The sequence below is a fragment of the Ahaetulla prasina genome, chromosome 1 (assembly GCF_028640845.1).
Source record: "Ahaetulla prasina isolate Xishuangbanna chromosome 1, ASM2864084v1, whole genome shotgun sequence".
NCBI classification, from domain to species: Eukaryota; Metazoa; Chordata; class Lepidosauria; order Squamata; family Colubridae; genus Ahaetulla; species Ahaetulla prasina.
Window position 1 is genome coordinate 364,280,593 of NC_080539.1, and position 72,089 is coordinate 364,352,681.

The window sequence follows — 72,089 nt, forward strand, 5'->3', positions numbered from 1 at the left end:
TTTTTAATACCGGTTCTATGGGTGTGGCTTGGTGGGTGTGGCATGGCTTGATGGGTGTGGCTTGGTTGGCGTGGCAGGGGAAAGATACTGTAAAATCTCCAATCCCACCCCACTCCAGGGGAAGGATACTGTAAAATCTCCATTCCCTCCCCACTCCAGGGGAAGGATACTGCAAAATCCACATTTTCTTCCCCATCAGCTGTTATTTGGGAGGCAGAAAATAGATAGGGATGGGGCCGGTCAGAATTTTTACTACTGGTTCTCTGAACTATTCAAAATTTCCGCTACCAGTTCTCCAGAATTCATCAGAACCTGCTGAAACCCACCTCTGACCTACACCTTTCTAGTCTGAGAATGCAAACAAGAAAGGAATGTGCAGCATTCAGAGAATCACACCTTCGTTTTGTGTTGTGGTTACTTTATGTTTGAGCTCAGGTGGATGAATTAAGGCTGAATGTGTGTTGGAAAATACATTTGCACACATAGGCTTATTCTGACCGCTAGGCCTCAATTATGAGAGTTTAAACCCCTTCCTGTTTCTCATTTTCACCTGCCCTGTTGCTAATTAAACAAGTCTTTGTGTTTAAGAAAAAAGGAAATTTCCTATTTCTTCCTCTTCTTCTTTTTTTTTGTGCATCCCTCTCTTAATTATTTATTTATAAAATGTGTGTGACTGGCCATTTTAAGGATATAACTGGGCAGCTAACCACAAATTTGCAAATTATAATAAAGTATCAGCAACCTATCAACAACCATGTTAAAATAATCCAATAAAAAAACAACAACAAAGGCCCCACATAGGGATTGGGCAAATAACAAACAAGAGGAAGCTTAGATACATGTATTCTGTGATTGATCTACTTTTGTATTCAAAATAATACTACAATGCCTAATGCCTGCAGATAGTCCTCAATTTAGGACATGTCGTTTAGTGACCTTTCAAAATTGTGACAGATTTCCTCCAACCTACTTAAGACCTAGATTACTTCCCCCCACCACAGTCCATAATCACATTTGGGTGCTTCGCAACTGACCTGCATGTACAGCTGTTTGCAGCATCCCATGGTCATGTGACCATGATTTACGACATTTTTTTTTTTTGCTGGAAATTGGTGTTTACTTCCGGTTTGTGGCAAAAAAACACCTGTTGGGTACAATGGCTTTGCTTTATATCTGCAGCATCCACTTAATGACCGCTGCAAAAAAGGTCATAAAATCAGGCGCACATCATATGGTGACCAGCATGATTTATGATTGTAATTCGGGTTCAGTTATGGACAGAATTCAAGGACTACCTGTACAGGGAAAATCAGAAACACCAGAGAACTCCTGCAGCAGCACAAGCGATGCCCCAACCATTTGACACATCCCAAATGGGTGAAGCATCATCTCATAGCCCCAACTGCCATCTTGCCTTCTTTGACCACTGCTTGCAGATACTGGTGAAGAGGGACATCCACCGGCATGGGGTGCAGTGGTGGGTTGCCCCCGGTTTGGACCGGTTCTGTAGAACCGGCAGTAAAACTGGCGGGAGGTTCCGCCCACTGACCCGAACGTCATCAACAGTGATCTGCACATGCGCAGAAGAGCGTGCGCACGAGCGAGCGGAGCATCCGTGCGTGGGCACAATGCGAACCGGTAGTAAAGGTAAGTAGAACCCACCCCTGGTGGGATGTTGTTAAAATAAGATCAAGATGGCAGCCGCAACCATGCAATCAAAGCCTCAGCCATTTTTCCAAGCATTGTGATGCACATATAGAAAGGAGGGGCTTTGATTCTGAGGTTGTTGTAATGGAGGTACAATGTTTTCATGTCTGTATGCTGGACTTGGTCTTAGAGAGACATGTCAGAGCTTCACTATGAAAAGTATCCCACTGGGAGGCACTGAGGTAAACGTGGCAAGATGGCAGCCATCAACATCTGATTGTCTTGTACTAACTAAGTACATTACCTTACAGATGACCCCCACCCTGTTAAAGACCTTGGAATGATCAAATGATCTAAGTGCCAAAGCCCACTGCAACTACATCGCAAAAAAGGCTCTAAGAGTTGTAAGCCTAATCTTACGTAGCTTCTTTTCCAAAAATACTACACTAATAACCAGAGCATATAAAACATTTACTAGACCAATTCTTGAATACAGCTCGACTGTCTGGAACCCATACCACATTTCTGACATCAATACAACTGAACGTGTCTAGAAATATTTTACAAGAAGAGTTCTCCACTCCTCTGAATACAACAAAATACCTTATGCCACCAGACTTGAAATCCTGGGTTTAGAAAATTTAGAACTACGCCGCCTTCGACAGGACCTGAATTTAACTCATAGAATCATCTATTACAATGTCCTTCCTGTCGAAGACTACTTCAGCTTCAATTGCAATAATACACAAGCACACGGCAGATTTAAGCTTAATGTTAACCGCTCCAATCTTGATTGCAGAAAATATGACTTCAGTAACAGAGTTGTTAATGCCTGGAATAAACTACCTGACTCTATGGTCTCTTCCCAAAATCCCAAAAGCTTCAACCAAAAACTGTCTACTATTGACCCCTTTTCTAAGAGGTCTGTAAGGGGAGTGCATAGGACCACAAGTGTGCCTACTGTTCCTGTCCTATTGTTTCCTTTCGTTATATCCAATTAATATAGTTATTACATACTCATACTTATATATATGCTTATATATTGTATAGTTATTTCATGCTTATGCTTATATATACTGTGTGACAAAATAAAATAAATAAATAAAATAAATAAGTAGCACTAGCAAAAGCACATATACTTATATACTACCAGTGGTGGGTTTCAAATTTTTTTACTACCAGTTCTGTGGGTGTGGCTTGGTGGGCGTGGCATGGCATGGCTTGGAGGGCATGGCTTGGTGGGCGTGGCAGGAGAAGGATAGTGCAAAATCCCCATTTCCTCCCGATCAGCTGGTACTTGGGAGGCAGAGAATAGAATTTTTACTACCGGTTCTCCGAACTACTCAAAATTTCCACTACCAGTTCTCCAGAACTGGTCAGAACCTGCTGAAACCCACCTCTGTATACTACCCCATAATGCTTTACAGCAGGCTGTGGCAGTGATGGGCAATGCGTGCACAAAGCTCCACTCGCATGAGCTGCGGACAAATGGAACTTCACACACACCAAGCACAAAAGCACTGCTGTCTTAAATTAATATAGTGCATCTAAAACGTCCTGCACAACAAGCTTAAGACACACAAACCCACTTTCTGTTTCAAAGAAAAGGAGATTAAAAACGTTACTGCAGGTGGTCCTGGGGTTAAGACCACTTGTTCAGCAACCATTCCGAGTTGCAACAGGGCTGAACAAGGGGGACTTACGACTGGTCCTTAGATTTTGGCTGTTGCATCGTCTCTGTGGTTAAATGATCATGATCAAGGTCCCCAGAACCCAACTCGCATTTGCATCACAGCGAGCCGTGGTTACACAATCATCTCTGTCAGTTTCCCACAAGCAGAGTCAGTGGGGAAGCCAACAGGAAGTCAAAAGCTGTGGCCAAGCGAGGTCCACACCTAACAACTCACACGGCCTTTCCTGAACAATGGCAACTGGAACTGCCAGAACTCCTGTTGCTATGTGACACATTGACATGATGGTACGCTTTACTACATCGTTTGGCACCTGTCACTTAGCACGGCAATTCTTGTCCCAACTGCTGTTGTAACCTGTGGACCACCTGTAGTATTTTTGAAAGGGAGTTGAAAGCATTTATACAGTACTTAACAATGTTAGGTCGAAGAGAAGCAGCATACTCCCTCTAGTGGCCCAAAGAAGGGTTTTTAAAATCTAAATCCTGACTTCTGAAACCAAACAATACTTCCTTCCTTCCTTCCTTCCTTCCTTCCTTCCTTCCTTCCCAAACAGCCGCAATTACTTATTTGTTAACCTATATGCTGAAAATATATATCAAGGGAAACTGGATTGGAAAAAGAAGATGATAGTTTTAAAACTGGGAGAAGAAACATCAATAATTTAACAGAATAACAGACTTGGAAGGGACCTTGGAGGTCTTCTAGTCCAGAGGTCCCCAAACCTCAGTCCATGGACCGGCACCAGTCCACGGCATGCTAGAAACCGGTCCACACAAACAAGTGAAGGCCCATCCATGGGATGCAGGTAGCACATGAAACCATGCCCTCTCCAGTCCACGGAAAAACCTTTCTCCACTGAACTGGTCCCTGGTGCCCAGAAGGTTGGGGGCTACTTTTCTAGTCCAACCCCCCTGCAGGAAACCCTATACCATTTCGGACAAAGGGTTGTCCAATCTCTTCTTTAAAACTTCCAGTGTTGGAGCATCCACAACTTCTGGAGGCAAGTCATTACGGTAATTGTTCTGTCGGAAAATTTCTCCTTAATTCCAGGGTGCTTCTCTCCTTGATTAGTTTCCTGTCCTGCTCTCTGGTGCTTTGGAGAGAAGTTGACCCAGTGATGGAATTCAATTTTTTTTACTACCGGTTCTGTGGGTGTGGTTTGGTGGGCATGGCAGGGGAAGGATACTGCAAAATCTCCATTCCCACCCCACTGGGGCCAGCCAGAGGTGGTATTTGCCGGTTCTCCGAACTGCTCAAAATTTCTGCTACTGGTTCTCTAGAACCTGTCAGGACCTGCTGAATAGCACCCCTAGGTTGACCCCTTCTTCTTTGCGACAGCCTTTTAGATCAGCGGTCACCAATTGGTGGTCCGTGGACCACTGGTGGTCCGTGAGAAAATTTTGGTGGTCCGCAGAAATTTTTTTTATATTGCACTAAATCAGGGGTCCTCAAACTACAGCCCCTGGGATGGATACAGGCAATCAATGTTTGTGTTGCTGTAGAGAGTCTCCCCACTTCTGGGTCTTTTTGTGCGGGTCGGAGGGGGGCAGAAATTCTGACCTGGGGTCTGCTTCAGCCTCTTGGTGCAGGGCTTTGGACAAAGGCTGGAGGGAAGCGCCGCTGGTGGTGAAGAGCCGGAGGGCCTTGTTCCAGTGGGACTACATCATGGCCTGGAACTGTCTGACCAACTCATCCCCCTGAGCCTCCAGGCACCAGTACCTGGCCTTGCACTCCTGCAGGTCTTCCCTCTGCTTGGAAAGCCTATGCTCCTAGTCCTCAGTGAAGTGCTTCTGCTGAGCCTCCTACTTGGTCAGATCCAATTTGAACTGAGCCAGCTGTTTTGCCAACTCTTTCCTGTGGTGGCTGCTTAGCTCCAATAACGGCTTCCTGTTGGGGTCCTAAGGAGCTCGGGTACACAGGCGATGAGTGACTGGGGGGGAGGGGAGCGGGGAATAGAGCTGGTGAGGTGCTCCTCAAAGTGAGTGACATTGAGTTGGCCACGCCCATCCAGTCACATGACTACCTAGCCATACCCACCCAGCCGGTCATTAGGCAGATTCTATTAGTGGTCCGCAGGATTTAAAATTATGAATTTAGTGGTCCCTGAGGACTGAAAGGTTGGTGACCCCTGTCTTTGATAACACTGTTATCATGTTACCCCAGTCCTTCTTTTCATTAGATTAGACATATGCAATTCCTGCAACCGTTCTTCATGTTTTAATCATCTTTGTCTTCTAGTACTAGAGGTTTCTTAAGTAGGGGAAACCTTCCAGGGTATCTTGGATGTTGACATCTCTATGTACAGTGTTTCAGTATACTCTTGCCATCACTCCATGAATCACTGGTTTGTTCCACACAAGCAGTGCTGGGCTGCTGCCGGTTAGAACCGGTTCGAGTGAACCGGTAGTTCCGACCATCGGCTGGGCCTGTCCACCCACCTTGGCGCTATCACGTCCTATATAATTGACGGTTTTTTGATGCCGTGGGCATGCGTGAAAGCTCACATTTTAAGTTCTGAGCAAACCGGTTGTTACAGTATGTGACATTCACCTCTCCAAACAAGCTAAACTAAATCAGCAATTTTCAGTTGATTGTATTATACAAACCCAGCAAACGTGACAACATCATCACATCCTGTTTTTGACCCTCTGCGCATGCGCATGAGTGGAGGAGGCATGTGCTCACATATGCAAACCGGTAGTGAAGGTAAGTGAATTTCACCCCTGTACTTAACCATAATAGGCCTTATCTAGTTTTGGATTAGCGTCCTGTTATGAATTCAACCACCACAATTGGTAAATCATTGTTTGCCTTAATATGTGCTACAAAACTCATCTAGTGTGGTTTATGAAATATTGACTTAGCCTCGTTTTGCACTATATCCACTGGTCCAGTCCCTTGTATCTTAATAACGCATTAATGACTACCTAGTTTATAAGATGCTGTGTGCATCTAGACCAGTCTCTATTTCAACCCACCCTCTAACAATTTCAAAATCTGTATAACTTATACTGATAGTTCGGTGTTTTTTTTAAAAAAAAATGTTCTTTTTTTAAAAAAGCAAAAGAATTTGAATGAATTCCCTACTGTTAGGAACAGCTGCCAAATGTCCACATACTATACAAGTCATCTTTGGATAGTGAGATGAGAGGCATATAGATTTAATAAAAAATAAAATTAAAAATCTGTTGGGCCTTCCATAGTGATCTGGCAGTCAGGAAGACAAACACTGGTAGTTTTTCAGACCAGGCAGGATAGAAATGGCTCCACTAGTTGAATTTCAACCTGCTGAGCAGCTCTAACAAAGTACAGATGCCCTGTTGGCGAAGGAAATGACAAATGTGTTGTAAGGTGACGGTTGTATTCTTCAGAGCATCACGAATTCCGTTTGCATTCATCTAAATGTGCTCCTTTCAGACTTTCCTGCCTTGGTAAGGAGGAAATCAGGTTTTCACTTGAAAGTGAAGCCTCTCGATGACGTCACAGGTGCAGTCTGCTTTTTGAGGGCAAACAGCTCCGTTCTGCCCACATGGCCACCCAAACGTCTGTTGTTCTGCTGTGAGACAGAGAGCATCTCTAACTGCATGTTCTTTTATTTATTGGTTCCGTGAAAAGAACACAAAGTCTGAAGGAAGGCCTATTTTGTCTACTCGTTTTTTTGACACCAGGTAAGATTATCTGGAGATGAAACAAAAAGGTAGGGGCTGCTTAACTTCAATTCCATTTCTCATTCTGAATTCTGGGTCTCTGTTTGATAACATTTGACAAGGGAACATGTAGTGATCAAGGACCATTTTTCATTTACTCCAAACTGTGGCTTATTCATGGTTTAGTGATCATCTTCCTTTTTCGTTTTGCACTGTTAGGAGAAATGCCACAAGGCTTAAAAATGGGGGGGCAGGGCGTTATGCATATTCTTAAAATCGTCTCCTTTTATGTGTTAATTTTTCATAGGTATCAAATGCCAGAGTTTATTTAACTGTTTGTCAAGGGATGAGGAAGAATTTGATTTCTAACAGTGGGTTATTGACTATTTGGCTGCTGTCAGCAAAATAATTAACTTCTGCCTTCATATAGTTCTCAGACTTAACCCCGAACAGATAGACAACAAATTTAATTTTACTTCTGCTACAAATAGTTTGGACTTAATACAGTTAATTATTTCATGTATCTTATTATTCCAAAAGACTTTTATTTTAGGGCGTTCCCATCAAAGATGTAAATAAGTTCCTTTTTGTCCATTGCATTTCCAAACATTTGGAAAGCATGTGGTTTTGTAACTTTTCTGAGCCGGAGCTTAGTGCTATTTATAAGTGAGGAATCCTCCTTAACAAATGTAGGAATAGCTCAGAACAGTTTTTCCCCCTGCCCTACTATTTCCTGAATTGGTTGATCTATATTTTATGCCTCCTAAATGTCTTTCCTATTTGTTTTATATACTATATAGTGTAAATTTTAGAAACTGCTCTATTCAATGTCCTTCCATTGTGGACCTGTATACTGCAGGAGTCAAAAAGAGGGCTGTGAAAATATCTACAGACCCTTCACATCCTGGACATAAATTGTTTCAACTTCTACCCTCAAAACGACACTATAGGACTCTGCACACCAGAACAACAAGACACAAGGACAGTTTTTCCCCCGAACGCCATAACTCTGCCAAACAACTAATTCCCACAACACTGTCAAATTAACTACTAAGATTGTATTATTATTATTATTCTCCTCATCCTTACTAGCGTCTATCTCTTCCCACTTATAGCTATATCCATGTTGCTTGTATCTTTACAACTTATATTGTTTTTATTATTTCCTAGTATGATTTGATTGCTTATTAGTATCCTATGACTCTCACTAAGTGTTGTATCTTATGATTCTTGATGAATATATTTTATTTTTTCTTTATGTACACTGAAAGCATAGGCACCAAAGACAAATTCCTTGTGTGTGTTGAATCACACTTGGCCAATAAAAAATTCTATTCTATTCTATTCTATTCTATTCTATTCTATTCTATTCTATTCTATTCTATTCTATTCACCTAAATTTTTAAATATTTTTTTAAAATATGCTTTTTTCCTAAAGGTTGAATTTTCAGGTAACTGTTTTCACCTTTCTTAGGAAAAGCAACCCTTTTTCTCCACTGTATTTCTATGATCTATCTCATGAGTATGATAGGATTCAATTATCCTTTGCTGCACCCCAGTGATAAAGCTTTGTATTTTCTCATTTCTTTACTGTCTAAGGAGGTTCTCAAGTTGAATAAGTTCTGTTAGGTTTGGTTACCCGTTAGCTTGGAGGGAAGTTGGGGATACAATTTGGAAAATAAACCATAAAGTCAGGAAATGGATTCGCAACAGGGACAGCGTGTTTTATGTCTGTTTAGTGTTTTGCTGACTCAAGGAGGAGCAGAGAGAATGGTAACTTAATATTTGAGAAAGTCCCTACAATGAATCATTGGCCTGATCCAGCATAGCAATTATTCTTTTTTTGGAGAACTAAAAGGGCGCCACAAAATCAACTAGTTCAGAACTCAGGAAATTGCTAATAACAAGTTGGAATTCTTGATCAAATGTGTAGTTTTGTCTATGTACATAGTAACTCTCCATAGTTTCAAATCGAGTTCATATGCTCTGCTTTTGAACCATGGGAGCTCTCAAGTAAGATCCTTTGTGACTAATAATTTCCAAAAGTACCAGGAAGACTTTTTGTTTCTGAACACCAACATATGCCAGCTTGTAAATCAGGGGTGAAATCTAAAAATTTTCCCTACTGGTTCTGTGGGCGTGGCTTAATTGGTGGGCATGGCTTGGTGATCAGGTGACCGGGTGGGCATGGCCAATAACAATAAATAATAAAAATAATAAACAAAGTACACAAAACAGTAAGAGGTACCAAAAACCAACTTTCACACTTTACACACACACAACACAACTGACTCACACACAATGTAAAAGCAGCTGTACTTCACCAAAAATGGCCCCTGCAGCAAGCAGGAACCTCACATAGCCACAAAAAGCTCAAAAACTAACTTTCACACTTTACACATACACAACTGACTCTCTCTCACACACACACAAAATGCCACATACAGCTTTGTGAGATTTTATGTGTTTCTGTAGTTAGAGTGAAACACTACAGAAACATACCAAATCTCAGAAAGCTGCAAATATTTTATTTTATTATTTTATTTTATTTATATTTTTTAGATTTAAAACTTCCTTAACTTTAAATTGCTGTCTAAAAAAACTCCTTAAAAAAACCCCAATTAACTATTTTTTAAAGCTCCCCCTAGTTACTTACCCAGTTCAAGGGAAAAGGCAGGCAGATTGAGTTGCTCACTGATGAGATGGATTACAGGCAGGCAGATTCAGTTGCTAGCTGATGCAATTGATTGCAGCAGCCAAAGCAAGGCTTAGCGAGCCCGAAAGAAGCAGCAAGTAGGCAAATGGGGACCAGGCAATTGTGTGGGCATGGGCTGTTGTAAGAGGTTGTAAAAAAATGCTTTTAAAAGCCTGTGATGATCAGGCAACTCAGCTGGGATCGCCAGAAGAAAAGATCCTTTTAAAGGGTTCAGACGATCCCAGCTGAACTGCGTGATCATCAGAGGCTTTTTTAAAAAAAACTTTTAAAAATATTTTTTCGGGGGAAGAAAAAATGCTTTTAAAGGTAAAAAATAAAAAACCTCTGATGATCGCGTGGCTCAGCTGGGATCGTCTGAACCCTTTAAAAGGATTTTTTCTTCTGGCGATCCCAGCTGAGTTGCCTGATCAGCAGAGGCTTTTAAAAACATTTTTTCTACAACCTCTTCGGCTGTAGAGGTTGTAGAAAAAATGTTTTTAAAAGGTTCTGGCAGGGATTTTTGCTACCGGTTCTCCGAACCACCCGCCGCCATTACTATTGGATCAGGCGATCCAGTCTGAACCGGGAGCATTTCACCCCGATGTAAATGTACATAAGTTTAGCCCTTCAAGGTAATCCAGTCTAAAAGTATGATTGTGATTACTAACTTTATTTTTATTGTAGGGTTGCATTGACAGAATCTTGCAAGTCTGAAAGTACCCCCTCCTGTCCTTGCATTTACTTTCCTGAAAACTAGAGAGGGTCCCTTCTGAGATGCTTTCCCCACTCTTTATCCTTTGGATACAGGTTTCATTTCCCAGAATATTGTCTAGGCTGCAGTTCTTCCTCCTGTCTCACATACCATTACAATATCTATCTATCTATCTATCTATCTATCTATCTATCTATCTATCTATCTATCTATCTATCTATCTATCTATCTATCTATCAATCTACCTACCTACCTACCTACCTACCTACCTACCTACCTACCTACCTACCAACCAACCAACCAACCAACCAACCAACCATATTTTTTGGACTATAAGACACACCTAAATTTAAAAGAGGCAAACAACCACAAAAAGTTTTTGGCCTCCGCGCCCCCCATTTTTGGCCCTTTTTTCAGCCCCTTTCCTGTCGTGACCCAGGCCCAAGTAGGTAGTAGTAGACGCAATCAGTTCAAAAACAGACTTTATTAGAACAGCTGAGAATTAACTCATTCTCAGCGTCGTCCAAACTAAATCAAAACAAATTCTTCATAACACAATTCTTCAGTCTTCTTCAGTCTTCTCACCAACCTTGGTCTAATTAGGCAAACTGCCAAAGACTTTTCTTGGCAAAAGTTCAGAAGCAGAAAACGCCAACAAGAAATAAATGCAGCAAGACAAGGAGCAAGTCTATCAACGTTGTTTTCCAACAAAGAGCCCAAACGCCGTTGCTGGTCTTTTAAGCCTTATGGGAGGGGCCAATCATCTCTTGGCTCCTCCTGTTCCTCTGCCTCACCTCTGGAGTCTGCACATCACTCCCAGATGGCCCTGGCCCCATCTCTGCCTCCAATGCAGAGTCCTTATCCAGGCCTTCTGCAGCCTCCAGGATTGCCTCATGTTCTTCCTCAGCCTCATCACTGTATGACTCCATTGCCAGCTCCGCAGGCTGCTGGCGGACCACAACATTTCCAGTCTTTTTTCTGCCAGTTTTTGGGCCTTTTTTCTGCCCACCAAACCACACCCATAGAACCGGTAATAAATTTTTTTGAATCCCATCACTGGTCCAAACCATTTGGGGGGGGGGGGAATCCCCTCCCCAAAATGCTCACAAACAAATAGAATAGAATAGAATTTTTATTGGCCAAGTGTGATTGGACACACAAGGAATTTGTCTTGGTGCATATGCTCTCAGTGTACATAAAAGAAAAGATATGTTCATCAAGGTACAACATTTACAACACAAATGATGGTCAATATCATCCTTTGGATATATCATCCGTTGGATATCAAAATCCAACTCAGTTTCACCAACCCATGTTGAATTTTTATTAAAACTAATGATTCAGGTTAATTAATCAGTGGAACATCTCTGGAGGTTCCATCACTGGAGGCTTTCAAGCAGAGAATGGACAACCGGGCCGTGGATAGCTCAGGCTGTAAAGAAGCCTGTTAATAGAACACAGCAGCCTGCAATTACTGCAGGTTCAAGCCCGGCCCAAGGTTGACTCAGCCTTCCATCCTTTATAAGGTAGGTAAAATGAGGACCCAGATTGTTGGGGGGGCAATAAGTTGACTTTGTAAATATACAAATAGAATGAGACTATTGCCTTATACACTGTAAGCCGCCCTGAGTCTTTGGAGAAGGGCGGGATATAAATGTAAATAAATAAATAAATAATAAAAAATAAAAACCGTTCGTCCAGAATGGCATATGATCTCCTGTTCAAATAAAGGTTGGACTAGAAGACCTCCAAGGTCTCTTCTTACCCTATGGTTCTATGAATCTATACCTATCCCAATGAATTATTTTATTTTAGCTGCTAGTCATTACAAATTTTGCGATTTCACTTAACAACTGGAATACTAATTTAACAACTGCAGTGCTTCACTTAACAACTGTGGTTTAAAATGTTATCAAATGGGGTTCTGCAGGGATCGGTACTCTCTCCGCTTCTGTTCAACATTTATATGAAGCAGCTGGGCGAGATCACCTGCCACCATGGACTGAGGTATCACCAATATGCTGATGATACTCAGCTCTATGTCCTGCCCTGTGGATGCCATAACCTCCCTCTCGCAGTGCCTAGGGGCTGTTAGGGGCTGGATGGGGAGCAACGGGTTGAGACTAAACCCTGGCAAGACTGAGTGGCTCTGGATTTGGGGTTCATTGTCTCAGGGAGAATTGCCACCTTTGGTCTTGGATGGGGTGGCACTACCCCAAACAGACCCTGTGCGTAATCTAGAGGTTCTCCTCAAAGAGCAGGTGGCGGTTGTGGCCAGGAGGTCCTTTGCGCGACTGCAGGTTGTGCGCCAGTTACGCCCTTTCCTGGACCAACAATCCCTACTCACAGACACTCATGCCATAGTCACTTCCCATCTTGACTATTGCAACACGCTCTACATGGGGCTGCCCTTGAAGAGCATCCGGAAGCTCCAGTTGGTGCAAAATGCAGAGGTTTTGTGCAGACCCTGGTGTGTACATGTATCACCTCTCCTGCGGGAGCTGCATTGGCTGTTGATTGCTTCTGGGTGCAATTCAAGGGGCTGGTTGTCACCTATAAAGCCCTTCATGGCTTGGGACCAGGTTATCTGAGGAACTGTCTCTTGCCGGTCACATCTACCCGACCCATCAGAGCAGGGAGGCAGGGAATGTTGTGGGCCCTGAAGGAGATACACCAGAAGAATGGCCTTCTCCGTGGTGGCTCCCTCTCTCTGGAACATCATTCCCCCAGAGATTAGAATGGCCCCCATTCTAATGCTCTCCCAGAAGGCGCTGAAGACCTGGTTCTGCCAGTGGGCTTAGAGAATGCAGAGCGGGATGGAGCCCATTAAAGGGCTCATGTGATTTGCTGTCACTGGGGGGGGGGTGGAAGGTGGGGGGTGATCTTGTTATATTGTACTATATTAATTTATTTGATTCTTTTTGTTAGTTTTTATTTATTTATTTTGTTGAGTACATATTAGATAACATATATAAGTATAAGCATGAATTGAATACATAAAATGAATAAAGGGAACATTAGGACAGGGATGTTAGGCACTCTAGTGCTGTTATGCACACCCCTTACAGACCTCTTAGGAATGGGGTGAGGTCTACCATAGACAATCTAAGGTTAAAGTTTTGGGGGTTTGGGGAAGAAACCACAGAGTCAGGTAGTGCATTCCAGGCATTGACCACTCTGTTGTTGAAGTCGTATTTTCTGCAATCGAGTTTGGAGCAGTTTACCTTGAGTTTGTATCTATTATTTGCTCGTGTATTGTTGTGGTTGAAGCTGAAGTAGTCATTGACAGGTAGGACATTGTGGTAGATGATTTTATGAGCTATGCTCAGGTCATACCGAAGGTGACGTAGTTCTAAATTTTCTAAATCCAGAATTTCAGTTTGGTGGCATAAGGTATTATGTTTGGTGGCATAAGGTATTTTGTTGCAAGCGGAGGAGTGGAGAACTCTTCTCATGAAATATTTCTGGATGCACTCAATTGTATTAATGTCTGATATGCAGTGCGGGTTCCAGACAGATGAGCTGTATTCGAGAACTGGTATAGCAAGTGTTTTGTATGCTCTGGTTTTTATTGTTTTAAATGTGTCTTTATATTCTGTAAGCCACCTTGAGTCACCATGGGTGAATAGGCAGCAATTTAAAATAAATAAATAAATAAATAAATTTCACCTTAACAAGTTTATTCTAATCAGATTCCTTCCTGATGGTGTTTAAAACTCTGTCTCTAATTCCAATATGGGTTCTGTGGGACAACGTCCTATGAGATCAGTCTTAATCTTATACTAAGCAAAGTGAGGATAAATATTTAATGCTTTTACGTTTTAATTGCAGGCCGCTCAGAATCGCCCTGTGAGTGAGATAGGCAGTTTCTAAATTTGATATACAAACAAACAAATAAATAAAACTAGCTTTTTTGGGTACTATTACGTATGCTTGAATATGTGGAGAAAAGGTTCGTTCTATATTTCACCCCAATAATTCAGAATTGTTCATACCGATGTGCAATAATAACTCTCAAGGATTTTTAGGTAGCAGATTTTTTTAAGTGTCCGTTTAACAACCATGCTAAAAATGGTAGTAAAATTAGGTTTGATCGTGTGATGTCTTGCTTAATGACTGCATAATTTAGCAACTGAAATTCTGGTTCAGTTATGGTCATAACCTGAGGACTTCCTGTATGGGAAGGAAGGAAGGAAGGAAGGAAGGAAGGAAGGAAGGAAGGAAGGAAGGAAAGGAAGGAGGGAGGGAGGGGGGAGGGAGGGAGGGAGGGAGGGAGGGAGGGAGGAAGGAAGGAAGGAAGGAAGGAAGGAAGGAAGGAAGGAATAAGTCTTACAAAAATAGTTACCAGGGCATGTCTGAACCACCGGATGTGGGATTTGTGGATGAAGCCAGATAGATGTTTGCTGAAGAGTTTTAATTTGAGAAGATAAGCATTCCCTGTGCTTTCAACTACTCCTCCATATCTATTGCTGATGGACTACTGCTTTGCTACAACTGATAACATTGTTTCTTTAAGCCATGTAGATAGAATATATTGGACAGAGTTTTTGGGAAATAATGGAGTAGATAGAATGTAAGTAAAATATAAGCAAAGTAGTAAATTGAGAAAGATCTAGTCTAGTTTAATAAATGTCTAGTTTAATAAAAAGAAGGACTAGGGGAGACATGATAGCAGTGTTCCACTATCTCAGAGGTTGCCACAAAGAAGAGGGAGTCGGGCTGTTCTCCAAAGCACCTGAGGGTAGAACAAGAAGCAATGGGTGGAATAATCAAGGAGAGAAGCAACTTGAGGGGCCTCTGTGGCTCAGACTGGTAAGACAGTCTGTTATTAACAGCAGCTGCTTGCAATTACTGCAGGTTCAAGCCCCACCAGGCCCAAGGTTGACTCAGCCTTCCATCCTTTATAAGGTAGGTAAAATGAGGACCCAGATTGTTGGGGGCAATAAGTTGACTTTGTATATAATATACAAATGGATGAAGATTATTGCTTGACATAGTGTAAGCCGCCCTGAGTCTTCGGAGAAGGGCGGGATATAAATGCAAATAAAAAAACAACAACTTAGAACTAAGGAGAAATTTCCTGACAGTTAGAACAATTAATCAGTGGAACGACTTGCCTGCAGAAGTTGTAAATGCCCCAACACTGGAAATTTTTAAGAAAATGTTGGATAACCATCTGACTGAGATGGTGTAGGGTTTCCTGCCTGGGCAGGGGGTTGGACTAGAAGGCCTCCAAGGTCCCTTCCAACTCTGTTGTTATATTATATTATCTTACTTGTGGCTAGGGAAACAAAATTGCTTGCCCAGCACTATGTTGCAAAAAAGAATAATCTGAAAGATGCACAAAGGTCTTTTTCTTCTCTGTGTTAACTGCATAGAACCTGCCGTGTCTATTGACATTTAAAATAAAACAAGAGGGAATTTTTGCCTTCAGTGATTTATGAAATTCCAAAGAGCGTTACCGGTTGGCCACTGCTGGAAAAAGAAATTTAGGATTGCACAGATACTTGTGCCAAAGCAGCAGAAGTCTATTTATGTATGGGGCTTTATTCAAAGTGGATTGCATTTTGCTACTTTACAGGGATTTAAGTAGATGGAAAATATCTCTACCGTAGTTGTAGCATGGAACCCCCATGAACAGAGCAGTCTAAATGTAAGAGACTGGGTGTAAAAGAGTGAAGATACTGTTGTTGCTTTGGTTTCTGTGCTTTGCCTGCTGTTACAACTGGGGAGTTTTAATCTCATTTAATAAGATGGTATTTTTACATTTTACCATCCAGATCAATGAAGAGGCAAATAATGCAAACTGTAACTGAGATTTTCAAGTATCTGTACGTCTTTGCTTTTGCCCGAGGATTCCTTTACCGCAACAAATAACCTTTTTTCTCCAATGTATTTTCGGTAAATAGAATGTGTGAAATATTTTTCTTTAGGGGGCAAAATCCAGACGCCCACCAAGACACAATCTACCTACTCTGTTTACTTGCAGCCATCACTGGCTGGTTTCCTGCCACAATTTCCTGCTTAAGAATGTCACAAATGGCTGTTTTGAGTTTGAAAAGAAAAAGAAGAAAAAATAATACTCTGGGTTTTAGGACCGGATGGTGATGAGGTGAGAGCGTTGAGGTCCTAACAACAAGCAGGTTATGCTTAAACCAGGTTCTTTATAAAATCTTTCAGTGGTTTAGGAGCTTGAGTCTGTCTACCATTTTCTCACTGAATAGTAAACAATAAATAACTACTACTACTTCTTCTCCTCCTCCTCCTCCCCCTCCTCCTCCTCCTCCTCCTCCTCCTCCTCCTCCTCCTCCTCCTCCTCCTCCTCCTCCTCCTCCTCCTCTTCTTCTTCTTCTTCTTCTTCCCTCCTTTAGTTTGTCCATTGGAACTCATCAAATGGAAGTATGAGAATATAGAAATAACTCTAATCTTCTTTACTCCATCCCCCCAGAGTTCTTAACCCTCAAAATTCCCGTGTGGCATCTATCAGTCAGCCTGCAAAGGTTTGCCAGGGACAGCTGCTTTCTGAGAAATGATTTTTTTAAAAAAAGGTAAATAATCAAAGAATGATAGATAAGAGCATACTTATTTTGCTACTATCCTCCTTCTACAAGTAAATCTGTTTCTGAAGATTGTATCATTTCTTTCCAAAGGAAACCAAGGAGAGGAGCCTTGGCAAATATGTATTTTTTTTTCTTTGTTAATCATGTGATGTTCACCTTTTCTTTTTAGACTTCTTTAAACTACAGCACAGTGTGGTGGAACCAGCAACGCTCTCCAGATGCCCAATCCAGCTGCCCACTTGCCTTTCTACTTTGGCAGCATCTCCCGGTCAGAAGCAGAGGACCACCTCAAACTAGCAGGGATGTCGGATGGACTATTCTTGCTGAGGCAGTGCCTTCGCAATCTTGGCGGCTACGTCCTGTCTGTGGTTCACAAACTCCAGTTCTACCATTATCCCATCGAGCGTCAGATGAATGGGACCTTTGCCATCTCTGGAGGGAAAGCACACTGCGGCCCCGAAGAGCTCTGCGAATTTTATTCCAAGGATCCAGATGGACTTTGCTGTACTTTGCGGAAGCCTTGCAACCGTCCTAATAGCCTGGAACCCCAGCCAGGGATTTTTGACAACATCCGGGAGAATATGGTCCGCGAATACATCCGGCAAATGTGGAACTTGGAGGTATGAGCATAATTTTGATTTTATTTTTCATTAGAGAATTTTATTTCTTTTTATATGTTGCACAATTTCCCTTAGAGATGGCTTGCAAAATCCAACACCTATTGACAAAAGTAAGTTCCCAGTAATGTTATATTTTATATTATAGTATACAAACATATAGGGACATGGTGGCTTAGTGGGTAAGACGCTGAGCTTGTTGATCGAAAGGTCGGCAGTTCAGCGGTTCGAATCCCTAGTGCCATGTAATGGGGTGAGCTCCTGTTACTTGTCCCAGCTTCTGCCAACCTAGCAGTTCGAAAGCACGTAAAAAATGCAAGTAGAAAAATAGGGACCACCTTTGGTGGGAAGGTAACAGCATTCCGTGCGCCTTTGGTATTTAGTCATGCCGGCCACATGACCACGGAGATGTCTTCGGACAGCGCTGGCTCTTTGGCTTTGAAACGGAGATGAGCACCACCCCCTAGAGTCGGGAACAACTTGCACATATGTGCGAGGGGAACCTTTACCTTTACCTTTATACACACATATATACAGCCCCTCCCCCGACACATACACACACACACACACACACACACACACACACACACAGGGAGGGAAAGAGTGAGAGAGAGAAAGAGAGATACACAGACAGACAGACACACACATACATACGCACGCACACACACACACATACACATGCACATTTTGAAAATGACTTTGAAAAACTGCTTTGAAGGTCACACAAGCTCAATTCCTCTTTGCTACCTATTAAAGCCACTATGTCTTTTTTCAGGTTTCTGAATTCAAAAAAATGACATAGCTGTGTTAACAAATAGCAGCTGTGTTTGAGTAGAATAGAATAGAATAGAATAGAATAGAATAGAATTTTTTATTGGCCAAGTGTGATTCAACACACACAAGGAATTTGTCTTGGTGCATATGCTGTCAGTGTACATAAAAGAAAAGATCATCAAGAATTCTAAACTACAACACTTAATGATAGTCATAGGATACAAATAAGCTATCAGGATCTGGTAATCGGTTAAAATAATGAAATAACTGTTATGAGCCATTTCAGGTAGCCAAAAGATTTAGGATGCTTCCTTCCAGTAAATCCTTCCAGAGGGGCAGCATTTCCCAAGCCCAGTGCAATGGTTCAGGTAGTCCTTCACTTACGACTATTTATTCAGCAACTGTTCAAAATTATGACAGTGCTGAAAGAGGTGACTTATGACAGTCCTTACAACTGTTCACAGTGTCCCCATGGTAACATGAATGGAATCCATGTACCTGGGGGTGGGGTGAGGAATGGGGCACAACATAGAAGAATATTTCAGTACAAAACTAATTTACCGCCAACCCTAAACCTGGCAGTTTAATTTTTACAGTTAAATCCAGTGCAAAAGGGGAAAGGATATCCTGGAGTTATACATTCTACCTAAAAATGATATAAATTCAGTGTTTTGGAATGGTTTGATTCTTAAAATGAAGAATCAAACCATTCCAAAACACTGAAAATATCTATATCTATATCTATATCTACATCTACATCTACATCTACATCTACATCTACATCTACATCTATATCTATATCTATATCTATATCTATATCTATATCTATATCTATATCTATATCTATATCTATATCTATATCTATATCTATCTATCTATCTATCCATATGTGAATGTATATGTTGTGTCTGCGCTCCCTGAGCCAGGCCTCCTGCCAGAAAGTGACTTGGAAAGTGAGGGAGAAGGGCCGTCAGGACTTACCTCGGGAGCACCGGCTTCCCTGGCTCAGCTCCAGGAGCCAGAAACAGGCCAGGTGGAAGAGATAACGAGGCCTCCATCCCCTGACTCTTCCCCCCCCCAGGCCACGCCTTCAGACCCAGCTGATAGCAATCAGGCGTGGTTGGACCCTAGGTTTCATAGGCAGGAGAGGAAGGAACAACAGAAGCAGGGGTGGAGCAGGCCTAGGAAGTGCTGAGTCATGGAGCCAAATCAGAGGTGGGTTTCAGCAGGTTCTGACCAGTTCTGGAGAACCGGTAGCAGAAATTTTGAGTAGTTCGGAGAACCGGTAGTAAAAATTCTGACTGGCCCTGCCCCCCATTTATTCTCTGTCTCTTGAGCCCCAGCTGATCGGGAGAAATGGGGATTTTGCAATAACCTTCCCCTGGAATGGGGTGGGAATGGAGATTTTACAGTATCCTTCCCCTGCCATGCCCACCAAGCCATCCCCACAGAACCGGTAGTAAAAAAATTTGAAAACCACCACTGAGCCACACCCCACAGGATATAAAGGCAGTGAGCACTGCTGTGTCTCTTCGTAGCCGGCAAATCAACTGATTAACTAAGAGCTGAAGTGACTCACCAGCGTCGAGAGAGATATCAGAGAACTTGGCAGACGTTCTCTATCCTGCTGCCAGAGCTGATAGTGCTGGCTAATTAAGCCATCACTCGGACGGAGGCGAAGGAGGACAGAACAGTATAGTTCCTAGACTATCCTTTCCTCTTTTGCATTAAACTGAATTAAATTGTAGAATTTAAACTGCAAGGTTTAGGGTTGGGGTAAATTAATTTTGTACTGAAATATTCTCCTACGTTGTGCCCCACTCCTCACCCTACCTCCAACTTTTTTTATTCAGATTGCTGAGGAACACACCAGATTGAAATGTATCCATTTATCCAAATATGCTGAAAAAAGCAAAATTTCCATTCAGTGTTACTTAACTCCCATGTTTTAATAATTCCCCAAAAACGTGAAAGATAATTTCTCTTCCCCTCTTCTTTTTTAATAGGGAGAAAATCTTGAAGTAGCAATCATAAGCCAAGCACCTCAAGTGGAGAAACTCCTGGCCACCACAGCTCACGAGAAAATGCCTTGGTACCATGGCCCCATCTCCCGAGAGCAAGCAGAGAGCCGGCTCTACTCTGGAGCACAGCCTGATGGGAAATTCTTGTAAGCATTTAAGGATGCAGGGGGAAAAAATCCCCCTTTAGTTCTGGAGAAATATTTTTATCCCCACTACCTGTAGCTTCATATTCATATTTAAGACACATATTTGTACGATTTGCACAAGAGTAAAGACAATTAACCGGTGGAACTGATTGCCTTCAGAAATTGTTGGGTGCTCCATCACTGGAGGTTTTTAAGAAAGAGACTGGATAGTCACTTGTCTGAGATGGTATAGGTTCATGATGGCGAACCTATGGCACGTGTGCCACAGGTGGCACGTGGAGCCATATCTGTGGGCATGCGAGCATTGCCCTAGCTCAGCTAGTAGTAAAGGTAAGTAAAACCCATCCCTGTTCTGGTCCCACCGGAAGTTGGGAAATGGGCAATTTCCAGCCTCCGGAGGGCCTCTGGTGGTGGTGGGAGGCCATTTTCGCCCTCCCCAGGCTCCAAGAAAGTCTTTGGAGCCTGGGGAGCACGAAAAACGGGCCTACTGGGCCCACCATGCCATCACATGCCAAAAGCGGGGTCATGCACACATGTGTGGGGGCGGGGTGGGGTGGGGCACATTGAATTATTTATTTATTTATTTATTTTGTCACAACAATATATGTAGGTATCATACAAAAAGATTATATAGTAAATAAACATATATATATATATATATATATATATATATATGGGTAAATATAAGGGATTTTAAATATAAGGAGGTATAAGCATATATATAGGAAGGAGAAAAGAAAAAAACAATAGGACAGGAACGGTAGGCACGTTTGTGCGCTTATGCACGCCCCTTATGGTCCTCTTAGGAATAGGGTGAGGTCAATAGTAGAAAGTTTTTGGATAAAACTTTTAGGATTATGGGAAGAGACCACAGAGTCAGGTAAAGTATTCCAAGCACTGATGATTCTGTTACAGAAGTCATATTTTCTGCAATCTAGATTAAAGCGGTTGACATTAAGTTTAAATTTATTAGTTGCTCTAGTATTATTGCAATTAAAGCTGAAGTAGTCTTTAACAGGAAGGACATTACAATAGATGATTCTGTGAGTTAAGCTTAGGTCTTGTCGAAGGCGACGAAGTTCCAAGTTTTCTAAGCCTAGGATTTCAAGTCTGGTGGGATAAGGTATTTTATTGTTTTCAGAGGAATGGAGAACTCTTCTTGTAAAATATTTCTGGACACGTTCAATTGTATTGATGTCAGAGATGTAGTGAGGGTTCCAAACTGGCGAGCTGTATTCTAGAATTGGTCTTGCAAATGTTTTATATGCTCTGGTTAGTAGTGTGGTGTTTTTGGAAAAGAATTATGGGTGTGGGCACATGCAAGTACAACCCCTCTGCACTCCCCCCTCTTTTGGCACGCGACAGCAAAAAGGTTAGCCATCACTGGTATAGGTTCTCCTGCTTGAGCAGGGGGCTGGACTAAAAGACCTCCAAGGTCCCTTCCAGCTCTATTCTATTCTATGATTCTACATTTTGGCTAAGTCAGTCTTGGCTATAGGCAGCCCTTGATTTACAACCACTCTATTTATTGACCACCCAGAGTTGCAACGGTGCTGCCATGACTTGTGGCTTGCAACTGTCTCAGAATCCCCACAGTCACGTGACCAAATCATGTGATTTGGTTGCTTGGCAACTGTGGTATATATTTACAATGATTTCAGCATCCAGGGGTCATGTGATCAGCATTTGCAACCTTCCCAGCCAGCTTCTGACAAGCGAGGTCAATGCAGAAAGCTGGATTTGTTGAACAACTACACGATCCATTTAACAACCATGGTGATTTGTTGAACAACCATGACAGAAAAAAACATCCCGGGGTCATGTGATCATTTTTTGCCACCTTCTGACAAACAAAGTCAATGGGGAAGCCAGATTCACTTAACAACTATGTTCCCAACTTAATTGCAGTGTTTCACTTAACAACTGTGGCCAGAAAGCTTGTAAAATGGGCAAAATTCACTTAACATGTGTCTCACTTAACAACAGATGGGCTCAAATGTGGTGGTAAGTTGAGGACTACCTGTATCAAACCACATGTAAAGTAATATATGAAATCTCAAGGAAGTACAGCTCAGCCAAAGCTTCCATTCTGTAGACCAAATTCCACTGTGAATAATTATATATGATATAAACCACAGCCAAAGGCTTAAATCAGTCATATTTACATATTGTGGATTGGATGTTAATGAATAATAGACATCCTATTAACTCTGATTCAAGGGGTGCCTCGTTGAATAGATCGTTCTATTCTGTTCCACCAGGGATGAAACTCACTAGGGATTTATTTTGTCTTTGTTATAAATGATTGATTTTATGTTTAATGTACACAAAACACAAACAGTATTTAATATATAAACATTCATTAAAATTGGTGTTAACTGTAGCCATTAAAATACTTCAGTTTGCAAGATATATTTGAATCACTTGAAAAAATGCCAAAATAATCCCTTAAAATTACAATTTATTTCATAATCGTTTCTTAGCAATTAAAATCATTCCAATTTTAGATTTCAATTGTTTAAAACAGTGGTTCTCAACCTTTATAGTGCTGTGACCCCTTTAATACAATTCCCCACGATGTGGCGACCCCTTTAATACAATTCCCCACAATGTGGCGACCCCAACCGTAAAATTATTTTCATTTTGAATTTATCGCGCCTGAAGCTGTATTGGCTAGCGATCTGAACTGCTTGCAATTGCCTTGAGGACGGAGGCATTAAAGTGGAGACTCCTCCCCTATTAAGTTTATCGCGCCTGAAGCCAGGTTAGGCTAGCGATTGGGAGTGATTGCAGCTGGCTTGAGAGGGAAACATCAGACCAAAGATTTCTCTCTTTTTTAATTCATTGCGCCTGAAGCCGAATTTGGCTAGCGATTTGAAGAGCCTGCAACTGGCTCGTGGAGTCAACCATTGGAGCGCGATTCTTCAACTCGCAAGTATACTTCCCATATTTCCAATGGTCTTAGGTGACCCCTGGCAAATCATCATTCGACCCCCAACGGGGTCGCGACCCACAGGTTGAGAACCGCTGGTTTAAAAGAAACTGAACTTTCTACTACAGAAAACCGTGATATTCCAGGATTTTGGAATATACTATCAGGCAATATCCAAGCCAGCTTTGTCGTTAGCTTTTTCAAAAATATCAGTTACCAGGATCTGTAATGAAAATATGCACCTCTGTTTTTATATATACAATTATTGTTTATACTATATTTATTTACATCATCAGGGAGCTAGTTTTCTAAAAATGGTCATGTCTTTCTAAAAACTGCTTTGGCAGCAGTTTCTCAATGGTTTTTCTAGTGATTCTAATAAATATCATTCTGTCAACAGTCCAAAATATCCTGAGAGGATCCAGTGCCAAGGCATTTTGAGAAAGTCAAATGACAGGCCTGGAGGCATTTCATGGGAAATTAAATTTGAACTGAGAAATCACCCTATTTAAAGTGGGCTTGTGTATCTCTTTTGCTGGAGAATCTCCCAGAGCAGGGGTCTCCAACCTTGGCAACTTTAAGACTTGTGGACTTCAACTACCATTGACCTCACCCCATTCCTAAGAGGTCTGTAAGGGGAGTGCATAAGAGCACAAACGTTCCTGTCCTATTGTTTCTTTTCATTATATCCAATTAATATAGTTATTACATACTGTATAATTATTTCATGCTTATGCTTATATATACTGTGTGACAAAATAAATAAATAAATAAATAAATAAAACTCCCAGAATCCCTTAGCCAGCAAAGCTGGCTGAGGAATTCTGGGAATTGAAGTCCACAAGTCTTAAAATTGCCAAGGTTGGAGACCGCTGTCCCAGAGCTTCCTAAGGAAGGGAGCGAAATTGATGAACTTTGCATTTAAATGCAAATAACATCTAGCCTTATATTTTCAAAGTGATATAAATCAAAATATTCCTTTTTTGCCCTCCATTGTGTTCAAATCTTATCTCCTGCAGTCTAACGTTAAAATTTTATGCCCAAAATGTTTTGGCCTGCAGCAGACATAATTGATTGGTGCAATACTGCATGGATATATAATGTGCGGTCGTTGGTGCTCTCAGAACTTAGTTGTTTTCTGTTGTGACCCAGGCCCAAGTAGGTAATAATAAACTTAGTCCGTGGAAAAACAAACTTTATTCGAACAGCTGGGAATTACTTCATTCCCAGCGTTGTTCAACTCAAAGTAAAACAAATGCCCCCCAACACAAATTCCTTGGTTATCTCACAAACCTTAGTCCAGTTAGGCAAACTGCCAAAGGCCCTTCCTGGCAGACATCCAGAAACCACAAAAACAAAGACATACACAAAGCAGAGGACGAAGCAGAAGATGCAGCTACAACGTTGTTTTCTGGCAAGCTGAAACACCGGTGCTGGTCTGTTTGGCCCCCCCTCATGGGAGGGGCCAATTATCTCTTGGCCCTACTCCCGAGTTGTCCTCTCTGCTTGAGCTGCTCTTGCCTTCTGGCAGCTCTTCTCATGCGTGCATTAGGAACAGGCTCCTCCTGTTCCTCTGCCTCACTACTATCAGTCTCTGGAGGCTCTAGAATCCGCACCTCACTCCCCGATGGCCCTGGCCCGGTGGTGGGATTCAAGTAATTTAACAACCGGTTCTCTGCCCTAATGATTTCTTCTAACAACCAGTTTGTAAAACTGCTCAGAAAGTTAACAACCGGTTCTCCCGAAGTGGTGCGAACTGGCTGCCCTGGCCTCACCTCAGCCTCATCGCTGTCTGACTCCGTTGCCAGCTCCGTAGGTTGCTGACGGACCACAACATTTTCTTGCAACAGATGTTTCATTACTAAACTAGGGAACATCATTAGTGCTGTTGATGTTTATGATGTTCCCTAGTGAGAAGTGTTGAAAAAAAGTTAAGTACGGGTACATTGACTTATAATAGTTCATTTAGTGACCTCTCCCTTTCCTATCAGGTTGAGACAAAAGAAAGAACAAGGAAGCTATGCCCTCTCCCTTGTATACGGAAAGACTGTTTACCACTATCGAATACGACAAGGAAAATCAGGGAAATACTCGGTGGAAGATGGAACAAAATTTGATACGCTGTGGCAGGTGAGATTGCAGTGACGACTGAGTGGTTTGCTTATTTATATCCCACCTTTATTATGTTTACAAATATCTCAAGTCAGTGGACATACCTTCCTCCTCCTATTTTCCCCCATAGCACCAATCCTATGAGGTGAATCGGGCTGAGAGAGAGTGATTAGTTCAAAGTCATTCAGCTGGCTTTCATGGTTAAGGCAGAACTAGAACTCACAGTCTCCCACTTTCTAGCCTGGTGCTTTGACCACTATTATTGGGTCTCTGGTTGGTAAGTGGGAAAAGCTTAACAATCAAAGTGGGATGAAGCTAAAATCCATCCCTTTGTATAGGAGTGAATGGGTGTGTTGTGTGTTGGCCGTATCATAGTTACAGGTAGTCCTTGGCTTCCCACCGCTCATTTAGCGAAGTTACAACGGCACTGAAAAAAGTGACTTATGACCGTTTTTCATACTTACGACTATTGCAACATTCCCACAGTCACATGATCAAAATTTGGATGGTTGGCAACTGTTTCATATTTCTCACTGTTACAATCTCCAGGGTGATTGCGTGTTCACCTTTTGTGACCTTCTGATAGGCAAAGTCAATGGGAAAGATATTCACTTAAGAACCATGTTACTAATGTAAGAACCTCAGTGATTCACTCAACAGCTGTGGCAAGAAAGGTCGTAAAATAGGACAAACCTCAGTTAACAACTGTATTGCTTGGCAACAGAAATTTGGGGGTCATAAGTCAAGGATTGCCTATACTGGCCAAATAAATGTAAACAAACAAACAAATGGAACCCAGGAAGGGCAGCTTTGCTCCAATAAGTTACTGTAAAATGTATTTCTGACTTTTCCACGTATCTTTTTGAGATGTTTAATTTCTCTCCCAGTTTCTCTGAGGGATGCAAGAAAATAAGGATGCCAAAAAGGCAATTAAACCAGGGGTGAAATGCTACTGGTTTGGGCTGGTTTGCCTGAACCGGTTGTAAAAAACGCTACTGGTTCACCGAATTGATACTAAAAATGTAAAAAAAAATGTTCTGACGATCAGCTGAGCGACACCCAATTATTGGACCTTTTTTTAAAAAAACTTTTTTTTTGCTACCAGTTCTCTGGAACTGGTAGTTAAAAATGCTTTAAAAGTAAAAAGAAAACAAAAAAAGTTCCAACAATTGTGTGTCACTCAGCTGATCATCAGAACTTTTTTTTTCTTTTTAGGCATTTTTTTTTATTACCGGTTCTGGTGAATAGATAGTAAAAAATGCTTTAAAAAAGTAAAAAAAAAGAGACTCTGACGATCGCAGCTGCGCGATCCTCGGAGCCTTTCTTTTACTTTTTTAAAGCATTTTTTTACTATCTATTCACCTGAGCCAGTAGTAAAAAAATGCTTTAAAAAGTTTTTTAAAAGGTTCCCACAATTGCGCACCACAGCTGATCACACACACACCCCTTTTGGTGCGGACTGCTCATGCACATGTGCAGCTGGTAGTAAACCGGTTCAGATTTCACCACTGAATTAAACTAAAAACCTTGGTTGTTCATTAGTTTTTAGTGAAGCGTGCAAACCAGTGTTTGCATTTCCTGCATCAGATGAGGAGAGCACATCTTTCTCCTTCTGTCCTGGCCATTTTTTACAGAGGCACAATTGACAGCGTTTTAACAAACTGCATCACCGTTTGGTGGCAGCAATGCCTCAGATAGAAAGTCCATACAGAGAGTGGTAAGGACAGCTGAGAAGATTATAAGAAACTCACTTCCTGTTATTCAGGATACTGCTTATAAATTATGTGCTTACAGCTGAAAGCATTGCTAGAGACCCCACACATCCCCTTCACAGTCTGTTTCTCTTGCTCCCCTCTGGGAGGAGGTCTCGAAATATTTCCAGCAGGACTATCAGATTCTGTAACAGCTTTGTTTCTTATGCCATTCGCAGGATTCTTTTTTTTCGCCATGTATCAGAGGTGGGTTTCAGCAGGTTCTGACCAATTCTGGAGAACCAGTAGTGGAAATTTTGAGTAGTTCGGAGAACCGGTAGTAAAAATTCTGACTGGCCCCTTCCCATCTATTCTCTGCCTCCCGAGTCCCAGCTGATCGGGAGGGAATGGAGATTTTGCAGTAACCTTCCCCTGGAGTGGGGTGGGAATGGAGATTTTACAGTATCCTTCCCCTGCCAGGCCCACCAAGCCAAACCCACAGAACCGATAGTAAAAACTTTTGAAACCCACCACTGCCATGTTTATGTATACATTCGAACTAGACTATGATGTTTCTCTGTGTCATATATATGTGTACTGTATGTGGGGATATGCATAATGATTACCTTTGGAGAGCTGAATGCAAAGAAATTTCATTTTAATTTATGTTGATTAGTGTACATTTAAAGTGACAATAAAGTTCTCTTCTCTTCTTTTCTCTCCTCTCCTCTCCTCTCTCTCCTCTCTTCTCCTCTCCTCTCCCATTCCATTTCATTCCATTGCATTCCATCTCTCTCCTCTTGATGTTCTTCTCCTTCAAAATTCTTTCACCAGCTGGTTGAGTACCTCAAACTCAAACCTGATGGCCTTATCTATTATCTGAAGGAAAGCACCCCAAATCCTGAAATGCAATCAGGTAAGATTTTAAATTGTCTCCTAACCCCGAGAAAAGGATTGGCAAGTCTGGTTATTTCCTTCCCTGTGTACGTTTTAGTTATCATGAAATCTATATTCCTTAAAGGTTGCATTACAGTTTTTAACAAAAAGATCTGCAGAAAAGGATGGTCTCAGGGTTTTCCTAAGCTAACATCCTCCAGATGTTATAGGTTTCAGCTCCCCAAATTTCCTCCCTTAGCATAGCAACAAGGGAAAAAGTCATATTGGCTATAGAAATCTGGAAACTGATTGTCCACACATCTGGAAGGCTTCACTGTGCTGATGGATTTGGCATAAATTAAAGGGTTTGGGATTTATTTTGGCAATTAGATTGGTCAATCAGACCATATGAATTAACTGGGTAAAACAGTGGTCCAGAATGGCAGTGGATCAGGACAGTGGCGGAATTCCAATTTTTTTACTACCAGTTCTGTGGGCGTGGCTTGGTGGGTGTGGCAGGGGAAGGATACTGCAAAATCTTCATTCCCTACCCACTCCAGGGGGAAGGATTTTGCAAAACCTCCATTCCCACCCCTCTCTGGAGCCAGCCGGAGGTAGTATTTCCTGGTTCTCCGAACTACTCAAAATTTCCGCTACTGGTTCTCCAGAACCTGTCAGAACCTGCTGAATTTCACCCCTGGATCAGGAGATACTCAGCTGTAAAATTGCACTACGGCAGTCTTCAAAATTAAAGTGTCATGGCTGACTTGCTAAGCACTCCGCTCCCAACCAGACAAAAGAAACAGGGAGGGGTGGGCAGGTTTGGAATGTAAGGGAGGCTTGGGAGGGAACTGTGGAATGCAAGAGAGCTGACTGTTGCTTGGCTAAATCCTGGTGCCCAAGGTCAGATAATGGGGAAGTTCCAAGGTGCTTAGAGCATTTCCCAAAACAAATTGACTGTAACTGATAGGTGGCCCAGGGATTTTACTTATGCTGATTTTACTTTCGTGCGCGAAAGTAACCAGCTTTGCTTCTTCTGTGCCAATGTGGAATTATAGTAAAGTTATACTCTTGGTAAAATAATGTCCCAGGAGCTTCTTTTGCTGCATATGCATATGCAGATTCCTATCCCCAAAAGTCAGGGCATTCAATTTTATAGATGTTTATATACATGACAGCAGGCAGTTATACAGGTAGTTCTTGGCTTACAGCCATTTCTTTAGTGACTGTTTGAAATTAGAATGGTACTGAAAAAAGTGACTTACGACAATTTTTCACATTTATGACCATTGCAACATCCCCATGGTCACGTGATCAAAATCCAAGGCACTTGGCAACTGGCATGTATTTACTGTATGGTGGTTGCAGTGTCTCAGGATGATCCTCTTTTGTGAATGTCTAACAAGCGAAGTCAACGGGGAAGCAAATTTACTTAACAACCGCGTTACTAACTTAACAACTGCAGTGATAGACTTAATAACTGTGGAAAGAAAGATCATAGAATGGGAGAAAACTCACTTAATTATTTGTCTTGCTTAGCAATGGAAATTTTGGGCTCAGTTGTGGTTGAGGACTATCTTTATACCTTCTCGGTCAGCCCCTATTATGTCTCTGCTCTGCAAACTGCACTGGTTGCCAATATCTTTCCAATTCAGTTCAATGGGATGGTTGCAACTCTTCATGGCACAACTTTACGACCATAATAAAACTCAAAATTTCTGTTGCTAACTGAGACAGTTGTTAAGTGAGTTGCCCCATTTTATAACCGTTCTTGCCACAGTTGTTAAGTGAATCACAGGAGTTAATAACACGGTTGTTAAGTGAATCTGGTTTTCCCTTTGACTTCATTTGTCAGAAGGTCACAAAATTTGATCACATGACCCTGGGATACGGCAACTGTCATAAATACATGCCAGTTGCCAAGCATCTGAATTATGATCATGTGACTATAGGGATGCTGCAATTGTTATAGGTGTGAAAAAAAGTCATGTCACTTTTCTCAGTTCTATTGCAACTTCAAATGGTCACTAAATGAATTGTTATAAATGGAGGTCTGCCTGTATATACAAACAATTTTTGCTATTATTCTTTTCCTCCCTTCTTTCCAGCAGCCGCCACTCCACTGCCACCAGCGCATCCATCTACATTGGTAAGTGTGGTCTTCATTTGCTCGGTGAATGCTTTTATGGATTGCTTCTCATCCATGTTGCCTGCAAAAGCATTTACAGCTGTCATAAAACAGCCTAAAAACAATCCTCTCCCAGGACAGAAATCAGGGGGACTAAGCAAAGGACAAAGAACAAAGAACAAAGATGAAAGATGAAAGAATGATCTCTATGGCAGAGAAGTGTTCCTCCTTCTCAAAATGGCTGACCCAGTGACAAGGGGGAAGAGATAGATGAGATAGATAGATAGATAGATAGATAGATAGATAGATAGATAGATAGATAGATAGATAGATTAGATAGAGAGAGCGCTAAATAGGTAGATAGCTAAATAGATAGATAGAGATAGATAGAGAGATAGATGGAGATAGATAGATGGAGATAGAAATAGAAATAGATAGGTAGGTAGGTAAGTAGATAGATAGATAGAGAGAGAGAGAGAGAGAGAGAGAGAGAGAGAGATAGCTAAATAGGTAGATAGCTAAATAGATAGATAGAGATAGACAGAGATAGAAATAGGTAGGTAGGTATGTAGAGAGAGAGAGAGAGAAAGAGATAGATAGATATAGTTAGCGATAGAGAGAGAGAGAGAGAGATGGATAGAGATAGATATAGAGATAGATATAGAGATAGATAGATAGATAGATAGATAGATAGATAGATAGATAGATAGATAGATAGATAAATAGATAAATAGGTAGATAGTAGATAGGTAGGTAGACAGACATTACCTTTACAATGCTAAAGGTAATTTAGCATTACCATTATTTCCAAGAATAGAGCTCTGGGACTGGGTGTTCTGAGAAAGTGAAAAACCGTGAAGGTCTAAAACCCAGGGCTTTGTTTCTGTATGTGATTCCCTGCTCAGAAATATATCTATCTGTCTCTGTCTCTGTCTCTGTCTCTGTCTGTCTGTCTCTGTCTATTTCACCCCTGGTCTGGTTGTAGCTCCAAATCTCAAGCCTGTTTCTTCAGCGGGAGTTTAGTGGAATGCAGAGAATGGGGGGGGGAACCCCACTCTTTTAGCTCCCTCCCTTTCAAACTGAATGTCAAAAAAGATAAAATTGGAGCAGGATTTAAACCCCAATTCAGACACGCAACTCCCTGGCTAGCTTTAGGTTCCCTTTATCTCAGGGATGAAATACAGCAAGTTCTGACAGGTTCTGGAGAACCGGTAGCAGAAATTTTGAGCAGTTCAGAGAACCGGCAAATACCACCTCTGGGTGGCCCCAGAGTGGGGTGGGAATGGAGATTTTGCAATATCCTTCCCACAGGAGGGGAGGGAATGGAGATTTTGCCGTATCCTTCCCCTGCCACACCCACCAAGCCACGCCCACAGAACTGGTAGGGAAAAAATTTGGATTTCACCCCTGCTTTGTCCCTTTTTATTTGCAGCGTTAGGGCACAACTGTCTGGTACAAATGCATATTTTCTGCTCTGACTTTCCTAGGCTGGTCGGAGATTCACACCTCAGAACTCAGATGGATACACCCCAGAGCCCTTTGGTGAGTTTGAGATCAGTATTAGCAGATACCGCATAAAGATAAAAATGTTTGTTTTATTGGCAGGGAAGTTCACAAATGGCATTCATGTGACCGTGGCTCATTGTGACATCATAATTGTGAGCCAAGTACCCAACTGCTCAGATTGTGGTAATGTAACTGCAGGGATGCTGCAATGGCCACAACTTCGTGGACCAGTCATAGATTCCCCCTCATTCAGTGCTGTCATAATTTTGATGGTTAACAGAATACAAATAGTCCTTGGTTTACTGCTACAATGGAGCCCAGCATTCATGTTGCTAAGTGAGAAATTTGTTAAGTGGGTTTTGCAAACTTGTACTAAGAATGACTGTTTCAATCTTCTGTCTCAAAAGAACACAATTCCTGCAAGAAATACTGTTCCCCAAAGAGTGCTCAACCAGCATAAATTAAATTTAAAAATTCTTGATAGCTTGTTGTTTATAAGATCCCATCCACTGTTCAGGTTGCAACCCGTTTTGGAAAAAAAGTTTATTGTATTTTTAATAGAACCCCACAAGCATCGTGAACCCAAAACATGTATTTACTTTCTGTTAGTCTCCATTTAATTTAAAGTTGGAAAAAAATCTTTTTTTGGCCAGTTCATAAAAAAAGCATTTGAAACTTACTTTTCTTTCCATTAAAAAATAATAATAAAAAGTAGTACCAGCAGTGGCCACAGGAGGGTGTAAACACTGTACAATATCCCTAAAGTGATAGATAGAAGAACATTAGGATACACTGTACAGTATATATGTTACTTTATGAAAGTATCTTTTCTTTTATGTACACTGAGAGCATATGCACCAAGACAAATTCCTTGTGTGTCCAATCACACTTGGCCAATAAAAATTCTATTCTCTATTCTCTATTACTTTATCACCCTCTTGTGGTCACTTGTGGAGTTACTTCTTTTTTGAAAAAAAATACAGTACTTTCGACTTCAGAAGCTCAGCGCCAAGTACCTGGTTAATACTTCCCCAGGAGACCACCAGAATAGTGTCCTCCTATTGAAGGTTTGCTTAGTTCTAACTTAGTTCCATTTGCCTGCTGGAAGAAGTTGGGCTTTTGTTTGTACCAATACATAATTTCATTCACATTCTGGTTTTCCTTAGATTTTTGCAAGATGCCTCACAGAATGGCATGGAGACTATAATTTCCCCTGTTATTAAATACCACTATTTGCTGATCAGATGAATATTGTTATGGTTAATCAAAGTTCAGATTCAATAAACATACATTGACTTACTCTTCAATCTTACAGGAGCCAATGTCACTGATACAACACGGGTAGCTTGAGCTGAACCTAGGAGGACAGGGAATTGTGAAATAAGGAAGGGGATCTTCAAAATCCACGAAACCCACAATTAATCCACTTTATTTTCTTGGGGATGGAATAGGAGCAGGGAAAAAGACTCGGATCTTGCCCATGGACACAACATGTTATGAAAGCCCCTACAGTGACCCTGAAGAGCTCAAAGACCGGAAACTATTCTTAAAAAGGAGCAGTCTGATGATTGATGAAGTGGACCTGGGAGAGGGCAACTTTGGGTGTGTCAGGAAAGGAGTTTACAAAATGAGGAAGTAAGTGCAGTCCATGTTTTTAGATACATTTCTCTTAATGTGCTGAGTTAGATCTCTGCGGTTTTCTCTGATTGCTTATTTGTACCCTATGATTATCATTAAGTGTTGTATCATTAAATGTTAAATTGTACCCTATGACCATCATTTGTGTTGTAAATGTTGTACCTTGATGAAGGTATCTTTTCTTTTATGTACACTGAGACCATATGCACCAAGACAAATTCCTTGTGTGTCCAATCACACTTGGCCAATAAAACTTCTATTCTATTCTATTCTATTCTATTCTATTCTATTCTATTCTATTCTATTCTATTCTATTCTATTCTATTCTGTTTTCAGAAGTTGCTATTCCCTATGAGAAAAATATTTTTTTTCTTTGTCTTTTGCCGAGGATTCCTTAAATTTGGAGATAATTAAGGGGTGCATGTCTTAACTTGGTGGAGGGAAAGTAGCTATGGTCCTTTTTTTGCCCCTGTAAGCATTCCTAGGTCCCTGTTTCCAAAATAGCAAATAACCTCACCCACTTTAGGAGGGTATCCTTGACTTGACATGAAAACCTGGCATAGTCCTCAAGTGGGCCACACAGGGAGTGGGATACAACACACAGTCACAACATGGGGGTATTACAGTCAATATGTTGCTTTGCTTTGAGGTTCTCTTCTTGGTTGTTATTTTAAAACCCCACATTTTGTTTTTAGGAAATTATTTTACATTTATTCTCTTTCATGGAATTTGCTGTGGTTAGTTTTTGTTATATATATCTTTGACCAAGATAAGAGAGTTTGTTGGCAGTTATTTTTTGATGACTGCCATTTTATTTTTCCCAGAATGCCAGAGATGTTTTGTTTCAGGCCTGGTACGATGTAAAAAAGATTCTGAGACTCTAGAAAGAATGTAGAGAAGAGCAACCAAGATGATTAGGGGACTGGGGGCTAAAGCATATGAAGAACAGTTGCAGGAACTCGGTATGTCTAGTTTAATGAAAAGAAGAACTAGGGGAGACATGATAGCAGTGTTCCAATATCTCAGGGGCTGCCACAAAGAAGAGGGAGTCAAGCTATTCTCCAAAGCACCTGAGGGTAGAACAAGAAGCAATGGGTGGAAACCTATCAAGGAGAGAACTCCGCCGACTCCGACATGATCTGTGTTTAACACACAGAATCATCTATTGTAATGTCCTTCCTGTAAAAGACTGCCTCAGCTTCAATCGCAATAATACAAGAGCTAACAATAGATTCAAACTTAATGTCAACCGCTTCAAACTTGATTGCAGAAAATACGACTTCTGTAACAGAGTTGTTAACGCTTGGAACTCACTACCTGACTCTATAGTCTCTACTCAAAACCCCAAAATCTTCAACAAAAAACTGTCTACTATTGACCTCACCCCATTCCTAAGAGGACTATAAGGGGCATGCATAAGAGCACAAAAGTGCCTACCGTTCCTGTCCTATTGTTCCCTTCATTATATCAAATTAACATAGTTGTTGCTTACTTTTACTTATATATAATTTTTCTCTCATGATGAGTTATTGTTTATGTTGATGACTGTATATACTGTTGTGACAAAATCAAATAAAAAAAATTGGAGAGAAGCAACATAGAACTAAGGAAAAATTAGAACAGTTAGAACACTTAATCAATGGAACAACTTGCCTCCAGAAGTCGTAAATGCTCCAACACTGGAATTTTTTAAGAAGATGTTGGATAACCATTTGTCTGAAGTGGTAAAGTGGGTTTCCTATACCACTTTGGGGGTTTGGACTAGATGACCTCCAAGGTTTGTTCTATTCTATTCTATTCTATTCTATTCTATTCTATTCTATTCTATTCTATTCTATTCTATTCTATTCTATTCTATTCTATCCTATTCTATTCTATTTTATTCTATGAAATAAAATTGCACTCAGTAGGGGATGACTGCCCAAAATAGTTGACATTTCTAGAAAGAAAGGGAACAACTATGAATCACATGTGTTTGGAGTTATATTCAATTTTTTTGTTCAGAGTTACAAAAAAACAATTTGAAACAATTCAGGCTCCTCACATCAACTGTTCCCTACTTTTGCTATCATGAGTGGCATCTCCATCCAGGGTTGATATGATAGCAGTGTTCCAATATTTGAGGGGCTCCTAGAAAGACGAGGGGATAAAACTATTTTCCAAAGCACCAAAAGGCAAGACGAGAAACAATGGATGAAAACTAACTAAGGAGAGAAGCAACCTAGAACTAAGGAGAAATTTCCTAATGGTGAGACCAATCAACCAGTGGAACAGCTTGCCTTCAGAAGTTGTGGGAATTCCATCACTGGAGGCGTTCAAAAAGAGACTGGACAGCCATTTGTCTGAAATGGTAAAGGGTGTCCTGCTCAAGCAAAGGGTTGGACTAGAAGACCTCGGAGGTCCCTTCCAAATCTATTCTAAGTTCTATCTTCTTATTTTCTCTCCTTCCAGGAAGCAAATTGATGTAGCCATCAAAATGCTAAAAGATGGCAATGGAGTGGTACAGCAGGATGAAATGATGAAGGAGGCCCAGATTATGCACCAGCTTGACAATCCTTACATTGTTCGTCTCATTGGAGTGTGTCACGCAGAAGCCCTCATGCTGGTGATGGAGATGGCATCAGGTGGCCCCCTGCACAAGTTCTTGTCTTCCAAGAAGTGAGTTGATGCCATCACATCATGCAAGAAATATATACTTTTCCAGGATGTGGGCTTAGAACCATTTATGACCCATCAGTTCAGTGTCACTGAGATAATCACAAAGTCGTATATTCTGGAAGAAGTCTTTGATGTCAGCTACTCCACCTTTCAGCTCAGTGGGGTAGGAGGTCTGACACAGGCCATTTGTCAATACCTCTCTGCTCAGGGGCTGAAAATCCTCCCTGATAAGTTGCCAAGTGTCCAAAGTTTGACCACGGGGAAGTTGCAACGGTCAAAATATGAAAAACAGTCATAAGTCACTTTTTTCAGTGCCACTGTAGCTTCAAACGGTCACTAAATGAATGCTTGTAAGTCAAGGACTACCTGTAATAAGGAAATGAATGAGGGAAGGGTTATGCGGTGCTTGTAAGATAAAACCTTCAATTATCTGGAATTCTCCAAATGTATTTGGTCTACAAATCCTAGAATATAACAAGTAGCCAAGTGGAGAGGTGAAGTTCCAGTCCATAAGGAGCAGATCAAGTAGAGGCAGTCCTTTACTTACAACCACAATGGATACCAAAATTTCTATTGGTGAGACAGTTGTTAATTGAGTTTTGACCCATTTTACAACTTGTCGTGCCAGGGTTGTTAAGTGAATCACTGCAGTTGTTAAGTTAGTAGCATGATTGTTAAGAGAATCCGGCTTCTCCATTGACTTTGCTCGTCAGAAGGTCACAAAATGTGATCACATGACCCCCAAAACACGGCAACCAACATGACTCAGTTGCCAAGTGCATGAATTTTGATCATGTGACCCTGGGGATCAGGGGTGGGTTCTACTTACCTTTACGACTGGTTCGCAGCAGGATCGCGCACACGCACTTGCTTGATGACGTCGGGGTCGGTGGGCGGAGCCTCCCCCCCGGGTTTTACTACCGGTTTGCAAAAACCGGTCTGAACTGGGGGCAACCCAACACTGCTGGGGTTGCTGCAACAGTCGTAAGTGTGAAAAACGATCATGCATCACTTTTTTCACGGCCTTTCTAACTTCGAACAGTCACTAAATGAACTGCTGTAAATCGAGGACTACCCGTAAGGGCACATGGTTGTGAGATTTTTCTCTCTTCATTTTCCCTTAGGGATGAAGTTCCGGTGAATAACGTGGTCGAACTGATGCATCAGGTGTCCATTGGAATGAAGTATCTGGAAGAAAAGAACTTTGTTCACCGGGACCTGGCTGCCCGAAATGTGTTGCTTGTCAACCAGCATTATGCCAAGATCAGTGATTTTGGGCTTTCCAAAGCTTTGGCAGCTGATGACAGTTATTATATGGTGAGCAAGAAGACAAGATGGGAAATCAATCCTGCTGGCATTTCAGAGAGACCAATAAAAGAGAATATTTGTCACTCAGGGTTGGCATGAGGGGGTCCTTGGTGGTCTCTGAGCTTGCTTGTTTTCTTGCAGACGTAAAAAGCTTATCCTTACTACCGGTATAAGTACCTTACTAGCACTGATGATGTTACCTAGTTTGGGTAATGAAAGGCCTGCAATAAAACAAGCAAGCTCAGAGAGCACCAAGGACCCTCTCATTTCAAAGAGAATTTTGTTGGAAGGATAAGGAGGGTGGGAAGGATGATTTCATTCCCACTCTAATGCAAGCATTCCCTGTTAGCACTTCCTGAATACACAAAAAACACAGCAGAAAGTCATTTATTTCTTTTTCTTCATACCTTTTTGCACTTCTGTCCCTAGTCTCTTTATCATTTCTCTTTATTTATTAGAATATGATAGAACAGAACAGAGTTGGAAGGGACCTTGGAGGTCTTCTAGTCCAACCCCCTGCTTAGGCAGGAAACCATACACCACTTCAGACAAATGGTTATCCAACATCTTCTTAAATATTTCCAGTGTTGGAGCATTCACAACTTCTAGAGGCAAGTGGTTCCACTAATTAATTTTTCTAACTGTCAGGAAATTTCTCCTTAATTCAAGGTTGCTTCTCTCCTTGATTAGCTTCCATCCATTGCTTTTTGTCTTGCCTTCAGGTGCTTTGGAGAATGGCTTGACTCCCTCTTCTTTGTGGAAGCCCCTGAGATATTGGAAGACTGCTATCATGTCTCCCCTAGTCCTTCTTTTCATTAAACTAGACATACCCAGTTCCTGCAACCGTTCTTCATATGCTTTAGCCCCCAGTCCCCTAATCATCTTGGTTGCTCTTCTCTGCACTCTTTCTTTCTTTCTTTCTTTCTTTCTTTCTTTCTTTCTTTCTTTCTTTCTTTCTTTCTTTCTTTCTTTCTTTCTTTCTTATTATTTATTAATATTTCATTTTTTCAAAGCTGCTCATCTCCCATCTCCCTCAAAGAGAGGCTCTTGATTATTAGTTTATGTTGTTTTTTTATGTTCAGGCTTTGCAAAATATGATAAAATTATTTTAAAAATAAAACTATCTATCATGGGGGATGATATACATTATTTACTTAAATAAATAAACAAATGAATTGGTAAACTCTGTTAAGTGCACCTGTCTGTGTGGGTGCCACAGCAGAGTCTGTCCTATTGAATATCAAAAATCCACCTTGATGGATACCTTTTATGACCTTTAAGATAAAAGCTGTTTTTAGAGATATCTAGAATTTAGGAGAATTTCAAGAGTTGCAAAGGAGACTACATCACTTTCCCCCAGCATTTTGTATTTTAGGAGAAATAAATATGTGCTTGTACAGATAGTCCTAGACTTACAACCATTTGTTTAATGTATGTTCAAAGTTACAACGGCATTGAAAAAAGTGACTTATGACCGTTTTTCACATTTACGGCTGTTGCAGCATCCCTATGGTCATGTGATCAAATTTGGGATGCTTGGCAATTGATTGCTATTTATGACGGTTGTGGTGTTCCGGGATCATGTGGTCACCTTTTTTAACCTTCAGACAAGCAAAGTCAATGGGGAAGCCAGATTCACTCAACATCTGTGTTACTAACTTAACAATTGCAGTGATGTGGTGAAAAAAAGGTTGTTAAACAGGGCAAATCTCACTTAACAACTCTCTCGCTTAGCAACATAAATGTTGGCTCCATTGTGGTTGTAAGTCAAGGACTACATACTTGGTCTTCTCAAATAGTTCATCTCATCCAAATAGTTTTTACCTGGAGAAATTTCCATTCTGTCGTCATCTACAGGCCAAGACCACTGGGAAGTGGCCATTGAAGTGGTATGCGCCAGAATGCATCCTGTATCGGAAGTTTTCAAGCAAGAGTGATGTCTGGAGTTATGGGGTGACTATGTGGGAGGCCTTTTCTTATGGTCAGAAACCCTACAAGGTGAATATGGATAGAATTTGGTTGTACACTAGGGAGGGTTCAAAAAGGTTAAGGTAGTGCTGTGATCTAAAGAATGAGGCTGCAGTTGTATGGTTGTGAGGCCACCTTAAATGAATTTTGTATTTTTGTTATTTTTAAATTGTATTTTTATTGCTTTATGTTGGTTTTCTTAGCAATTGATAAATACATTTTGACATTTTGGCCCTACTCCATGGGTGCCTCTGAATTAGAACCTGCTTCTGGATGCGTGCAATTGGCTCCAGGTTTTTTGTAAACAGGATTCAGCAAAAATTATTTCCCCCATCTGAAGCTTTATTAAGTGTCTGCTGCAGACGGGAAGTGAAAATAGCGTTGGTTAAACACAAGACACCTTTCCAGCCAAAGCACCTGATTTCATCATTTTATTTTCTAAGAATAGCTTTGAGGTCTCCATTTATTTATTTGTATCCTGCCTTTATTATTTGTACAAATAATTCAAACATATCGAACGTACCTTCTTCCTCCTATTTTCTCCACAACAACAACCCTGTGAGAGGGCTTGGGCTGAGCGAGGGTGACTGACCCAAAATCACCCAGCTAACTTTCATGGCTAAGGTGGGACTTGAACTCACACTCTCCTCCTTTCTGACCTGGTGCTTTCACCATTCGACCAAGCTGGCTTCCTATTGGCTCAGAGGTGATGGCGGAAATACAGATTTTACTTGAATATAAAGCTTGCTTTGTAGCATGTTAGCTTCCACTTAATTGCTTTTAATATTAAAGCAATCTTTAGATAAAGGATTAGATTAGATGAAGGGAATCTGGTGAATATCAAGGAAGGTATTGCCAAGTGTCTTGATGCCTCCAAAGAACCTAGGAAGTAGGATGCTGGATTGGTTTGTGTATTTGCTTATTTAAGAGATGCCCATCGTACACAATATAAACCAGGGGAGCTAACAACAATCAAACCCGTATAACATATTAAGAAATTTGTTGTTGTTAGTCCCGAAGTCGTGTCTGACTCATTGCGACCCCATGGGGCCTTCCTGTCCGCTACCATCCCCTGGAGTCCATTTTGGAGTCCCCTGGGTGGTCTTCAAAATTTTTAGCAAGGGGTTCTTTGCCAGGTTGCTGGGTGAGCGTAGCCATGGTGGGCATGGCCTAGTCAGCCTTCTGCACCATGACGGGGGGGCATTTTTGCCCTCCCCTGGCTATGGAGGCTTTCCTCCAGCCTCCAGGAGGGTGAAAATGGCTCCCCAGGCTTCCCAAACTTCCGGTAGGCCTGTTGTTCACCCTCCCTGAGCCTCCGCACGTGCCCTGCACTTATCTGCATCCAAAACAGGCCGTGTGGGGACTTCTGGGAGGGGCGGGGCCAGCCAGGAGTGGGATTTGGGGGTTCTTCGAACTGCACAGAATCTTAGCTAGAGGTTCTCTCAAACCCCTGCAAACCCCCAGCAGCCCAGCCCTGATTTAAGCTCACGCCAACTACTTCAGTGACTCCATCCAGCCACCTCATTCTGTCATCCCCTTCTTCTTTTGCCCTCAATCATTCCCAGCATTAGGCTCTTCTCCAGTGAGTCTAAGAAATACACCCTTTCTAAGAGACAACCAAGGCACAAAACAGTTTACATCAGAAGGGGCTCAACTCCTTTCTTTGCCCAGCACCCAGAGGGAAGAGCCAGGTTTTCATAGCCTTCCAGAAGGCCAAGAAAGTAGGAGCCCTCTGTTTTGTTTTGGGTTTTGTCACTCTGTATAGGCAGTAAGGAAGATGACTTTGATGGAAATATCACATAGGCAAAAGGAGCTGAAGCATTTTTTAAAGTCCACAACAGCCGGAACACATTAGTAAACAGCTCAAAGCAACACCTGCCTAATTCACAAGAGCATAAGAAGGAGAAGAAGGAGGCATAGCACAATCAGACTTGCAAAAACTCTTATTGTAACCAGTGTCAATCAAAGTAGTTTTAGCTTTCCTGTGCACTTGATTTCATGGTCTGATCTACTTGAGCGGGGCTGACTTCTAGCGTTTTAACCAAACAGATGCTCAGCTTCATTAACCAATCTCTTTCTCCCCTCCTAGAGAATGAAAGGACCCGAAGTCATGACATTCCTCCAGGAAGGGAAGCGTATGGAATGTCCATCCAGCTGTCCAGCAGAGATGTACAAGTTGATGAATCTATGTTGGACTTACAAGTAAGGCGAGACCACCACCTTCTCTTTCGGTTTGGCAGCAGAGGCATGCTAAGAGTCCCTCAGCCAAGGAGGATCATATTTCTAGACTCAGAAAACATGCTTTCCTGTACCGATAAAGGATAATATTTGTAGCTCAAAGCCGAAATGAGGAGTCTTTGGTGCTCCCTGAAATTGGTTGTTTTCTTGCAGACGTCTGTAGAGATTCTCAGTCATCCAGGTCATGGTTGTCCCAAAGGTGCTTTTTTTTCAGGAGGCAACTGGACTTTCTTGTTTTTTCTTTGAAGATGTTTTGCTTCTCATCCACAAAGCTTCTTCAGCTCTGACAGGATAGTTGCTTCCATTCCCCAGAGCTGAAGAAGCTTCTTGGATGAGAAGCTAAACGTCTTCAAATCAAGAAAGTTCAATTGCTTCCTGAAAAAAAGGACCTTTGGGATTTTCTTGTAGATGTTTCATTACCTGATGATGTTACCTAGTTTTGGTTATGCAAACTAGATCTGCAAAAAACAACAACAACCAAGCTCAGAGAGCATCAAGGACATCTCGTCCTTTTCTGCTGCAGCGTTTGTCTGTTGGAACATGATCCTCCCTAAGGGCTTTGCAAAGCCTTGAACCCTGAAAGTGTTCTCAAGCACAGGGGGCAGAATGTTGCAATTGCCATCTTGACGTTTTGTCCCTACCTGCAAACGCTTCCATGCTACAGACGAGATTTCATTGGGATTTCATTCATTTGCCATGTATGTAGTAGGTGTGTCATTCAGACAAGATTATTTCCCCCTTATTTCTGACATGTCTACTTTCTTGTCTCCAGATGGGAAGACCGCCCAAACTTTGCTGCTGTGGAGACATTGATCCGCACGTATTACTACAGCATTGTTGACAAGAAGGAAGAGACGTCGTAGGAAAAAAATGTGATGGGACATCATGGACTCATGAAAATGGTTGGAAGGCGCATGTGCCCCATTGCCTCTTGCAAGCTTCTGCATTTCTGAAGGGATGGTGTACTGCAGAGTTCCATTTTTTTTCAATCGTTCAAAGAACCTCCCTCTCTCTCCCTTTTTACCTGGGACAGCAGGACACTCATGACTGTTTATACTGTGAATATATATAGATATATTCAATATATATATATATTGAACAAATCACCAAGGAAATATCTTGGGTGCGATGTTTACCTTCCAGCTTTTGTTATCTGTTAATGAGACTATAGGGATTAGAATGTTGTGAGAGCTCCCTTGGGCAAGGAAAGGAGTTTTTTTTAATTTGGGGGCCATTTCTGTTTTATGCTTGGTTTTTTGTTGTTTTTCCCATGTATTTGTTGGATTGTTGTTCATTGTTTCAGATGGGAATGTACAAAAATGGGAATTGTATATGCTGCACGGGGTCGTTTTGATTGGACTGGCTGATCCACACTGTAAAATAAATAAAAATGAAAAGCATCCATTTCTCCTCTATAGTGCCTCCATGCTTGCTCCTTTGCGACAGACAGAATAACAGAATTATAGCATTGAAAGGAACCCTAGAGGTTTTCTAGTCTAACCTGTTGCTCAAGCAGGAAACCCCAGTGGTGGGTTTCAAATTTTTTTACTACCGGTTCTGTGGGTGTGGCTTGGTGGGCATGGCAGTGAAGGGTACTGTAAAATCTCCATTCCCACCCCACTCCAGGGGAAGGTTACTGCAAAATTCCCATTTCCTCCCAATCAGCTGGGACTTGGGAGGCAGAGAATAGATGGGGGTGGGGCTAGTCAGAATTTCTACTACCAGTTCTCCAAACTACTCAAAATTTCCGCTACCGGTTCTCCAGAACTGGCCAGAACCTGCTGAAACCACCTCTGGGAAACCCTATACCATTTCAGTCAGATGGCTGTCTAATCTCTTCTTAAAAACTTCCAGTGTTGGAGCACCCACAACTTCTGGAGGCAAGTTGTTCCACTGATTAATTATTCTAACTGTCAGGAAATTTCTCCTCAGTCCTAATTTCCATCTATTGCTTCTTGTCTTACCTTGTCCTACCTTCAAGTGGTTTTCAGAATAGGTTGACTCCCTCTTCTTTGTGGCAACCCCTTAAATATTGAAACCACTAGTCCTTCTTTTCATTAAACTAGACCGATCCAATTCCTGCAACTGTTCTTCATATGTTTTAGACTGCTGGATCTTAGGGGCAGTGAGACTGACAGCTTCCCTAATGGCACTCCAGGGGTGAAATGCTACCGGTTCACACCGGTTCGAGTGAACCCGTAACGGTGGCAGCAGGTGGTTCAGAGAACCAGTAATGGCAGCAGTGCGAGGCTCCGCCCACCTGCCTGGATGTCATTACTTCCTGGTTTTAACCAGGAAGTAACCTGTTTTTTACCCTCTGTGCATGCGCAGAAGGCTTTGCTCATGTGCAGAGGGTCCAAAATCATGCGCGCGCAGTGCACACACTTCCAAACTGGTAGGGAAGGTAAGTAGTTTTCACCCCTGATTTGTTCCCATTTGATGCCTTAGGATTGCAAATCCCAGAATTCCTAGCCAGCTGTTCCAGACAGAGGGAGGGACAATTGGAAGGTGAGATTGGTCACAACAAAAGGGTATGACAGGCCATCAATACCCTCTTCAAAAGCCAGCAATATCAGGGCTCCCACGTTGTGTCTGCAGAGTATGGTTAAAAATGTCAAGATGGCAACCATGATGTTTTTTTTAATGTGTCTTGGATATGCAATATGTGTAGAAAAATGGATGGAGCTATGATCACTGTAGCTGTCTTGATGTTTTTGTTCTGCAAAACGTGAAATCTGCTAACCATGGAAAGATTAACTCCTCTTTTGTTTTACAAATGGAACAATTATGCTTTTCATGGATGTTCTGGTTTCCCTGATTCTTTTCTGGCTGGCGGTTGGCAGGAAAAACCTCTGGCGATTTCATGATTTTTTAAAAAGATGTCCGGGAAGTGAATAGGAATAATTCTCAAAATATTTGGTACAAAAAATATTTTAAAGTTAATCTTGAGAAATGCTGGATCAATATGCTCATGAGCACACAGTAATTCTGCACGATGCTCTTATGTGTGTGTGTGTGTGTGTGTATACATTTGTGCAGAGTAAATTGCAAAAAGTGGGAAAGCAAGTAATCCCTTTTTTTAAAGCAAGTACAGAGCCTCTGGTGGCTCAGCAGACTAAGTCTGTCTGTTATTAACACAGCTGCTTGCAATTACTGCAAGTTCAAGTCTCACCAGGCCCAAGGTTGACTCAGCCTTCCATCCTTTATAAGGTAGGTAAAATGAGGACCCAGATTGTTGGGGGCAATAAAGTTGACTTTGTATATAATATACAAATGGATGAAGACTATTGCTTAACACAATGTAAGCCGCCCTGAGTCTTCGGAGAAGGGTGGGATATAAATGCAAATTAAAAAAAAGAATAATATTTATTTTTATATATTTTAATCTGCAATAATGTAATCAGGGTTTCTTACACTTTTTTTTCTCTCTCTGGACTTCTTCCCACTTTTAAAAATTATGAAAGACCCCAAAAAGAGTTCTTTTTATAGGTTACATTTATTAATATGTACTGTATTAAAAATTAAAATTGATGCGCCTGCTGCTGCTACCATTTCTCACACTTGTTTGGTGGGATGCTAATATGGTATTTTATTTCAACATGGGCTGGCAAATAAATTTCATTTTGCAGTTCCCTGAGAGGATATTTGGGATATAATAGATATATTTATTTATATTTATATGATTATAATAATTATCTTAATATATAATATTAAAAGGTAAAGGTAAATGTTTCCCTCGCACATACGTGCTAGTCGTTCCCGACTCTAGGGGGTGGTGCTCATCTCCATTTCAAAGCTGAAGAGCCAGCGCTGTCCGAAGACGTCTCCATGGTCATGTGGCTGGCATGAGTCAACGTCAAAGGTGCACGGAACGCTGTTACCTTCCCACCAAAGGTGGTCCCTATTTTTTCTACTTGCATTTTTTACGTGCTTTCGAACTGCTAGGTTGGTAGAAGCTGGGACAAGTAACAGGAGCTCACCCAATTATACAGCAGCACTAGGGATTCAAACCGCTGAACTGCTGACCTTTCGATCGACAAGGTCAGTGGCTTAGCCCCTGAGCCACCGCATCCCTAAATATAATATTAAAGCTGCTGCAAATTCCATATTTTGACTAATGGGGGGAATGGTCAGGGTAAGGTTAAAAAAAACAATCAAGATGTCAGCTGCAACAATGACATCAAACCTCTGCCCATTTTTTATGTGCATCACTCTCACAACCCTATAAAAAAACAGATGGAGCTTTGATGGCACTATCATAACTGCCCTCCTAATCTTTTTGATCACATCCTGCATACATGGAACGTTTTATGTATCACCACCCTAATTATAGAGTTCATATCCTGGAAAGAAGTCCTTAATCTCACAATAATAGTTATGGATTCCTATCAGGATTGGCCAAATTCTGAAGCATATCTATCTATTGGGCACCCTTTAAATCAAAGTGGAACTCTTCCCCAGATTCTGCACCTCTCCTTCTGAAATTAAACAGGCTTAGTTTGGTAACAGTATTTGCTAAGGTAGATATTTTAAATAAATAAAAATTACAAAATGAAACTAAACGTAAGGTAGAGTAGGTGAAATCGGTCTACATTCTAAACAGAAGGTGTTCTTTCTGACTTTAAAAGTTGCAACTATGTTCAATTCTGCAAGTTTATTTTTCAGTTGTAAGTCATTCTCATAATTTTCCATAAATATGGTATGTTTTTGGAGGAAATTTCAGAATGAAAATGTGATCTTTGCACAATTCCTCTGACAGCTATTGCAAAACAATGTACTAAACATTTCTTAGAAAAATTTAGCTCCTTCCTTCCTTCCTTTTCTCCCTCCCTCCCTTCCTTCCAATTACTGAATCTGGATTTAAGACCTAATGTGGGTGAGACAGAAAAAACAGTAGAGTGAAGAAGCTGAACCCTGAATTAGGGAATGTATTTCTTTTGCTATCTGCTTCGCCTATCGATTAAATATACTCTTCCCAAGTGGTGGTATCTGTATCAGTTGGATCCCCTTTTAAATGTAATGTATAATATAATAGTGGATCTCTTTGCAATGTTTTTCCATCTTAAAAATACTTCTAGCAGCTCTGATCACTGAACCTCTCAGACATAGTTTATTCATTCCAAGAAGTCAATGAGTAAGGAGCCTTCAAGCAGATCATCCTCTGGTTATCAATTTGTTTTTCTTTGTAGAAATGCGATACGTGCAGAATAAGGTCCAATGGTTTTAAGGAGCAGCTACCTTAAAGCAGGAAATAATTGGTTTCTCTTATTTAGGACAAAGAACCCGAGGGTTGACTCCCAGAAGGCTTGGAAATATCCCTCAAAATGAATGAGATGAAAGCAGGGGTGAAATGCTCCCAGTTCGGATCGGATCATCCGATCCGGTAGCGATGGCGGCGGGTGGTTTGGAGAACCTGTAGCAAAAATCCCTGCCTCCCCCATGACCCCCCCAGTGCCCGGTCGCCCGCTTGCCGCTTCTTTCTGGCTCGCTTGCTTTTCTGTAAAAAATGCTTTTAAAAGAAAAAAAAGGCTCTGACAATCGCAGCTGAGCCGTGTGATCATCAAAGCCTTTTTTTACTTTTAAAAGCATTTTTTACAACCTATTTGGCTGAATAGGTTGTAAAAAATGCTTTTAAAAGTAAAAAAAAAGATCGCGGGCCACAGCTGATCACATTCACTTCACATGCGCTGTTCTACTTATCTTCCTTTTGACGTGCACTGCAGTTTGACATGCAGTGCACAGGCGCAACCAGCGCGCATGTATAATCAGGTAGTAAACCGGTTCAGATTTCGCCACTGGATGAAAGTATAAGAAAGAGGATTTTGACTGAGAACTGAAAAGAGCCAGAATGTCTGCAGGAGTTAAGAAAGGTAAAGGTAAAGGTAAAGGCTCCCCTCGCACATACGTGTTAGTCGTTCCCGACTCTAGAGGGCAGTGTTCATCTCCGTTTCAAAGAGTTAAGAAAAGTCAATGCTAAATCTTAGTGGTTTGTGGGCTTGTTTTAGAATTGACAATGAAGATATTTAAGTGATAGATAGCTTCTGACTAGCTGATAGAATCAACTAACAAGTTAAGAAACAAGTAGTGAAAAAAGATGCTGTAGACTAACACCTGGTAGAGCAGCTATAAAGATCTTGTCAAAGATATTGAGATGTTATGATGTGCCTACCATAGAAATCAGAATCAGGCAAGCGATGTTTTCCATTAGGCATTCTGTGAAAAGTTGGACTTTAGTAATAGTGTTCACGCTTTTGAATTTTTGTATTGGAGAAGATCCTGAAAATACTGTGGACAGCCAAGAAAACAAATAAATGGATCATTGGATAAATCTACTCAGAGTTTCCACTCAAGGTTAAATGACTAAGCTCAATTTAGGTCCTTAGGTGAAGACCTAATTCTCTGGAGAAGGAACTGATGCTGGGAAAGGTGGAAGAAAAGAGGAGGAGAAAATGCCACTGGATAGACTCAGTTACAATAGCAAAGGGGCATTGGAGATTCTGTTGGAAAATGTAAAACAGGGCTGTCAAACTGTGTTGTGTCAAATGCTGGCCATGCCCATTCCCGGTTTTAGCAAAGGGCGGTGGGGAAGTCCCGATATGTCACATGACGCTGCTTTGATGAAGTTTGTCAGCCCTGATCGATTTGGGGTCATATAGTGGCTGCTAAGAGTTGACACCAGATTGGATGGCACATAATCAATCTTTATGGGCAGTATAGTGATAATAATAATACAGTACAGGTTTTAAAAAGATATATTAACTACCTGGAGAGCTCTTATTGGAATGTTCAACATGGTTTATTGCTGGAACTGATTGTTGCCTAAAAAGAGCAGAGCAGAGCGTTCCTCCTTCACATAGGAGGAATATCTTCTTTTAAATAGTTTGTTGCAACTCTCATTGGGCATGAATAGAATAGAATGGAATGGAATGGAATGGAACAGAACAGAACAGAACAGAACAGAATAGAATAGAATAGAATTCTTTATTGGCCAAGTGTGATTGGACACACAAGAAAATTGTCTTGGTGCATATACTCTCAGTGTACACAAAAGAAAAGACACCTTCATCAAGAATTATAAGATGCAACACTTAATGATAGCCATAGGGTACAAATAAGCAATCAGGAAACAATCAACATCAATATAAATCGTAAGGATACAAGCAACAAAGTTGCAGTTATACAGTCATAAGTGGAAGGAGATGGTGATGGGAACGATGAGAAGATTAATAGTAGTGCAGACTTAGTAAATAGTTTGACAGTGTTGAGGGAATTATTTGTTTAGCAGAGTGATGGCGTTCGGGGATCTAGTTGTGTTCTTGTGCCTAGTTGTTCTGGTGTGCAGTGCTCTATAGCTTCGTTTTGAGAGTAGGAGTTGAAACAGTTTATGTCCAGGATGCGAGGGGTCTGTAAATATTTTCACAGCCCTATTTTTGACTCGTGCAGTATACAGGTCCTCAATAAAAGGCAGGTTTGTAGCAATTGTTATATTAACCGTTATGTACAAATTGGATTCTTCTTTTGGGTGATGAACTCTCAAAGTTTCAGTCTTAATAAAGTAAATGACTCTCTTACTGGAAACCTAGTCAAATCTTTTCACTATTTTTTTCCCATGGGTTTTTTTTTTAATAAAGTAGTTCAGATATGTCTTGAGATTAGCTCATAGTCATGAAGCAATGAGAGAAATCTCTTCATCAGTTTTCAGATTCTATATAATCCACTGTATTGTTTTATTTTTTTTAAAGAAAGGATTTTATCAGTTGCCAGCAGACAACATATTGCAAGCAATTCGCATCCAAGATTTGTGTTAAATTGCAAAGAAAGAAAGCGATTCTGTGTAATAGCGATGCAGCCATTTCAGTTTTTCTCTATTACATTGTCAATTTCTTAAGAAATCTTTTGTCATTTTTGTGGGTCTGTTGTGTGACTGTGTGCGGATTGTAGAATTATATTTTTTAGCTGGTTCCGGTTTTTAACTTTTTAATCATTTTATTCTCTTTGATTATATTCAATTTTTATCTGTAGAAAATGTCTCAGCAATCCCATTTAGGGACCAAATGATATTATCAATCATTAAAACTATTTGAAAGGCCCATGAAACGATCCTGCTTCTTCTTGTAATATGGTACACTGAGTGCATAATGCAAAACCTTTTACAAACCAATTGTCCACAACAGGAAGCTGTGTTTTTTTAAAAAGTTTTCCAGGGTTTTTTGTTGTTGTTGATTTCTCTTCCTTTTCCTGCTATGATAAAGTTATGCCACGTAAAACAGGGTTGTAATTTTTATACTGAAAATATTAAATTAATAATTATAACAGGGGGGTGGGCGGTAAGGGGGAGGGGAATTGGGGGGTTGAGGGTAAAGGATGGAGTGATGGTTAATGTACAGGGATTATTGAAGATGTATAAATATAATTAATGTAGGGTCGGGTCTGCCCAGTTACCATTTTAGAACGATGGGGAGGGAGGAAAGAGGAGAGAGTAGGAGGTAGGAAAGAGGAGAAGAGGAAGGAAGAGGAGTAGAAGAGGGAGAAGGAAGGTAGGGTGGAGGGAGGAGAGGATGTAGAAAAGAGAAGGAGATGAAGGTCTGGAAAGTAGAAGAAGGTAGAAGAGGGAAGAGTGTTAAAAAGGGGGGTGGTGACTGGGCAAGCCCGACTAATTGTATATAACTGTACATTGGATGAGCTGTTTGATATGATTGTAAAAATAAAACTTTTTTATAAGAGATGGGCGGACTTCAACACCCAGAATTCCCCAGCCAGCAAAAAAAAAAAAGAATTATAACAGGGGGTTGGCAGGATCTGGGGATTCAAAGGGAACAGTGCTGAGTTATCAAAGAGTAAGTGTAAAATTCTGACTAGAACTAGAAAAAGTACCCCCAAAGGACACAAGGATAGAGCAGCTGAAGGACTACAGCAGTGTTTCTGAACCTCAGCAAATTTGAAATTTCTGGATTTCAGCTCCCAGAATTCCTTAGCCAGTCCACATATTCAAAGTTATGGAGGTTGAGGAGCACTGGACCAGTATCTCTCAACCGTGGCAACTTGAAGATGTGTTGATGTCAAGTCCCAGAATTCCCCAGTCAGCACTGGGCTTGAGAAACTCTCCACTGGACTATAGTACAGATAGTCGCCATTCGTCTGGATAATTTAGTTCTCAAACTTTTTTTCCCCTAGAATGGTGATCCTAGAAAAAAAAAAAGACAGAGGGAATCTCTACATTCCTAGATGATAGTTCATGTTCATAGATGGAGAAGAAGGCCATCCTTATGTATTTCCCCTCTTTTCTGCCAGCATCTTTGTGGATCTACTACTGATCTTTCTGGAGGAGCAATGGCAGAAAGGAACTTTGTTCCTGTTTTTAAACTAAATCAGAACATTTAAACTAAATCAGTTCTACATTTATTAGATCACTTTTCCCCAGCATGTTCTTAAGATTGGAGGAGAATGTACAGTAAATACAACATCTTGGACATAAATTGTTTCAATATCTTCTCTCAATAAATCTGCATACAGATGGGAATTTGAACAACTGGCCCAGTGGTGCGGCTGGAACAATATTGAACAGAATACACTCAAAACTGTAGAGTAGATGGTAGATTTTAGGAAAAGGCCTCCTAGTATATTGCCTCTTACAGTACCAGACAATACAATATCAACAGTAGAGACCTTTCTATAATCTCCCAGGACTTGAAATGGACATCTAATATTAAAAGGTCATTAAAAAACACACAACAAAGAATGTTCTTCCTCTCAGAAAGCTCAGACTGCCCAAGGAACTGCTGATACAGTTCTACAGAGGAATTATTGAGTCTGTCATCTGTACCTCTATAATTGTCTGGTTTGGGACAGCAACCAAACAAGACAAACACAGACTTCAACGGATAGTTAGGACTGCAGAAAATACCTTTGCGATCAGCCTGCCTTCCATTGAGGACCTGTATACTGCACGAATCAAGAAGAGGGCCGTGAAAATATTAACAGACCCCTCGCATCCTGGACATAAACTGTTTCAACTCCTACCCTCCAAACAACGCTATAGAGCACTGCACACCAGAACAACTAGACACAAGAACAGTTTTTTCCCGAAGGCCATCACTCTGCTAAACAAATAATTCCATCAACACTATCAAACTATTTACTGAATCTGCACTACTATTAATCTTCTCATAGTTCCCATCACCAATCTCTTTCCATTTATGACTGTATGACTATAACATGTTGCTGGCAATCCTTATGATTTATATTGATATATTGACCATCAATTGTGTTGTAAATGTTGTACCTTGATGAACGTATCTTTTCTTTTATGTACACTGAGAGCATATGCACCAAGACAAATTCCTTGTGTGTCCAATCACACTTGGCCAATAAAAATTCTATTCTATTCTATTCTATTCTATTCTATTCTATTCTATTCTATTCTATTCTATTCTATTCTATTCTATTCTATTCTATGGGTAAGAAAGAGGAAATGTCTACAGACCCCTCACATCTTGGACATAAATTGTTTCAACATCTTCTCTCAAGAGGATGCAAAAGGCAGGGGTCAGCAAACGGCAGCTCTGGAGCCGCATGTGGCTCTTTCATCCCTCTGCTGCAGCTCCCTATCGCTCAAAATAGGTGCCACAGCAGTCAGTGTGCAACACCCACTGGCACGCGATTTATTGAGCTTTTTGACCCCCGGTAGGCCAACCATGGATAAATTGAAGAAAATGAAAGTTTCGGAAGAAAACAGAATATTTAATTCAACCACATATGTTAGTTTTGTGGCTGCTCAGGAAATAGTCAGGCATGGGAAAGGTTTTGTGGCTCCCAGTGTCTTCTTTTCAGAAAGAAAACAGGTCCAAATGGCTCTTTGAATGTTTAAGATTGCTGACCCCTGCTATAGGGCACTGCACATCAAAACAACTAGACACATAGACAGTTTTCACCCCAGGCCATCACTCTGCTAAACAACTAATTCTCACAACACTGCCTTATGCCTTAAGATGTCAAACTATCTAGTAGGACTGTTTTACTATTATCTTTCTCATCTTTCCTTTTATCTATTCCTTTAGGTAAAATATTATGACTATCACTTTATTGTTTGTATCTTACGATTTATGTTGATTGCTTTTATTTAGAATAGAATAGAATAGAATTTTATTGGCCAAGTGTGATTGGACACACAAGGAATTTGTCTTGGTGCATATACTCTCAGTGTACATAAAAGAAAAGATACGTTCATCAAGGTACAACATTTACAACACAATTGATAGTATCCTATGACTATCACTGAATGTTGTATTTTATGATTTAGGATGATTGTATTTTATGATTATGATCTATGACTTATCACTTTGTTGTTTGTATGTGCACTGAGAGTTGATGCACCGGAGATAAATTCCTTGTGTGTCCAATCACACTTGGCCAATACAGAATTCTAAGTTCTGGAGTACAAGTAAGAGATTTACTGTATTTTTCGGAGTATAAGTTTTTGGGGAGGAAAATAAGAAAAAACCTGATTGGCAGGTGGATTGGCCTCCTGGAATACCCCCAATCAGCTGTTCCCAGAAGTGAATTTTAGCAACAGATCCCTTGGTTGTGAGCTCTATGCCTTGCTTTTTTTTTTTTCTGCCTCTGAAACTTCTGAAACTCTGTTTCAGAAAAAAACTTTTTTCTGTCTCTGAAAGCCTTCGAAACACCTTCAGAAAAAAAAAAGCCTCTGAAGCTTTGTTTGGGGGCTTCTTTTCTGAAGCTTTGTTTCTGATGTTTTTTTTCAGCCTCTGAAACCTCCACTTGAGAAGCTGGACGGGGCTACATTCAGAGTATAAGACGCACCCAGATTTTCACCCTCTTTTTTTGGGAGAAAAGGTGCGTCTTATACTCCAAAAAATATGGTATTTGAAATAGAACATTTTGCCGCAGACCCAAATTTATCACTGTTGCTGTTCATACTTGGTTAGGAGCTCTAAATCCCAGCTTTCCATATAGCCTTTAATGCCATCCAATCTCTTTCATCATGATGTCTATACTTCATAAATAGCAGCCACAAAACCTGCAGCATAATTTAAAAATAAACCAACCAAAACATATCTATAAATAGTGCTGCTCTACCACAAAGTTTTCAGAGAATGAACTAAATCAATTGATCCATTTTTGCACCTTGAATACTATGTGTGAAATCCTGCTAAAATTACCAAAATTATTTTTTAAGAGCAGCCCAAACTTTCCGTTCCATGGAGCACATAAACAGGGCCATCAACTATTTATTTATTAAGAAAGTTTATAGGGTCACTCAACTCTATGTAACCACTCTGCAGTTCAAGATATATATGGAGAGAAACTGCAGCATAGTTGTGAATGTTCCAACACTGGAAATTTTAAATAAGAGATTGGACAACCATTTGTCTGAAAAGTATAAGGCAGTGTGTCAGGAGCGGGGGGGGAGGTCGTGTGCATGCATGCCCAGACTCATAATTCTATGCGACCCACCTCCACACATGCATGTGTGCCCCCCTGCCCCCCCCATTCCTGGCACGTGATGGCATGGTGGGCCTGGTAGGCCCGTTTTTCTCTTTCCCCAGGAGCCTTTCTAGGAGCTTGGGGAGGGTGAAAATGGCCTTCCCCATCTCTCCAGAGGCCCTCTGGAGGCTGGAAACGGCCCGTTTGCCAACTTCCAGTTGGCCCAGAAGGCCCAAAAATCAGCTGGCAGAGCTGAGCTCATGTGCCCAACGATATAGCTATATGTGCCACCTGTGGCACACGTGCCATAGGTTTGTCATCATAGGTATAGGGTTTCCTACCTGAGCAGGGGGTTGGACTAGAAAACCTCCAAGGTTCCTTCCAACTCTGTTATTCTGATCTGTTCTGTTCTAAAAAAATAGTGTTGGCAATCTGAAACATAGCTTTGCTGAAAGGATAGCTTTCTCTCTAGTGTGTGCGCACCCACACCCACCCACCCACCCAACCCAGAGAGGGGGGGAGGTAGGGAGAGAGGGGGAGAGAGAGAGAGAGAGAGAGAGAGAGAGAGAGATTCTGTTCCAATGACTCATTTCCCACTTTCTTATGATAAAAGCAATCCCACCAAACCAGGGGTGTCCTGCCTCCTTACATAACAGTGACATCAATGCCATCTTTCAGGTCAAAGCAAGCAAGCAAGCAAGCAGACAAGTTGCTCAAGTCTACTAACTACTAACCCATTTTCAGAGTCTGTAATCTCGCATTCAGTCTTTGGTGCTGGCAGGTAAGCATTGTCTTCTTTTCCTCCCTTGATCTCAAGATCCGCATTTGCAGCTTACTTTTGGGTTCACCTGTTTTCTGCTCGTATCTTACATTGAAACACAAACCATCCAAACAGACCAGATTTTAACAAAATAGTAAGCCACCTCTCCCTTCTTGCAAAAAGCAGCCAACACTAACCAAGTTTCATATATTTGGCATCTATAACTTGGAGGTTTTTAATTGAGCATTTGTAAAAACCATCATAGAATGTACAAAATGAAACTATTGTTTATTTCTCTTTGGGGGCAACTGAGAAGTTCAAATTGTCCAGAGAAAATGAACTGTGTTCTCCAAAAAGGCCTTTGCTCAGCATAGTCCCATGCATTTATTCAGCATTTAAATTCTAAATAAGTATGTACGATATTACATACTTGTACCACAATGAAGTCAAGTTTAGATGGAAACAAATTCTGTTTGTTTCTGCTAAACAAATTTAGCAGACTTTCTCCTTGTGTGTGAAACCCCCCCCCCCCAAAAAAAAACCCTCCTCAGTTCTTTTTTCCTTCTTTAATTATTTCTAACATTTCTTCCATCTTTCTCTCCCTTCATACAATTTTTTTCACTTTCTTTCTCTCCATTCTCTTTGGATTTTATTCAAAGTCTTTGGAGTAAATGATTCATCTTGACTACTTCATATGACTGCCCAGAGAAGCTGGGAGTTGGATAGCATATAAATTTAATAAATTATTCAAATTATTATTATATATGTTTTTGGATACTTAGCCAGAGATTCTCTCTTAAAATGTTTGCTCAGTGTATGTAACATATGTGTTTATTACAGTATTTCATAAACCATTCTGGTAAATGGATGGGTTTGTTTTGCTAAGCAAGCAGAGCCTCAAGAAGCAGGCTTTATGGAGATCATAAAAATCGTATTAAATCTGAATTTGCAATTGTACAACAAATTTCTTTTCAAAATAAACATATAGGAGAGGAATGTATTTCACCAAAGAAGAGATTTTGAAACTCCACAGAGAGATCCTGAAAAAAGGCAATATTTTTAGGAAATGGATCACAAAATGATTTATCTATGAAGATTTTCACTAAGACTTAAATTATCCCATATGTATTTTTATTGCATCAAGACCCTCTCCTCGACTCCATCAAAGCACATCTGTTGTTATCCACGCTAACCACTGTTTTCCTCTTTTCAGAGTTATCATACAAAATTTCTTAGAAATTGTTTGCGAGCAGCCTGACAGTAGCCGTCAGAAATGTAATTTCTAAATTAAATGCTTATAATTTAGGATTCAAAAATTAGCAAATATTTAGGAAGAAACAAGTATGGTTTTGTGGAATTATTCTGGTTTATTAGCTCATTAAATTAGTTGGATCAGATAAGACAAAATTTGGACAGTTAAGATACTAATGTCCAAAATGTATGAAAGATTGGGCAATAACTTATTGTCCAGCCAAGATTTAACATGATGCTGGAAATCTGATCTAATAAATTATTTTTATATCAGGCTAAGTGACAGCCTTGTCAAGTATTCCCTTTTTTAAGATACCTAGTATAAGGTAAAATTTAACTGAGAAATAGCATAGTGATGGTTAAAGTTACCAGGCTAGAATTTGAGAGACAATGAGTTCTAGTCCTGCCGTAGTCATGAAAGCTGGTTGGGTGACCTTGGCCACTCAGTATCTCTCAGTCCAACTCATTTCATAGGGTTGTTGTTGTGGGGAAAATAGGAGGAGGAAGGTATGTGGAATATGTTTGCTGCCAAAAAAACATTGCCAAAAAATCTCCAGGAAATTGTACACATCTAGCTATATAAACAGGACTTCTAAATTTCAAAACTGATTTGCAGCAAAAAGTTTAATGTTTGAAGTAATTTTGAATTTAGAATGTCCAAAGGATTCACAATTGCACGTTGGATAGTTAAAATTCCGGAACAAATTTTTGTGTTAGAAGAAATGTTGCCTTTGTGGAACTTTCTAAGAAAAAAAATGACCCTCCATTTATTCGCTGCTGAAAAAAATGGAATGCTATCGAAAAAACGTTGAAGAATTTCCCTTTTTTATTAATAAAATGTCTAGCTTGGTTTTCAACTTAACATAAACTCAGAATGATTTTTTTAGCCAATTATAACAATTGGTAATAAAGCTATTTTATAATTTAAACCTTTACAAATTCTCTATCTTTTTTTTAAAAAATGAACTAGGTTAAAAATGGAATAAGACAGAATAAAATAGTCAGAATATCGACAACAACGTTATTTCTTTCCAAACAGACATTGAGCAGGAGAGGAAAACATTTGAGAAATCCTAATTGGCTGGAACTGATGAACATAACTGAAAAGAGATTTATTTATTCCAAATATTTGGTGGCCAAATGATAAAGCTCAGAATATAGTTGGAGAGATATTTATTTGAGATATTTGTAGCCCAATTTTTCATTCAACCTGGCATCTTAATAATAATAATAATAATAATAATGATGATGATGATGATGATGATGATGATGATGATGATGATGATGATGATGATGATGATAATATAATTTCTATACCGCCCTTCTCCCGAAGGACTCAGGGCGGTTTACAGCCAGATAAAAACACAATTATACATAAAACCCAAAAATTTAAAAACCTGTTAAAAAACTGATTCAATTTGGCCGAAATAAGACTTTAAAACAATAATAAAACTATAATAAACCCCTATTAAAATTACTATTACTTAAGCCAGCCCTGCGCGGCTAAACAAAAACGTTTAACTTTGTGTTGTATGATCAATGGACTAAATAAACCAGCAACATGTAACATTGGTTATGCACAGATGTGGAAAGATCTATAGATATAATATATAATATATAATATAGATATAAGATATAAGATATAAGATGCACATTATTATTGAATTTTAAATCAAAAGATTAAGGTCTTTTGCTTTTGTAACTGTATCAAAAGAAAATTGGAGGCTCCCTCACAAATAATTTTTTCTTTCTTTATTCTATTGTACCCCCTCCCTATTTTTTCCTTTTAATTTATTTGCTATATTTTATTTTCTCTAGAAATTTAATAAAGTATATTTTTTTAAAAAACGACAGAATTAAGCATTTGCAGTTTTAATAAACCTTGATGTAGGACTTGCTGACCCCCAACCAAAAGAGGGAGAAAACATGAAAAAGAACAGATTTTCCAGGATGCAACAAAAACGTAATCTAGAAAATTGGTAGAAGCTTGTTCTTAAATTGGTCTTTTAAATTAATTTTGTTAATACCTTATTTTTCGTGGTCTTATATTTTCTCATCCTCTCTTGCTCCTAGATCTTTTTAGATGCTTCTTTGATGCTTACTCAGTGTAAGTATAATTACTCAGTATCTAGAGATATAGAATAGAATAAAAAAATTTATTGGCCAAGTGTGATTGGTCACAAAAGGAATTTGTCTTGGTGCATATGCTCTCAGTGTACATAAAAGAAAAGATACATTCATCAAGAATCATAAGATACAATACTTAATGATTGTCATACGGTATAAATAAGCCATCAAGAAACAATCAAAATCAATATAAATTGTAAGGATACAAACAACTAAGTTACAGTCATACAGTCATAAGTGGAAGGAGATGGGTGATGGGAACGATGAGAAGATTAATAGTAGTGCAGACTTAGTAAATAGTTTGACAGTATTGAGGGAATTATTTGTTTAGCAGAGTGATGGCATTTGGGAAGAAACTGTTCTTGTATCTAGTTGTTCTGGTGTGCAGTGCTCTATAGTGTCATTTTGAGAGTAGGAGCTGAAACAGTTTATGTCCAGGGTGTGAGGGGTCTGTAAATATTTTCACAGTCCTCTTTTTGACTCGTGCAATATACAGATCCTCAATGGAAGGCAGGTTGGTAGCAATTGTTTTTTCTGCAGTTCTAATTATCCCCTGAAGTCTGTGTCTGTCTTGTTGCGTTGCAGAACCAAACTAGACAGTTATAGAGGTACAGATGACAGATTCAATAATTCCTCGATAAAACTGGATCAGCAGCTCCTTGGGCAGTTTGAGCTTTCTGAGTTGGTGCAGAAAGAACATTCTTTGTTGTCCTTTTTTAATGACGTTTTGATGTTAGCTGTCCATTTTAGATCTTGCAATATGGTAGAATCTAGAAATTTGAAGGTCTCTATTGTGTTGTCTAGTATTGTAAGAGGTGGAAGTATGGAAGAGTTTCTCCTAGTCTACCACCATTTCTACGCTTTTGAATGTGTTCAGTTCCAGATTGTTCCAGTTGCACCACAAGGCTAGTTGTTCAACCTCCCGTCTGTATGCGGATTCATCATTGTCTTGAATGAGACTGTTGTCTCATTTTTTAAAAAAATTTTTTGCATTTATATCCCGCCCTTTTCCGAAGACTCAGGGCGGCTTACACTATGTTAGCAATAGTCTTCATCCTATTTGTATATTTATATACAAAGTCAACTTATTGCCCCCAACAATCTGGGTCCTCATTTTACCTACCTTATAAAGGTTGGAAGGCTGAGTCAACCTTGGGCCTGGTGGGACTAGAACCTGCAGTAATTGCAAGCAGCTGCTGTTAATAACAGACTGCATTAGCAGTCTGAGCCACAGACTGCTGTGAACTTCAGTAGTTTACAGGCCCTGTGAACTTCAGTAGTTTAATAGATGGATCATTAGAGGTGCAGTCATTGGTATACAGAGAGAAGAGAAGTGGGGACAGCACACAGCCTTTGGCGGCTCCTGTGCTAATTGTACAGGTATCTGATGTGATTCTGCTTAGCTTCATCTGCTGCTTCCTGTTTGTTAGGAAGCTTATGATCCATTTACAAGTCTGTTCAGGTACCTGTAGCTGGTTTAACTTAGTTAGAAGAGTGTCTGGAATGATGGTATTGAATGCTGAACTAAAGTCTACAGAGGACCCTTACGTAGGTCTTTTGGGATTCAAGATGTTGTAGGATGTAGTGCAGAGCCATATTAACAGTATCATCTGTTGATCTATTTGCTTGGTATGCAAATTGCAAGGGATCTAACAGCGGATCCATGATTTATTTATTTATTTATTTATTTATTTATTTATTTAATCGCATTTTGGAGGGATTGAGCTTGAGCCTGTTTCTCCCCATCCAGACCCGTACGGCCTCCAGACATCAGGACAGCATTTCGACAGCTTCGTTGGGGTGGCCCGGGGTGGAAAAGTACAGCTGAGTATCATCAGCGTACAGTTGATACCTCACACCGAAATCACTGATGATCTCACCCAGCGGCTTCATATAGATGTTGAACAGGAGGGGCGAGAGAATCGACCCTTGCGGCACCCCACAAGTGAGGTGTCTCGGGGTCGACCTCTGCCCTCCTGTCAACACCGTCTGCGACCGGTCAGAGAGATAGGAGGAGAACCACCGATAAACGGTGCCTCCCACTCCCAATCCCTCCAACCGGTGCAGCAGGATACCATGGTCGATGGTATCAAAAGCCGCTGAGAGGTCTAATAGGACCAAGGCAGAGGAGTAACCCCTATCCCTGGCCCTCCAGAGATCATCAACCAACGCGACCAAAGCCGTCTCTGTGCTGTATCCAGGCCGGAAGCCGGACTGGAACGGGTCTAGATAGACAGTTTCATCCAGGTACTGGGGTAATTGACGTGCCACCACACTCTCTACAACCTTTGCCACAAAGCGAAGGTTGGAGACCGGACGATAATTACCTAAAATAGCTGGGTCCAGGGAAGGCTTCTTGAGGAGAGGCCTCACCACCGCCTCTTTCAAGGCGGCAGGGAAGACCCCCTCCAGCAAAGAAGCATTAGTAATCCCCTGGAGCCAGCCTCGTGTCACCTCCTGCGTGGCCAGTACCAGCCAGGAGGGGCATGGGTCCATTAAACATGTGGTGGCATTCAGCCTCCCCAATAACCTGTCCATGTCCTCGGGAGCCACAGGATCAAACTCATCTCATGATGGTTTTCAAGTGGGACAGCACTAGACTTTCAAAGGTTTTCATGACTACAGATGTTAGAGCAACTGGTCTGTAGTCATTCAGTTCCTTGATGATGGGCTTCTTCGGCACTGGGATGATGGTAGAGCGTTTGAAGCAAGAAGGAACATAACACATCTCTAGTGATTTATTGAAAATATGGGTGAAGATGGGGGCCAATTGGTCAGCACAGACTTTTAAGCAAGAAGGAGTTATCTTGTCTGGGCCTGGAGCTTTTCCTGGCTTTTGTCTGTGAAATAGGTCTTGCACTTCCTTTTCTGTGATCACTAGCGGTTGTGAACCCAATGGGATGGGGTCAGTTGTAGGAGGCTTGGCTATTGTTGGTGTGTCTGAGGTGGGAGTTGTGGAGATAGGTGGCTGTAGTTTCCTTTCAAACCTGCAGTAAAACACATTCAGGTCATCTGCCAGTTGTTGATTTCCTTCAGCCTGGGAAGGAAGTTTGCCGTAGCCAAAGGTCGGCTGTATATTACAGTTACGCTGTTTTGTTTCAAAAATAGAGATGTTCATTTTACCTTTTAATTGATTTGGTTGCGATCCAATCATCTTAGCCCTCAAGATAGATAAGGATGAGCTAGAACAGATTTTCTCAATCTCAGTAATTGGTGTGGACTTCAACTCTCCAAATTCTCCATCATTAATAAAAGCTCACATATTTTAAATTTGCCAAGTTTGAAAACCTCTGGTTTAGAGCCTCATCCTATCTAAATCTGGCCCAACTGCAGTCTTTTGTGATTCAAATAGTTTTCCTTTTGCATTGAACATTCACTAAAGTGAACATGAGCAAACATTCACTGAAAACCTCCCTACTCATAGCGTACGGTGCTCTGTTCCCCAAAATGATGTATGCAGCTCCCTCCTTCTTGGCTTTTCACCCACAAAAGTCTTATTATATCTGTTTTGTTATCAGGAATTATATCAGCATTTGTTTTAATTATATAGTTATTGTTTTACTATGTTCTGTTGGAAGCAGTGCCACAGAGAAATGCTACTAAATAAACATGTGCTGACCTTTGAATAATCTGTTTCACAAAAATGGAAGCTAACAGTGCTATTTTAATTCCCCTGAGGTAAACTTAGAAATATGAATACGAAATTGAATTCCAAAATTACTTAATACTGTTTAAGTTATGAATAAGAGGTGATCAATGGACTAAATGAACCAACAACATACGAGAGAATTAAACATTGGTGGTTTTAATAAGTCTTGATATAGGATTCGCTGATCCCAGATCAAAGAAAAGAGAAAGAGAGAAAAAAACGAAAAAGGAGACACATTTTCCAAGATGCAACAACAACAAAAGTAAACCGGAAGATATATACAAACTTATTTTTTTTTTTTATATTCAAAAAGTTTTTATTAGTCAAAAAAGGTTTATACAAATACATTTCAGGTATGGTAAATTTTCATTTTTCTTATCTAAAATAAGAATTTTACTCAAATTTTTTAACACATACAACAGCCATATGGCAAGCAGGTGACACGAAGTAGCTAAGTTTACAAATTTTAAATACGTAATAAAGAAGAGTCAAGAATAAACAGAATATCGTACAAAAGAGAGTAAGGAAAACCAACACAATCCCAAATATCTTTATCACTTCCTAGTTTTGGATCTCAGAACTCTGGGTTCAGCCTGACCCAACTCCAGGGCCGCAACAGCGGCAGCCGCTTCCTCCCCATGATCTATAACCTCCCCTTCTTCAATTCCTGGGTCATCTGATTCCAGGAGGGCTTTGTGTTCCTCCACATAGGCCGTAGCCTCCGCAATTGTACTGATTTTTTTCGTAATGCCCTCCCGGAAAATCATCAATCCCTCTGGCATCAGCCATCTGAAGCCCACTCCCTTCTGGTACAATTTGCTTGACAAAAAATAATATTTCTTTCTTTTTTCACGTACCTGTCTGGGAATCTGCCTCAGAATGGCTATCTCCCTGCCCCTGTAAATCAGTGCCCCACTCCTATGTTTTCTAAGAATTTCATCTCTCGTCTCTCTTCTCACAAATTTGACATGAACCTCTCTAGGAACTGCATGCGTGCGTGCATATTGCGAATTAACTCTATAAACTCGATCCACATCCCAATTCATGAAATCAACACCTCTCCCAAGAAATTCTCCCATACAAACTTATTTTTAAATTGGGCTTTTAAATTTTAAATTAAATTTTAAACCATTTGCTTTATTATAGAAGAGTTATTCTTTAAGATTCTGGCTTTATCATTCCATTTCTTTGTTCTTCTAAATTCTTTCAACACCCAGTTCTATCACCATACACGTATCAAGTTTTGGTTCCTGCCACCTGTATCTATTTTTTTCCTTAAAATTTTTTGTACTCTTGCAAAATTAGAAAAGATTTCTGAACATCAGAAATCAAAACAGCAGTAGGTGAATTATAGTCAGAAAATAATAGAATTTTCCTTTATTTTAGACAAAACTTTTCAATAGATAAATTCTGCGCAGTAATATTCAAATAAATTATCTTTAAAGACCTGATTAATATGTAAACTTCTAGAGTCAATTAATTAAGAATTAATTGTATGAGATGCATTTAATTAAGTAAATTTAACTTGAGTTATGTTTATGTCTAGTGTTTACTTAAATAAATTGTGCTTAGTTTTCAGAATAACTTTCCTTCCTTAAACTATAGTTAATCTACCTCTAACTCATGGAGTTTAATTTTTGAAAAATGCAATTTAAATTGTTATGCAACTTTTCTGAATTTATATTATGTTTAATGGTCTGTTTCCCCCAATAACTGTGAACAGTGGAAAGCAGCTGCTATTTTAGAATAGAATAGAATAGAATAGAATTATGGAATGGAATGGAATGGAATGGAATAGAATAGAATAGAATAGAATAGAATAGAATAGAATAGAATAGAATAGAATAGAATAGAATAGAATTATTTATTGGCCAAGTGTGATTGGACATACAAGGAATTTGTCTCTAGTGCATAAGCTCACAGTGTACATACAAACAGCAAGTAATAGGTCATAGGTCATAGTTACAAACAATAATTGATAAATCAATTAAAACAAGTGTTGGTCTGGTAGAGCATGGAATTCTGAGACAGAAGAAATAAATAAAGGCTAACTTTCATATCCCTAATACGCAATTCTCAATGAGATATCCTCCAAATTCAGTGAGACTCCAGCTCTTACACTTTCCAGCCATACAATTCCAACACATCAAAACTGTGCCCCAATAAAAAATTGGTCTGAGATCTAGCACTATACTGGATTTTTAAAACTTTAGTTCCATATACCTCTATCCTTTGTCAACCTTTGCCTGTTCCATTCCTCTCCCATTCTCTACACCATCAACACTGCAAAAATTGAAAAAAAGAACCTCTAGCTAGCTGCAAAGAGTTGTTCTCTCTTTTAACTACTCTCCCTTGGATTCTGATCAACAGAACTACTCTCTGGTTCAACAGGACTCAAGAGGTGCAGATATGAGGCTGACTCTTGACAGCAAAGTTACAAACAATACCATACCTTTAGAATAGAATAGAATAGAATAGAATAGAATAGAATAGAATAGAATAGAATAGAATAGAATAGAATAACAGAGTTGGAAGGCAGCTTGGAGCTCTTCTAGCCCAACCCCCTGCTTAGGCAGGAAACCTACACCACTTCAGACAAATGGTTATCCAACATCTTCTTAAATATTTCCAGTGTTGGAGCATTCACAACTTCTGGAGGCAAGTTGTTCCACTGATTAATTGTTCTGTCAGGAAATTTCTCCTTAGTTCTAAGTTGCTTCTCTCCTTAATTAGTTTCCACCCATTGCTTCTTGTCCTGGCTTCAGGTGCTTTGGAGAATAGTTTGACTCCTTCTTCTTTGTGGCCACCCCTGAGATATTGGAACACTGCTATCATGTTTCCGCTAGTCCTTTTTTTCATTAAACTAGACATATCCAGTTCCTGCAACTGTTCTTTGAAAAACAAGAGCCTCGCAGAGGGTTTTAAGATGCATTGAAAAGATTAAAAAGATTAGTTTACATAAATTTCTGAACACTTTAACTCAATAGCTATTCTTTTGACTGTTAATCAAAGAATGGGATGAGGTTCTGAACTTTGTTTTCCAAGTGCCCTCCTGTTTTCCAGGCAATGAGAACATTGATTTGATGGATTTAAATTTTCAGAGATAGCCCGATATCTTGAAAGATCAATTGCAGAAGAAGAATGGAAGGCAATTTCTTTTATTGGATGCCAAATTTCTGTTCCATTCCTAATGTTCAGTTTTTTAAAAAAATAAAACAACAATCTATGTTTGTGGCCTTGTGGTCACAACATTTATAAATGAATTACAAGTGTGAAAAAAAACCCTTATCAACTGTAATGTTTAGGTCCAGATTTCAGTGAGTCAAAGCGCAACTCTGATTATTTGACTGGGAGGTAAGGCGTTTCTCTGTTAACTCTCTACAACAGCCAGGATTTCATAAGTATTGCTATCTCTCTCCCACTCCCCCCGCCCCAAACTGAAAGCATCCAACTCTCTGAATATTCCCCTCTTTTCTTTATTTGTAGAGAAAATGTGCATTCCCAAGACTACAAAGCTAATAGCTATGAACTCATAATATTGGTTTCATTGGGAGGTGAGCATTATGGTTCCTAAATGTTACTTCGATTTAGTTACTTCGATTTAAATTAAACCTCCACAAGTCAACCTATCATGCTGGATAACAATTCTTATTGAGTAGAAAATTCCTCCTAACTGTCCACCATCAGATAGAAGCTGGGTGGTTGTATAGTTTTGTGCAAACAAATCAAATGCACAGGAATGTAAAGGTGGGTACTTATGTTGGTGGTAGTCATTGTGGAAAAAAGATGTTGACGTAGTAGTTGAATATGAGTCAGCAGCAACAAAGGTGAATGCTATTTTAGGATGCCTCAACAGAAAACTAGTTGGTTTCCAAATCTTGGGAATTAATTGTTCTACTTTATTCTAGTTTGATCAGACTACACATCTCAAGTTCACTGTCCTGTTCCTGGGCACTACGTTTAAGGAAGATTCATGGAAATGGGTGAATGGGTATAATGGATTTAAAATACAGGATGGTAGATTCTAGATAAATATTAGGCAGGGAAATTCTATATAAAAGTAAGGAAGCAAATCAACAGTACCTATTTCTATGATTCATACCTTATTTTACCGAATAAACCATCGATTATTGGAATTGCGCATCATTCAAAATTGCTATCCTTCACTATGATTCTTTCTAGGGTTGTTGTGTGAATGTATGAGGACAGAGGAGACACAGCCGATGTTCTTTCTAGGAGTACAGAGGTAATCAATGGCTTCTGAACTTGGATATGAAACAAGCAAAAACTGGATTGGCCAAGATAGAATGAGTCTTCATGTAGACTTTGATCGTTTTTTTTATTTTTTTCAGGCCAATAATATGAAATTTATCAACATGAAAGTTCTTTCAACCATAAGTATTGCTTTATAACCTCAAGTATTTCCTTTTCTCCCACACAAGTTGCAATTTATATTAGTAATAAAAGTAGTAGCTGTGGTTAGAGCTAAAAGGGGAATGCGTGACATTTTTAAAAGGTTGCAAAGTTCTTCCTAATACTGTAACACATCACTTCTAGGTAACTGACATTCAACTTTCATTCAATGAGGCAGGTTTCATTTCAAAGATGTGGTTTTCTGTGATCATCAGAAATCTTGGATTTCTATTGTTGCCTCTATTGGTAACAAAATCTACTTTAGGGTTGCCCATTTTTTTCCCCTAAAGTATAGCTCTCCTTTTTTCTTCCAGAACTAGAGAAGAAATATATTTATATCAATGTCCTGCTATGGATGGATGCATGCATGAAGAATTCCCCAGATATTTTCAAATAGCATTGGGAATCTAGAGCAGGGGTGAAATCGAGCAGGTTCTGACAGGTTCTGGAGAACTGGTAGCGGAAATTTTGAGTAGTTTGGAGAACCGGTAAATACCACCTCTGGCTGGCCCCAGAGTGGGGTGGGAATGGAGATTTTGCAATATCCTTTCCCCAGGAGTGGGGAGGGGAGTTTTCAATATCCTCCCCTGGAGTAGGGTGGGAATGGAGATTTTGCAGTATCCTTCCCTTGGAATGGGGTGGGAATGGAGATTTTGCAGTATCCTTCCCTTGGAGTTGGGAAAGAATGAGGATTTTGCAGTATCCTTCCCCTGCCACACCCACCAAGCCATGCCCATAGAACCGGTAGTAAAAAAAAATGGATTTCACGACTGATCTAGAGGGATCTTGGCCTGATGGTATTGAGGTGGGTGGATTAATGATCAGATTCAGTACAAGGAGGCTTCCTATACCCCATTTAACTTGTTCTTTTCTTCAAAATCATAGAGAACAGGACCCTGATATTTAGAGAAAGTTTAGATATATGTAGATGATCTAAGTTTTGGTTCCAGATATAGCTAGAAAACCCTGGAGAAGAATTGCCTGACTTGATAGACCAGGCTACTCCAGATGTTTAGGTCTATAATCCATCAGGCATAACCATTGACCAGACTGTGAAGCTGGCAAAGTTCAACTTCCTTCCATGAAGCTGACAAAGAAGGTTGCATCCTATGGAAAACTGCTATAAACAATATGCAATTAGGAGATCCTTATTTGACTAGTCAGGAACCAATTTTCTCCAGTGGACTGGCTTTGCTTCACACATAGGACTATGAACAACCATGATCTGGTCTAGTCATTGGACTTTGACTTGTGGTATAATTCTAAGCTGATGTGTGTTTGCAGTGGATCAAAAGACAAGCCTGCTGTAACAGGAAGTTACAAATAATATTTGAGGTTCGTGAGTTCATATGTTTTTGTGCAACAATCCAGGGTGCTTTCCATTAGCATGTTCATCAATTTCTATTTGCTCTTACCACCCACACAATATTCAGCACTCGGATTTCCCACTATTAAGGAAGAGAAGTTTGGCATTATGGCTTATATGTCGAGAACTCAGCATCTTGATATATAAAAGGGTGTTATACAGACTAAAGCAATAAACTCTTTGTCATGGCCAGAGAAAGTAGGCTAGAAATAATAGGCAGAAGTTGTAGCTACTGGGGTTTTGTTTAAATGCAAGGACAAACTTCCTAATTGTCTGTACAACAGTGGAACAATCTGTCTTCATAGAGTGTAGATTTTTTTCATCTCTAGAGATCAGGAGAGCCATCTCTTAAGGATGGTTCAGTTGGTGTTCCTGCACATTGCCAGAAAATTGGCCTAGATAATCTTCATGGTCCTTTCTCACACCACAGCTGATTTTCTAAGCCCAATCAATGACCAAAGAATACAATATCTTCAGATAAGGAGCAAGATTTAGAAGGGATACATTTAGCTTGCTGGGAAGGAACTAGTTGCCTGAAATTATGGATCAATCATGAGCAGAAAGTTTCTATCAGAAATCATTAAAAGCTACAATAATAACAACAATAACAACAACAGAGTTGGAAGGGACCTTGGAGGTCTTCTAGTCCAACCCCCTGCCCAGGCAGGAAACCCTATACCATCTCAGACAGATGGTTATCCAACATTTTCTTAAAAATTTCCAGTGTTGGAGCATTCACAACTTCTGCAGGCAAGTCGTTCCACTTATTAATTGTTCTAACTGTCAGGAAATTTCTCCTTAGTTCTAAGTTGCTTCTTTCGTTGATCAGTTTCCACCCATTGCTTCTTGTTCTACCCTCAAGTGCTTTGGAGAACAGCCCGACTCCCACTTCTCTGTGGCAGCCCCTGAGATTTTGGAACACTGCTATCAGGTCTCCCCTAGTCCTTCTTTTTATTAAACTAGACATACCGAGTTCCTGCAATCGTTCTTCATATGTTTTAGCCTCCAGTCCCAAGATGACTAAGAATCAGAAACTGGATCTAGAAGCTATAAGTTAAGAATCAGAAATGTACACTTATAAGGAATCATAACTCTTGTAAGCCCAGACTTGAATACAGGACTTAAAACTCAGAATAAAGACCCATATGCAGGGGTGAAATTCAGGAGGTTCTGACAGGTTCTGGAGAACTGGTACTGGAAATTTTGAGTAGTTCAGAGAACCGGCAAATACCACCTCTGGCTGGTCCCAGAGTGGGGAGGGAATGGAGATTTTGCAATATCCTTCCCCCAGGAGTGGGGAGGGAATGGGGATTTTGCAATATCCTTCCCCTGCCACGCCCACCAAGCCACTCCCACCAAGCCACACCATGTCCACCAAGCCACACCCACAGAACTGGTAGTAAAAAAAAATTGAATTTCACCATTGCCCGTATGCCATGACAAGGAGTTAGAAGCTTGACATCATAGTTTGGGACTCAAAAGTCAAGAGTGGATTCATGGAGGCAAAAAGTTGCACCCTCAGACTGTATGACTGAAACCTTGTTGCTGGTCTCCTTAAGATTTATATTGACTGTTTCCTAATATGATTTGATTGCTTATTTGTTCCCTATGACTAAGTGTTGTACCTTATGATTCTTGATGAATGTATCTTTTCTTTTATCTACACCGAGAACATATCCACCAAGACAAATTCCTTGTGTGTCCAATCACATTTGGCCAATAAAAAATTCTATTCTATTCTATTCTATTCTATTCTATTCTATTCTATTCTATTCTATTCTATTCTACCAGAAAATAAAGTTGCTTGAGAAAATTCAAAAGTGATAAATCTTTTCTGGAGTTATTCTAGTTCTAGATTTTGAAAAAGAGGACATTCTCACAAGCATCTATTTATGTAATGTGCCTGTTCATTAGCGTATAACATATATTTAAAATGTGTTCATTTATATTTGTCACCTAGAGTGAAACTCAGCATACCTCATGAAATCAGTTACGATTCCTTTGATTCTTTTGAAACAATCTTTCAAAATCGAAAGTCTCTGTGATTAAAAGCAGTGTCTGTGCTGCAGAATTTCAGGTCTCTGCAAACACTATCAGTATACAGGTAGCCCTCGACTTATGACCACAATTGACCCCAAAATTTATGTTGCTAAGTGAGACATTTGTTAAGTCAATTTTACTCCATTTTACAATTTTTCTTGCCGTAGTTACTAAGTGAATCACTGTAGATGTAAAGTTAGTAACCCAATTGTTAAGTGAATCTGGCTTCCCCACTGATTTTGCTTGTCAGAAGATTGCAAAAGAACACTGAAATCGTCATAAATATGAGTCAGTTGCCAAGCATCTGAACTTTGATCACATGACCATGGGGATGCTGAAATGATCGTGTGAAAAATGGACATAAGTCACTTTTTTCAGTGTCATTGTAACTTTGAAGGTCATTCAATGAACAGTTGTAAATTGAGGACTGTCTGTATTGTGATACATTAAGACCTCGTGCTGCCACTAAACCAATATTATGGTAGTAAACTTACTTTTTGCCATGAACCTCAGTAGTTATGATATGAAACCACAAACCTCTGACACCTAAACTAGGATTTAGATCAGAGTTTTTCAAACTTGGCAACTTTAAGATGTGTGGAGTTCAACTCCCAGAATTCATGCTGGCTGGGAAATTTGGGGAGTTGAAATCTACACATCTTAAAGTTGCTAAGTTTGAAAAATATTGGTTTAGATTTTTCTCTGTGTCTCTTCTTTACCAAATCTTTCTTTCAAGTAACAAACCAAGACAAAATCTAAAACTTCCTCAAACCCTGGATTAGACCTTCTAGTATCTTCTGGCCACTCCTCCTCTCCTTCATGTACCAATCAGGAAACAACAGAACTGACACTCTTTCCTGTAGAAATTGGGAAGCACCATCTTAAGTTTCTTTTGAATTCTGAGCATTTGAGCATATTTTTTGCTCCCAGATGTACTAAACTGAGTAAAAGTGGGACATGTCTAAGAAAATGTGGACATCTAGTAACCCTGTCAATTCCAGAAGGGAACTTGACAAGGCAAAGAATAATTTTAGAGTCAAAGAATAAGTAATACATTTCTATCTTCCCAATATAATTTACAAATATTGTGTTATAAAACATATATGACTCCAGCCATGTGGACACCTGGTTTGAGAAATAAACTAAAATTTCCTCTCAAAAGTTCCTCTTAGCACTTGATAGTAATGCTGCCTGTTAATTGGGCTTTCAGTTGAATGAGGCACACTTTTGATCCACAGAATTAAGAAAATGTTTGTTCCCACTCAGCTGCCCCTAGATTTTGCCCTCTGCAGCAATATATATATGTAAAGGTAAAAGTTCCCCTTACATATATGTGCTAGTCGTTCCCAACTCTAGGGGGCAGTGCTCATCTCTGTTTCAAAGCCAAAGAGCCAGCGCTGTCTGAAGACGTCTCCATGGTCATGTGGCCGGCATGACTAAATGCCAAAGGCGCACGGAATGCTGTTATCTTCCCACCAAAGGTGGTCCCTATTTTTTCTACTTGCATTTTTTATGTGCTTTCAAACTGCTAGGTTGACAGAAGCTGGGACAAGTAACAAGAGCTCACCCCATTATGTGGCGCTAGGGATTTGAACCACTGAACTGCTGACCTTTCGATCGACAAGCTCAGCGTCTTACCCACTAAGCCACTGCATCTCTTAGATAGATAGATAGATAGATAGATAGATAGATAGATAGATAGATAGATAGATAGATAGATAGATAGATAGATAGATAGATAGATAAATAGATATGATTCATGCAATCATCCTAAACTTAAATCTGGGGTAATAAAATCGAATTGCTTTTTAAGCCATGTGCAGTGGCCTAATAATCAGATCTTATTCTGGCTTTAGCCTGCGTTGCAACTTGTTTAGAAAACTGTTGTGAGAAATCAGCCAATGAATTCCAGCAATGGGAGATCCCAGAAATAGGGCTCAGGGGGACCCCAATAATGTTTGCCATTCTTTGAAAAGGTAAGATTGCTGTTCTCTTTCTTCTTACAGGGTGAGGTAGCAGATGAGGTGGTGAAAAGGAAATTGTGGTTGATCTTACCAATTTTCCAGGCGGGTCTGAAGTGATTCAGAGTTGCAGCGCTAAGCAGACTGAAAAGGTCAGGCATCCCCGGGTCTTCTGTGATTTCACTGCACCTTCAATATCGACATCAAAACAAGAAGAGAAGAGCATCCCGTAAGTGCTTAAATCTGAATTATGTTGCAAATCTCAGGTAAACCTGGGGAAAGTCCAATGTTGGCAGCGTTGGTTTTTGTGATGTTAGCCTGCAGAAACAAGCTTTGAAAGCATGGTTTTCTGCTTCATTTATGGATCCATTTCTATTTGCTAACATCCACACAAGTTGGAGCCGTTCGACTTTGATTTTTTCAACAATCAATCAATTTATGGGACTTTTCATCTTAGGGTGTGGGGATAGGTTTTGAACAGGGGCATCTACAGTTGAGGGCTAGCACAGT

The 72,089-nt window shown here is 40.3% G+C and overlaps 1 protein-coding gene across 2 annotated transcripts; it reads left to right on the forward strand.

Moving 5' to 3' along the window:
- Window positions 1-6,816: 6,816 nt before the first annotated feature.
- Window positions 6,817-42,953, forward strand: LOC131188271 (tyrosine-protein kinase ZAP-70). 2 transcript variants are annotated; one of them, XM_058163422.1, is made up of 13 exons: window positions 6,817-7,009; window positions 17,125-17,575; window positions 20,353-20,513; window positions 25,437-25,575; window positions 28,083-28,164; window positions 30,233-30,273; window positions 31,740-31,794; window positions 33,210-33,393; window positions 35,848-36,054; window positions 37,179-37,371; window positions 39,220-39,360; window positions 41,420-41,532; window positions 42,341-42,953. In XM_058163422.1, the coding sequence occupies exons 2-13, from the start codon at window positions 17,174-17,176 to the stop codon at window positions 42,429-42,431; spliced, it is 1,809 nt and encodes a 602-aa protein (XP_058019405.1). In that variant the 5' UTR covers window positions 6,817-7,009; window positions 17,125-17,173; the 3' UTR covers window positions 42,432-42,953. The 2 variants fall into 2 exon arrangements, with proteins under 2 accessions (XP_058019405.1, XP_058019406.1); XM_058163423.1 differs by having other exon boundaries at window positions 30,236-30,273.
- The last annotated feature ends 29,136 nt before the right edge of the window (window positions 42,954-72,089 follow it).

What these genes read in the sequence shown, in the direction of transcription:
- LOC131188271 (XM_058163422.1), top strand. Translation starts at nt 17,174, where the DNA reads ATGCCCAATCCAGCTGCCCACTTGCCTTTCTACTTTGGCAGCATCTCC. An exon ending in CAGCCTGATGGGAAATTCTT is followed by an intron (nt 20,514 to 25,436) that starts GTAAGCATTTAA and finishes CTTTCCTATCAG; the next exon opens with GTTGAGACAAAAGAAAGAAC. An exon ending in ATGGTCAGAAACCCTACAAG is followed by an intron (nt 39,361 to 41,419) that starts GTGAATATGGAT and finishes CTCCCCTCCTAG; the next exon opens with AGAATGAAAGGACCCGAAGT.